Genomic DNA, 60948 nt, shown 5'->3' with positions numbered 1-60948 from the left:
TTTTTTGTGAAAACTTTAAAAACTTCTTGTCCATAAACGTTGGGCCTAGGGCTACCAAATTTGGTATGTAGTGACATCTTATAGTTCTCTACCTAATTTGTTCAAATTTTATCCCTGGGGTCAAATCCTGCCTACCCTGCCCCGGGGGTCACAAAATTGAACATACCCTTATATAATGCCTATTTTGTGAAAACTTAAAAAAAAAATCTTGTCCATAACCATTAGGCCTTGGGCTACACAATTTAGTATGTAGTGACATTGTATAGTCCTCTACTTAGTATGTTCAAATTATGCCCCAGGGGTCAAATTTGACCCTGCCCTGGGGGCCACAAAGTCGATTATATGCTAATATAGTGCCTATTTTGTGAAAACTTTAAGTATCTTCTTGTCCTTAACCATAAGGCATAGGGCTACCAAATTTTGTATGTAGTGACATCTAATAGTTTTCTATCAAGTTTGATCAAATTATGCCCCTTGGGTCAAATTTGACCCTGCCTGGGGGGTCACAAAACTGAACATACGCTTATATGGGGCCTATTTTGTGAAAACTTTAAAAATCTTTTTGTTCATAACCATTGGGCCTAGGGCTACCAAATTTTGTATGTAGTGGCATCTAATAAACCTCTACCAAATTTGTTCAAATAATGCCTCTGGGGTCAACTTTGACCCTGCCCCAGGGGTCACAAAATTGAATAAACGCTTATAAAATGCCTATTTTGTGAAATCTTTAAACATCTTCTTGTTGAAAACCATTCGGACTACGGCTACCAAATTTGGTATGCAGTAACATCTTATAGTCCTCTACCAAGTTTGTTCAAATTATGCCCTTTGGGTCAAATTTGACCCTGACCCGCGGGTCACAAAATTGAACATTATATTATACGCTTATATCTTGCTTATTTTGTGAAAACTGTTAACATATTCTTATCCTTAACTCTAGGACCTAGGGCTACCACATTTTGTATGTAGTGAGGTATAGTACTCCTCTACAAAGTTTGCTCAAATTATGCCCCTGGGGTTTTTGACCCAGCCCAGGGGGTCACAAAAGTGTACATGTGCTTAAATAGGGCCTATACTTAAGTATATGCACATGCCGAGAATATTTCTTTCAGTCTTTTTTTCAGCCGTGGAGCGATACAGGGCCATCGTGGCCCTCTTGTTTATAAGAATATGTCAAAATGGGCAAAAGTCAGGGACAATACTGTCTAAATGTCCTTTTAACAACTCTGGTGACATGCGGCTGTAGTATATTTTCTCTGTAAATTTACAGCGAAACACAAAATGTCATCATCATAAATGTATAGCTTACATGTATATAAATATGATACGAGGTCTTACCCGGTATTTATACAAATTAACCTGGATATTTTTGAAAAACACCATCTTCCTGTAGAGTGTAAAGAGAAGAGGCATTTGTTCACCAGTAACATTATGTTCAGTACCGGTAACGAACATGAAAAATTCAGTTCCCAATTCATCAAAAAGTTCAACTTTGCTTAAGTAATAATGCATCATTGTTGATTCTAAAGAAAAAGAGTAATCATTTATGCCTAAACTGTTCTGCTGTCCAGAAGCAAGGACGTCATACAAAATTTTAAGCTTTACAACATTTATAGTTTTGGTTACTTAACAATCTTATATGAATGTCCATTCTAAGTTTGCTGTCGTATTCTTCCCTCAAATCATACATGTTTCTTGCATAATTGAATGTTCATGTCCATGGATCACAATGTATATAGAAACAAACATTATTTTGAATTATCTTTCACAGTTATAATTTAATATAAGGATAATTTTGGGATACACTAAAGCAAATATTAACATTTGTCTCAAAATGAATCATCCTCTGAAGCCCCCGATGGGATTCAAACCCATACCTCTTTCCTCTGGAGAGGAAAGTATTCTATCTTAAAATACAAGGGCATGTAAGAGGAAAACTAGCAATTTCAAAGGGACGTTTTCCCAAATAAGACATGTATTGAAGTTTGTTATTAAATACTTTAAATTGATAAGTAAACATTTGAGCAAAATACCTCAATACAAAAAAATTAAAAAAAAAGAAAGGAAGTCTTCCTTAACTGGGCTCGATCCACTGACCCTTGGAGTAAAAGCTTAAACCAATGGGCCATCAGTGCTCCCATATAGTCAGTGTTTTATTTTATACTTTATATTAGCAATCCTTTAAATGTCACAAAATCTAACTATAACATAGGAACTCCCCAAATTATTTTTTTCATTATAGACTCTATGCTATATTGATAAATGCAAACATTGAATCTAAACAGCTGCAATAAAAAAAAAGAGAATAAAATTGAATAAAAATATAAAAGTAATGCTCGATTGGTCATTTTTGGGTAGGTTACTACTTACATGTACCCCGGGTACTCTTAAGTATACTTACATGTACCCCGGGTACGGTAAATATACTAAAACGTACCCGGGAAATGTAACGCTAAATCGGTCTTTGTTGGCTACTTTTTGAAATTTATTATATTCACATGTATGTCAATTTTCTGTAAGATGGCCTCTATATTATGGAAACTCATACTCAAAAAGCATGTTGATGCAGTTTTGTTAAAAGAGAAGTTTTTTAAAGATAATCGGTAGGGCGTTTTACGACATCGGATTTGGGGTGGGAATATAACTCCGGTACAGTCTTAAATCGACCGGGTCAGATTAAGTATATTTACCGTACCCGGGGTACATGTAAGTATACTTAAGAGTACCCGGGGTACATGTAAGAAGTACCCGAGCCGACAATGACCAATCAAGCAAAAGTAACCCTCAAATGGGCTCGAACCATTGACACCATGGAGTAAAAGTCTACCGTTTGGACCACTCAGCCATCCATGCTCATACAATGAGTGATGTGTTTCATACTGTATCAAGTTTATGTAAGCAATCCTCGTATCTCACAAAATATAACGAAAACAGTTGATTTAATTTTTAAATTTACTCGATGTCAATACTATAAGTACTCCTATCAGTTACACGTATGTTAGTAATGGCATCTTTAAATTTTAACAAGTTTTTAAGTACGTTGTGGGAATTCACAAATCTACATTAAATTATTACTTAAAGAATGTTATCTTGAAAAAGACGAGCTAAAACACACGTTTAAATTTTTCATCTTTACGAGGGGACCGCCATCTTGTTTTGAAGTAGTTCCAAATCCAATATGACGGCCGCCTACGTACATCAGAGAGACGGTGTGGTGTAGCCCACTGTCCGAAGCGTTCAGATTGGAAGGAAGGAGCACGAAGTTCATTAGAGATCTAATACCTTTAAAAAATGTATCAGAACAAATTCTTCTTACTGTCTCCGTAGACACTCGTATATTTTCGGCCTAGACCGTCAAGTGAGGAACTTATTCTCGCATGAATATGCACACAATAATAAAAACTATGCCGTACCCAATGCTTAGGAATTTTACTTCAATAATATTTTTTACGCGTTTTATGACACTGTCATGTTATATAGTGATGTTCTGTATTCACAATGCGGGTTATTGAGAACTTCTTTGCAGGGACCTATTTGTTTGTATAGGTCCCTCTTCTTGGATAGCGCACGAATGACCGCCAAGTGGTAAATCGGACTTTTCCAAATTCATTCATTCGTGGTTGTTTTGGCAGCCAGCCAAGTCAGCTCATCTAAAAAAAACGTGTTGAATTCTATGGCCTAGGGGCTTCGCCCCAGGCCAACAACAACACTAGGAACAAAACAACAGTGATTCCACTGGGGATTGAACCCAGGTCCTTCCGCGTGTTAAGCGGATGTGATAACCACTACACCATGGAATCGCTATATAGCATGACTTGTGTTTACAATATAATCGTTCGGTTTTAACGTATTATTTGAGCTACGAATTTACAAGTGTTCTCCTTACATAATTGACACATTTCTGATCGGTTAGTGTAATGATATCACAAACATTTGAACACATATCAAATTAATTATAGAACGAATCGTACCTGAGTGAGCTTCCAAAATAAACAGCCCATCGGATGGAGACGACCCAGAACTGTTCGGCATGTGTGGCATTTCCCAAGTTTATAAAATACCGTGTTTGCATATCTAACGATAAAACAGTTCGCCCAACGGCGGACTCGAACCGCCGACCCTCAGATTAAAAGTCTGATGCTCTACCGACTGCGCTTAGGCTGCTGCACACGAGTCTCTGTATCGCTACCAAGAATGCTAACAAAAATTGTGCTAACAAAATTGAGCAATTCTATTGCATAATTTCATGTAAATTTGCGTAAAATCTAATTGTATTTGTATGTTTAGGATATGTGAAAACTTGTTCACCTTTGTCTCTTTCCAAATTCCATAAACCAGCAACAAAATGCAAATAAAACAACCGTTTTATTACCAAGATAAGTGTTGTTATGCTAAACAAGAAATATCTTTAAACAAGAAATATCTTTTAAAAAAGATATACGGCGTTGATTGTGGTCGATGTTTATGAACGATCAAAAGTTATCTCTATGAGATAAAAAGTAGCGGATGCCTTTTTTCTGCGCAGTTGTTAGCTACATCATAAGCAAATCAATTACGGGGTGTTGCGCCAGATTTCGTGGCTTATTTTGCTTTATGTGATATTATTACTCAGATATCTATATTTACAGAATAGAAAAACACAAGAAACATGAAAATAAACGAGTGCATATAGGTCAGCCGGCAATACTCGAATCTTATTTAATTGCATAATTATAGTATAGCGAATTATTGTGGTCATGCTTAATAAACTGGTCTAAATGGATAAATATTTCTAATTAATTTTATCAAAATCGGTCCTTATCATGCAAATTTTGAAACCATATTAAAAATCGATGATTGACATACCACAATGATATCGCCGAATATCTTTATTTAGTATCTTTCTGATCAAAACAGACTTCAAGTGCACAAAGTTTACGAGACGGCGTTTATATAAAGATTTCTGCAACTGACCGCAAACTGACCTTGATACCTTGCGGATTGGAATGCAATGCATTACAGTCACTACGTTATTGTCAGTAAGACACAATGATCGCAACCCCTTTTGCGAACTCCGGAGATGAACTGTATATAAACTCTGACTTTCACAAAATGACCGCGTATTGACCCGAAACATCGCGGGTTGAAATGCAATGCAAGTAAGTACTAAATATGACAACATAGCCTTTAGTTAAACGCTTTTGCGCTGGTAATTCTCTGAAAATAAAAGGTGAACGCACAAACTGTATTTATGTCGAAAATTGATTGTAAAACTGTTCTATCTATTGGGCCTTTTCATTAGAGATAAAATTGTTTCATGCAGTAAAACAGTGTTACAAAGACGCGGATATGTTTCCAATGTTCTGGTGTTATACTCAAATCAGCCAATGGAATAAATGAAGTGTATTCATTTGTACCTAGCCGCGGGAAATTTTATTTGAGTATTATTGGACACTTACAAAGGTCAAGTCAGGGTGAAAAGCTGGCTTATTCAGCTTACGCCGAAAAAGATATACGGCGTTGATTGTGGTTGATGTTTATGAACGATCAAAAGTTATCTCTATGAGATAAAAAGTAGCGGATGCCTTTTTTCTGCGCAGTTGTTAGCTACATCATAAGCAAATCAATTACGGGGTGTTGCGCCAGATTTCGTGGCTTATTTTGCTTTATGTGATATTATTACTCAGATATCTATATTTACAGAATAGAAAAACACAAGAAACATGAAAATAAACGAGTGCATATAGGTCAGCCGGCAATACTCGAATCTTATTTAATTGCATAATTATAGTATAGCGAATTATTGTGGTCATGCTTAATAAACTGGTCTAAATGGATAAATATTTCTTATTAATTTTATCAAAATTGGTCCTTATCATGCAAATTTTGAAACCATATTAAAAATCGATGATTGACATACCACAATAATATCGCCGAATATCTTTATTTAGTATCTTTCTGATCAAAACAGACTTCAAGTGCACAAAGTTTACGAGACGGCGTTTATATAAAGATTTCTGCAACTGACCGCAAACTGACCTTGATACCTTGCGGATTGGAATGCAATGCATTACAGTCACTACGTTATTGTCAGTAAGACACAATGATCGCAACCCCTTTTGCGAACTCCGGTGATGAACTGTATATAAACTCTGACTTTCACAAAATGACCGCGTATTGACCCGAAATCTCGCGGGTTGAAATGCAATGCAAGTAAGTACTAAATATGACAACATAGCCTTTAGTTAAACGCTTTTGCGCTGGTAATTCTCTGAAAATAAAAGGTGAACGCACAAACTGTATTTATGTCGAAAATTGATTGTAAAACTGTTCTATCTATTGGGCCTTTTCATTAGAGATAAAATTGTTTCATGCAGTAAAACAGTGTTACAAAGACGCGGATATGTTTCCAATGTTCTGGTGTTATACTCAAATCAGCCAATGGAATAAATGAAGTGCATTCATTCGTAGCTAGCCGCGGGAAATTTTATTTGAGTATTATTGGACACTTACAAAGGTCAAGTCAGGGTGAAAAGCTGGCTTATTCAGCTTACGCCGAAAAACATAAATAATCATAGTTATCATATAGGATCTCGTTATTAACTGTTTCTTTTTTAATTCCAAAGAAGCAAGCACGGACCTACACAATCAAAGTATAGATCCCTGAAGCAACACATGCATATAAGTACATATTCACATTCTATAATGCAAAAAATACAGCCTTATATTAAATAACCATTTTTGGATTAAAGAATGCATTTTTCATTCCCGTTTTGAATGTTATATCTATAAAAATCATTGATAACAAGATTATTACAATCCACATGTTTATGTTGTATAATTACAGTTTTATTCAAATATATTATTGCTCTTGTATTTCTTTTATTAATTTTATATGTTGTTATTACAAATGATAAACAAGAGCACCGCCTTGCGGGTGCAGACCGCTCATCTATTTTCTTTTTAAAGGTGAAGGGACTCTCATTTTCAATCACAAAGGAGGAAGGAGTGGAGTGAAGAGGGGTGTATAGTGTGGGGTTGTGGACATTTATTACATTATCTTCCAAAAAAGCGAAAAAAAAAAAAAATCGAGGGGGGGGGGGGGGGTTGGGGGGGGCGATGGGGGGGGGGGTTGGGTGCGATGGTTGGACGGTATTTCAAACATAACAGTTTTAAAAAAAAAAAAAGGGAGGGGGGGGGTATAGTGTGAGGGTGTGGTGGTAATTTGTGAGATGATCTTAAAAAAAAAAAAAAAAAAAAAAAAATTGGGGGGGGGGGGGGGGTGGGGTGGGGGGGGGGTATAGTGTGAGGGTGTGGTGGTCATTTGTGAGATGATCTTTAAAAAAAAAAAAAAAAAAAAAAATTAGGGGGGGGGAGGGGGGAGGGGGGAGGGGGGGAGGGCACGGGGGATGGTTTGGGTGGAGTCTATTGTGGTATGTCAGGTAAGAGTAGTTTCATCAAAGTATCAATCAAATCTAATCATAAATAAAGAAGTTATGGCAATTTTAGCAAAATTTAATAATTTGACCTTGAGAGTCAAGGTCATTCAAAGGTCAAAGTAAAATTCAAGTTGCCAGGTACAGTAACCTCATGATAGCATGTAAGTATTTGAAGTTTGAAAGCAATAGCCTTGATACTTAAGAAGTAAAGTGGATCGAAACACAAAATTTAACCATATATTAAAAGTTACTAAGTCAAAAAAGGGCCATAATTCCGTAACAATGACAACCAGAGTTATGCAACTTGTCCTTTTACTGTACCCTTATGATAGTTTGTGAGTGTTCCAAGTATGAAAGCAATATCTATGATACTTTAGGGGTAAAGTGGACCAAAACATAAATCTTAACCAAATTTTCAATTTTCTAAGTATAAAGGGCCCATAATTCCGTCCAAATGCCAGTCAGAGTTACATAACTTTGCCTGCACGGTCCCCTTATGATAGTTCATAAATCTTGCAAGTATGAAAGCAATAGCTTTGATACTGTAGGAATAAAGTGGACCTAAACACAAAACTTAATCAAATTTTCAATTTTCTAAGTATAAAAAGGGCACATAATTCTGTCAAAATGCCAGTCAGAGTTACATTACTTTGCCTGCACAGTCCCCTTATGATAGTTAGTAAGTGTTGCAAGTATGAAAGCAATAGCTTTGATGCTTAAGGAATAAAATGGACCTAAACACAAAACTTAACCAAAATTGTCAATTTTCTAAGTATAAAAAGGGCACATAATTCTGTCAAAATGCATGCCAGAGTTATCTAACTTTGCCTGCCCAGTCCCCTCATGATAGTAAGTAAGTGTACCAAGTTTGAATGCAATAGCATTGATACTTACTGAGAAAAGTGGAACTAAACGCAAAAGTTAACCAAAATTTTCAATTTTTTAAGTATAAAAAGGGCACATAATTCTGTCAAAATGCACGCCAGAGTTATCTAACTTTGCCTGCCCAGTCCCCTCATGATAGTAAGTAAGTGTACCAAGTTTGAATGCAATAGCATTGATACTTTCTGAGAAAAGTGGACCTAAACGCAAAACTTAACCGGACGCCGACGCCAACGCCAACGCCGACGCCGACGCCAAGGTGATGACAAAAGCTCATAATTTTTTTTCAAAAAATAGATGAGCTAAAAATGTCTCCATCCAACTTTTGACTTCCACCAGGATTTGAACCTAGATCTTTCACTGAGAGTGAACGTGTTTACCATTACACTATGGAAGTTGTGTTGTTGAATAGGAAACTTGATTGTTAACAAAAAAAATAATTCTGCCTTGACAAGGGCTTAGAGCCTTCTTTAACAAAATGATGTAAGGCCTCTTTTTCCTCCAAATGCTGCATTTAAATTGAATGTGTTTTTTTTAATGTCTTTCACTACAAAATAAACTGTCACTAAACTGTCCCTTCCTTCAGTACATAAAAAAACTGTCACCATCAGTATTTCCCACAAAATACACTCTCAATTTTTGAATTATCACAAAAACTAACACTCAAAATCGGTATATCCCACAAAAAAATGTCAATAAATGCATTTCAAACAAACTTAATGTCCACTTTCAATGCTTAGACAGACGAAAAACAACTGTCCCGATTAGAAAACACAAAAAGAGACTCATTTGAAACATCTTCTGGAGAATGTCAGCTGAGTTTTTGGACCTCCAACAGTGGACACCATAGCGATTCGAACAGACTTGTCAAGATAGTGGTGCTTTTTGATTCTGGATAGTTGGTCCAGCAGTGGAAGTCTTGGGTGTTTGGCCCCTGAAGAAGGAAGACTCTCATTTGCTGTCTGTGGAGGCTGTCCATATGTATCGGAGACTCTATCAAAGCCTTTCCTCGCTTACTCTTCCTGGAATTGAAATGAAGGAAGTGTGCAAGTATAAAAAGAAATAACAAAACAATTGAAACCTTTAAAGGTTACTTTTATGACTAACTCATTGTTTCAGGTTTAATTCAAAAAGAATATTTCTTAACAATGTACTGATAAATTTAAACAATATGTTTGAACCATGACAATATGCATAATAGCACATGGAGATAGTTATTCTAGTAAAGTTTGACCAATATCATCTGTGAAATTTAGGCGTTACCCACATAATCTTTTACCGGGTATATGCAATCTTAAACAGAGGACAATATCTCCTTAAATAGTAACGCAATCATGAAACCTGGACAATATGCACTTAAGCACTGGCTGATAATCATAATAACAAAGTTTGACAACAATCACAAGTAAACAAATATTTCAGTGGAAAACATATTCTGTAGGTTCATTATTCATCAACTGAAGTATTCTTCTTTTTCAACAGCTAATTGCAAATTAATATTGAAAAGCGCCAAAACAACACAACTGGTCATTTAAATTCAGATTAAAATGGCTGAATTGACCTTTTTGATCAAGCGTGTGACATTGAGTGGCATCTTGATTGTTGATAATACAATATACCCAATAATGTGTTGAAAATATGTTGTATTTACTTAAATGTGTTGGTGCATGTGAGACAGTAACAAAAATAACTAAACACATATTAAGATAGCTGCCAATTCACAAGATCAACAATTGTATGCTTCTTATACTAGAAAAGCAATAAATATAACTAAACTTGACACTAACTTTGTGCACCACAAAGTATTCAAACATAATGGACTATTCCCTGTTCATACATGGACAAGCAGATGTAACGTTTTACATTATTTATAGTTTGATTACTTGTAATGTAAACAAGAGTGCCAAACTGTCACAAGATACGCCCGTTTGAAGGTTTTGGACAACTTGATAACTTTACCATGACCCATATTTGAACTTGACCTACATATCATCTAGACACAACTTCTGACCAAATTTGGTGAAGATCAGATGAAAACTACTTCAACTAGAGCTTTGTCACTGAATGTGACTTATACCCCCATACCACTTTGACGCAGGATAAAAAGTTGTTTAAAAGTTTCGGATGAATACAATTTGAATTAGAGTCCGGACAAAGTGGCGCCGTTGAAAATGCACTTATTGACCCTATGACCTAGTTCTTGACCCGACATGACCCATATTCGAACTTGACCTAGATATCAACTAGATGCAACTACTGACCAAGTTTGGTAAAGATCGGATGAATACAATTTGAATAAGAGTCCGGACAAAGTGGCGCTGTTGAAAATGGACTAATTGACCCTATGACCTAGTTTTTTACCTGGCATGACCCATATTCGAACTTGGCCTAGATATCAACTAGATGCAACTACTGACCAAGTTTGGTGAAGATAAGATTTATACAATTTGAATTAGAGTCCGGACAAAGTAAAATGCACTAATTGACCCTTTGACCTAGTTTTTGACCCAGCATGACCCATATTCGGACTTGACCTAGATATCAACTAGATGCAACTACTGACCAAGTTTGGTGAAGATCGGATGAATACAATTTGAATTAGAGTCCGGACAAAGTGGCGCCGTTGAAAATGCACTAATTGACCCTATGACCTAGTTTTTGACCCGGCATGACCCATATTCGAACTTGGCCTATATATCAACTAGATGCAACTGCTGACCAAGTTTGGTGAAGATCGGATGAATACAATTTGAAATAGAGTCCGGACAAAGTGGCCCCTTTGAAAATGCACTTATTGACCCTATGACCTAGTTTTTGACCCGGCATGACCCATATTCGAACTTGGCCTAGATATCAACTAGATGCAACTGCTGACCAAGTTTGGTGAAGATCGGATGAATACAATTTGAATTAGAGTCCGGACAAAGTGATGCCTTCCGCCCGCCGCCCGCCCGCCGCCCGCCCGCCCGCCAAGGGGTTTCACATAATACGTCCCGTATTTTATACGGGCGTATAAAAAATAACACTTTAAATTGATTCTCCATCGGATTATTTATAAAATTGTAACAATCATAGCGCTCGAGAATTGACAACTAGTATTACAATGTAAAACAAACAGATAGTCAAATACATGTACACAGAACATGTGCTTAGAAAGTTCAGTAATTATTTTAACCCAAATTTATTTCAAAAAGTATAATTTACAGTGAAATTTAGCTTAATATTTAAATAAACAATAATAGTACAGATATTTAACACACTGCTCTTTTTCAAGGTTACATGATAACTTAATTGCTAACTAGAAATGGCGCGGCAGAGGCCGACGCGTATCCCCACGCCGCATGTTTGACCCAAGGGCGCCCCAGGGTTGATCATGGGGCCATGCATAGTTGAGATTGACTGTATTGTCATAAGAGAAGTTCAGTATCAATTAGAAGTGAATGGGTGTAAAAATAAAGAAGTTATAGTAAAAGGCAATTTTGGGAGGGTGTGGCCTATGTGGGCGGGGTGCCCCAGGGTTGGTAATGGGGCCATGCATAGTTGAGATTGACCGTATTGTCATAAGAGAGGTTCAGTATCAATTTGAAGTGAATCAGTGTATTAATGAAGAAATTATAGTAAAAGGCAATTTTGGGCGGGTGTGGTCTATGTGGGCGTGGCGCCCCAGGGTTGGCAACGGGGCCATGCATAGTTGAGTTTGACCGTTTTGTCATAAGAGAGGTTCAGTATCAATTTGAAGTGAATCAGTGTAGAAATGAAGAAGTTAATGTAAAATAACCTAAAATTTTTTTATAGTAAATGGATTTTTTTGGTGGGTGTGGCCTATGTGGGCGGGCGCCCCAGGGTTGGGATTGGGGCCATGCATAGTTGAGATTGACCCTAATGTCATAACAAAAGTTCAGTATCAATTTGAAGTGAATCCGTGTAGAAATGAAAAAATTATAGTAAATGGAAATTTTTGGTGGGTGTGGCCTATGTGGGCGGGGCGCCCCAGGGTTGGGAATGGGGCCATGCATGGTTGAGATTGACCGTATTGTCATAGGTGAGGTCCAGTATCAATTTGAAGTGAATCGGTGTAGAAATAAAGAAGTAAATGTAAAATAACCTAAAAAAATGAGTGATAATTTCTGACGCGGCCCCACCCCAACCCCTATAACTTTTGACCCAGGGGTCAGATCAAAATTCCAAATAGTGCACCGTCGCACATATGCTCATAGCTACCATGTGTGTAAATTTCAAGGTTCTAGTGCTTTTAGTGTAGGAGGAGATAGTGGCCAGGACGGACGGACGGACAGACGGACGGACGGACGGCGGAGATCACCACAATATCCCCACCTTTTTTTCAAAAAGCGTGGGGATAATAAAACAAATTTTATGTTGGATTAACATAGCTACTGATGACCAGGGCTTTGTGTCCTCTGTGGGATGGGCTGTTTTTCACTATTCAGGGAAATTTGCAACACAATTTCAAGAAGTTCGCGACTCAAATTTTCACAATTTCAAATAATCTGCGACTCAGATTTTCACAATTTTATCAAGTTTGCAACTAATTTTTTTTCACAATTTTAACAGTTCCCAACTTTTTTCACAAAATGGGAGGGCCAAGGCCACTTCTAAAAACACAGGAAAAAAAGCTTGATGACTCAAGGTAAAACAATTCACAAGTTACCACGGCTAAACATATCATTCGCGAAAACAAGGGACATTTGTCCAACTGGTAACATCACAATATGGCATCAAATTCAAACTAATCACAAATAAGTTTATACATGTCCTTACCGGGAATTCAGATTTTAACGAACGTTGAAAACAACAACATTTGATAATCAATGTATTTTTAGCAATGCATTAAATATTTTTTCTTACCTTAATTTTTTTCCCAGTTGTGATTCATTTTGTCGACTAACAACTGATGTAACGAACAAAGAACTGTTTGCATATGAACTGGTGTAGTTACTGTACCTCTGGAAAAAGAAGTAAATTTTAACTGAACACATATTATGTCTGGCTACAACCTTTCAATTAGACATATTTCGGTAAAGTTGAGATTTTTTTTATAATGTTTTATCGCAAAGTTACATATTTGTGTAGCAGAACTTTCATATTCCCTGTCACTTTGTTTACATCATGCCGACCGAAGGGAAATTTTAAACTTGGGTGCGGGAACAAATGTAGGTTCCACCACCATGGGACACAATCGACATTCAAATACAACTTAAGAATATAAAAACAAGATTACTTGCACGTACCTTAACAAAAAACCTGCAACCAAGTGTTGTTGTTTTTTTGTTACACAACAACAAATGATTACAGTAATTAACCCAATAATTAGTAATGTTTTTAAATAAGCTAAATATCAGTTGCTCTGTACGTTGCCATCAAAAATGTACCTTTCTGCTTTGACTGTCTGTTAATTGAAGCTTAGGGACATATATTTCTTGAGAGACATCTTTTTCAACAACTTGTAACATGAAATGACTTCTCTTTCTGTGGCAGCCACAATAAACCCAGCATAACTTGGTGAATTCTTCAGCAGCCACATGAGGGATTGGCTATAATCGGCATCTAAGGTTTATTTTTAACTATTTCTAAATTATGTTTTTTGCTTTCTGAATTATTGAAGATGGTTTGTTTACTTCCTGTCTTGAATCTTAAGGTAATTACCAGAAAGATATGAGGTTACACTGTACATTATTTGTTTATATTGTAATTTTGTAGGCAAGATAGACTACCAACTTCTTTTTCAATTTATAACAAAACTTCAAGTCACCAAAACTTAAAAATAGTGAGCAATATTTTCTTATTGATATTGATAAGAAACTGTCAAACATATTTTATGAATACGTAAGAATCTTGTCAGACATTTGGTTAATATTTCAGACATGCATGTATGTTTTAAAGAGAATTTTTAAATGTTCGTACAACATTTTCTAAATATTTGTCAAACATTTTGATCTTTTATCTGATTAATATGAAAGTCTGCAGGGTTTCACAGATTTGTAACTGATGTGAACTACAAAACAGACATAATATAAACTTAACTGTGAATTACCTAAATTGGCGCTCGATTGGTTACTGTTGGCTCAGGTACCGTACTCTTAAGTACAATACTACAAAATACCCGTGGAACAGCAAAAAATACCCCGGACGGGTGCCTTTAAGTATACGTACCATACCCAGGGTAAACTGTTGTATACTTTAAGAGTCCCTGGGGTACTTTAATGTACTAATTTCCTGAGCCTACAACAACCAACTGAGTCAACCACGATTGGTGAATATTGGCCCATGCACTACATATTAAAAGGTAACTTAAGCATACTACAAAATACCCGGGGTAAGGAAAATATACTTCAAAGAACCCCAGAGTATAGCCAGGTGCTTTTTAGGTTATTTTCTATACCAAGGTTACATGGAAGTATACTTAAAGAGTATCCGGTGAACTTTTAAGAAGTACCTGTGCCAACAACAACCAATTGAACTAAACTGGCTATATTTAATTTTGAAACCTCAAAGCAAGTTTCTCTGTTCTCCAACATCTCCACTACTCTTGCCTGCACAAACGCTATGCCTTGGCTCTTATGATGACTGTTGACTGTGCTGGATATCAATTGACACCTAGACAAAGAATCTTTAGATCTTTATTTCAAGAAGTTACTAAGTGAACAGCATATGTGCAAAATATACAACTGGATTATAACAAAAGTGTTATAAAGTTTACAAAATAGTAAAACATCAAAGGATATTTCAGACTGCTATAAACCCATTTATGCCTAGCGTCCTGAAAAAAGGACATTGCAAACAGCTTAAACCCAGATGAGACGCCACATAATGCAGCGTCTCATCTGGGTCTATGCTGTTTGCTTAAAGGAATTTCTGTATGAATTGTTCTTAATATAGAAATATATATACTAGACATCCCTAATGTGGGAAATAAATTGATCCAATTTAGAAGGATGGGAGAGTCAACTGGGCATAAATGGGTTAAACATGTATTTAATTTCATCTTACCGGTAATCATGTGGTTACTTAGGACATACAAATGTTCCTTATCATGTTAAAGGCTCTATAAAGGTGAAGATCCGTAATTATTTACCGATTTTAAATTTTATTTTCATATTTTATTTATAAAGGTTATAAAAAAACAATATATATATGCTATTGGACATTACAATTAAAACGGCCAACGACGACAAGGTAAATGACAAGGTAAGTGACTTTTAGAGTGTATTTTATGTTGCTGTCCTCACCAGCCGCAGTGGGTGGAGAAAAAATACTTACAACAATTAAAGTTTCTGTGTGTAATATATCTGCAACTTAATTTCATATATATTGTCTGCACGGGGAATAACAGTGTTATTCCACGTGCAGACAATATATATGAAATTAATCTGCAGATATGTGTAAATACAGCTGCCAAATCAGAAAATGGCTGAGAACAAAGAAATGGCGTCTAGCTATCTGACTGCCGCTATCGTGTTTGAAAAGTATCGCAAAGGATTACCAATCACATGCTTGTGCGCATAAACGGTTTAGCATGAACAATAACAATAATGGTTTAACACTTCCAATACTACAAATACCATACCAATTTAATATAGAATAGACAATAGAATAAGGTCTGTACTTACGTTTTGTCGCTGTTTTGGGTCACTTGCGCTGAGAATCACCCAGGATTGTCTTGGCTTTCAAAGGCGATCGTTAAGATGACTTTGCACAGAAAAAACCAGGACTGAAACTGAAGACTATTTCCCGGCAGTCACTGCACTCTCGGTCAGGACTGGCTAGTCGAACTGGTCTCTACCACAAATGCGACTAAACTATATATAATAAAATATAGTGGCTTGGTATTTGTACGGTTTATTAGATAGAACTTTTAAAATATAAAATTGTATTTAATTATTCTATGACACAAGCATAGGTTATACAAAAAGTATAACTTTGCAGGGCGGTACTCAGGATTTGTTGACTGGGGGGGCCCAACCGGGGAGGGTTCCCCCCTCCCTATATATATACTTTTTTTAATTTGGCACTTTGCAAGGTGAATTTTAATGCTTATAAAAATGGTGTTTTGTGATATGAATTAATGGAATATAACAAGAAATCAGCACATTTTGTAAGTCTTAAGCTTTAAACATTGGTGTGAATTCACAACAATATTAAAAGCTTTAGATTTCCAAAACTAACAGGTTTAAACTGACGATTATCCACATCAACTCTCGTATTGCTTCCACCATTCTTTTTTCACAAATCAATAACGTCATAGGTTTTTTTCACTGATTTTTTGGGAAAGACCTTGCCTTTTTAAGGAAAAAATTGCGCGAAACGCCTAATTTTTGGGGGAAATAATGAAAGTCAATGAGCCATTAATAGGTTGACATTACTCAATTCTCGGTACTCAATTATCAATGCGGGAAACACGTGGTCAGATTTGATAAAAAAATGGCCGCCGATGCCTCGATTCGATGGAGAAATTGAGTCTTCAAACAGGTACATCTACCTTATTACTTACTTGTTTTTAATCGGATAACGCCTATCATAGGGCCAGCCGGAACCGTTTTCTGCTGGTTGGTCTGAGTGTGGAGATAACTCATGGAATATTTCGCGATTTCCTGACGGAAAACGTTTGAAGACTCAATTTCTCCATCGAATCGAGGCATCGGCGGTCATTTTTTATCAAATCTGACAACGTGATTCCCCGCATTGAATTATTTTAAATACTGAATTCTGCCAAATTCGTATCTGTTGCTCGGCAAATTTATGAATCTGTTTTTCTTTTCAACAGATATGTTAACTATCTCATCGTAGTCTTTTTCCGTGATTTCCTTGCAAAAATGATAAATACTCAGTTTTAATACCTTTGTCGGTGTTTTTGTTCCGGTTCAAATTCAGGGCCCTATCTCAATGTAAAAAGTATATATTGGGACCTAAAAATTCTCAAATAAAAGGTTTCCAAAAAAACAAGTTAACTTTTATAGGGGAAAAATACGTCTAGGGAAAAGGGCCTTCTCAAAGAAGGAAAAAAACCTGCGTCAGCAATTATCAGACTATATTCTACAACCTCCTGTAGCAGTTGCCTCCATTTGCTGCACTAATCAAAATACATGATACATCAACCATCGATAGATGAAGCATTCATGATCACAATGGGGGACTGATCGGGAATGTGTGTACAAGGCGATAAGAAAACATTGCCTATGGGCTTATCTCGATTGGCGAGCGCTAATCCCCTTGTTTATCAGGGACAATAAAACATAGCTGCTCTTTTGTTTTGAGGGAAAGTTTACTGAGAAAAAATTGCAGTGGGCCGATCATTTAAAAAAAATCATAGTTCGACAGCCAGCTGGGGGGGGGCCGGGCCCCTGGGCCCATGGCCTGGGTACGGGCCTGACTTTGTCACAATACATTCAGGTGGTGAAATGTTGACCTCAGAGGAAATCAGATGAAATTTCAAAAGTGTTTTAACTTTGATAGAGTTTGAGTTAATCATAATTATTTAATACATGATTATCTTACCAAAGGCATATGATATAAAACAAATACGTATTAAAGCCATTTGAAAGTATTCGTCGGACGAATTACAAATTTACAGTATAACCAGTATGCATTAATTATCATGTAAAATCATCAACATTGATTACAAAGCAAAAAGGCAAAAACCTAAAATAAGGTCAGCAAAGTCTCTTAGCAACCGTTTGCAGTGTAATTTGTAATTCTTCATTACGGGCTTCTAAACGTTTACAATAGGATTCTAATTTATTAAGGTCTTTAAGTTTTTCTTGGTTTTTAAGCTGGAGTATCTTAACCTCTTCTTCCTTTTTCTTTACTTTCAATTCACGTTCTCGTATATCACTCAACTTAGTTAAACAAGAACATTCTGCGCTGCTAACTTCAACACTCTGCACTAGCTTCTGCCTGGAGGTATCGTTACTACTTTTGCGCGACTCGACACTTGCAGCACTAACAGTAGTGATTATCTCTGACTCTTGTAACTGACCACTGTCCATTTCATCGTGTAAGATATCGAGAGCCACCGTGCTCTCTGTTGCCTTGGTTACCTTTGGAATTTGTAAGCGCAAATTAGAGTCTGATTTAGATTTTGACATAAGTTTAGGTTGGTTCTTTTTGTCAATATGCGATGCAACACAGTATGTTTTTAAAGACGTTTGCTCATCAAGGCTAACACCAGTTTGTTCGCATTCATTTAACGTTTTAGACGGTGTACTTGTGTCAGAAGTTTTACAAAATCTACAGCAAAACGACTCGTCGTGAGACGAAGCCAATTGTTCAATTTCATCTTTTTTAAGCTTTTGGCAATGATAATGGATCCAATGAGAACCTTTGGTACACAGCACACTATTTGTTTTGCATGCACGGTTACAACCTGGGCATTTATCAGAGTCTTCTCTACAGTTATTGATGGTTATCGCTGCACCAGCTGCAGACAGAGCATTTGTACTTTGTTTTGAAAGAAATTCGGTCAACTTTTCAACCAGCAGGTCATTAAACACTTTCAAATCTATATTGTTGCTTACGCACAGAAAGTCTACAATAGCATTTATATTTGGCATATCTTCTTCCAGAAATTCCATACAGTTTTTACCATTAAGGAGAAATCTACTTGTGGTTACATAAATGTTGAGCGTATACCTGACACCATCGGCTTTAATGACTCTATAGACCCTTTTGGTTCGATTGACTCCAGTATTGTCAAATGTGTCTGTGACTTTCACGTTACAATTTTGCTCAGACAGTTTATTAAAATACTGAGAGAGTGCAATATCAATTAATTCAAACAGCACTGCGTCGGTTGAGAAGACTATATTGCCTTCACTGAGTTCGTATGATACGACATGAGCTCTTTGAGCGGCCTCAAGTTTGTTCCTTAGCAATTTGTCGATGTTCAGGGCATAGTTTTCAAACTTCTGTGTTTCTGCTTTCGGCAGAGGTTTCCTATTTCGAACTTCCAAGGCCATGCTTACCATACGACCACCCCTCACGTACCAATAATATGAATTAATCAAAGGATAAACAGTGATATTTTCAAGCTGGCTCTCACGACCTGCTATCAAGTGCAACAATGTTGCAATTAGAAAAAGATACACAATCATTAAGATAGCTTAAGAAGGGACAACAACAGTTTGCCTACAATAACCCATAGGGACGACAGTAAAGCTACTTGAAAAATATAAAAGTGTCTAAATTTGAGGACACTAAACAGTGTTATTTCCACACCAGCACTCACGGCCTGTGACCACGTGCAATCGGTAAAAGTTACAAAATCATAAAAGCAGTTTAAAAAACAACAAATTGTCTACAATAAAACATTGGGGCAGCGATAAAGCATCTTAGAATGTCATAATAGGGTCTGATTTGAGAACCCTAGGCAGTTTTCTTTTTTACACTGGCACTCACAATGCTGCAATCAGTTAAAGTTACAAGACCATTAGGATAGCTTGAAAAAAGAAAACAACAACAATGAATTGCCTTCAATAAAACATAGGGATGATAATGAGGCTTCTAAAATGTCATAAAAGGACTAAATTTAGACCCCTAGAAAATTTTCTTTTCACACCGGCACTCGCTACCTGCACCACGTGCAACAAAGTTATTCACAATAAAAGTTTCAAAGACATAGAATAGCTTGGAAACTACGAACTATATACTAAAATGTCATAAGAGGGACTAGATTTAAGGACCATAGACAGTTTTCCTATTCACAACGGCACTCGCGAACTGCACAACGTGCAACAAAGTTATTCACAATAAAAGTTGCAAAGTCATTAAAAGCTTAAAAACTACGAATTATCTACAATAAAACATAAGCACGGCACTAAGACTACTAAAATTGTCATAACAGTGTCTATATTTAGGGTAAAAACAGTTTTAGAATGTCCAAAGTAAAAAAAATCCAAGATGGCGGCCAATATCGATTTCCTTTGTCCACGTACACACGCAGTTATTTATCTACACCGAGCACACAAAAATTGGGAATTTGGGCAAATAACAAAAGTCCTGTCTTTCTCTTATAGCTGTTCCTAGTATTGCCGCATCTCCTCCACCCGAATAATAAGTTAAAAATCAGTTAAAAATTTAAAAATCTAAGAGCATAAAAAGTACGTCCTTCCACCACAACACCGCCACCGCATCTTGAATTTCCTCTCGCGATGAGAGACTCCAGTGTTTGGAGCTAGCGTTAGAACATACAAAATATCTGATAGTAGCTGCATATCTCCCAACGACAGGTGGACTTGAAACTGAAACAGAATTTCTAGAATGTGTTGACATCTTAAGAGAAATAATTCTTCAATATCAAAACTCGCATGACATCATTATAGGAGCACAGGTGGAAGTAACGTACCCTGGATAGTATTTTTTTTTGGAGCCCAATATATTCAAATAAATATATAAAATCATGTTTAATGGGAAAAAAATGACAAAGAGCCATGAAAAAAAAAATCCCGACCCTCTGATATTGGTATCATAACTCCAATATCAGAGGGTGGGGATTTTTTTTTTTCATGGCTCTTTGTCAATTTTTTCTCATTAAACATGATTTTATACATTAATTTGAATATATTGGGCTCCTAAAAAATATATATATGAAAAATACTATCCTGGGTACGTTACTTCCACCTGTGTATAGGAGGTGACCTGAACGTTGATCTGTCGGTGAACGGCCCAGTTCTAAAACGAACAGTTTACATCAAACATATGATAGACGAACTGAATTTAAAATATGACTGCAGTGGAAAAACTTTCATAAACTCTCTTGGCAGAGAAGTAAGTGAACTAGATTACTTTCTTGTGAAACTCAGAAATGCAAACAGTAAGTCCATGGGAAAAATTGTGTTGAACCAACTCGACTCTAATGTATCTGATCACCACCCAGTTCAAATATCGGTTAAAGTTAATAAACTAATTCTTTTGAAAAACAAAGTTCAAAAATCTGTAAAAAAGTTTAAAGTTACATGGGACAAAATCAATCAGGAATCATTTGCAGAAGACATGAGAAAAGGTTTATTAATGCTTAAACCAAATGAACTTAAAGAAAATCAGAATATCGAAGTTTTTGCTCAGAACATTATGTCTGTTATGAAAGACACTATGAATCTGCATTCAACTGAAATAAAACATATGAACTCCAAACCTAAACTAAAAGTCTGGACGCAAGACATTGGAATCGCTCTTCGAGACAAGCGTGAAGCGTATAAGAAATGGGCTACCGAAGGCAAACCGCAAGATCCAAATAGTCAGTTACTCTCTAACGTCAAAACCACAAAGAGACTCTTTCGTAGTTCAATCCGCTGTGAGCAAGCCAGAAGAACAATGCAAGACCGTGACAAAATTTTGAACTCTAGAGCCCAAGATCCTAAGACATTTCATAAACTTATCAATAAAAATAGAAAGAACAAGAATTGTTTCATTGAATACTTAAATGTAGATGGTGAATCTTTCACAGGAGTCGACAAGGTAGCTGATGGTTTCAAGAAGCATTTCAAAGCGCTAGCGGGACATTCAGAAAACCCAAATTTTGACAATGAATATCACAAAACAGTAATCAAAGAGTGTAACCACATCAGTGATATGGTTTTTGAAACAGAAGTACAGCCAATTACTCCTGAGGAACTTCAAAGGGCAATACGGGGAATAAACCGCGGGAAAGCACCTGACTACCATGGGTTATCTATTGAATGTGTAATAAATGGTGGCCCTATTCTACAAAATGTGATTTTGAAACTTTTGAATTCTATCATGTTATCTGGAAATGTGCCTGAGTGTATGAAAATTGGTATTTTAACACCGATATACAAAAATAAGGGTTCCAGGAACGACGCTTGTAACTTCCGAGGAATTACTGTGCTACCTGTCCTAGAAAAGATTCTTGAAATGGTTCTGAAAATACGACTCGTTCCAACTCTTGAAAAAGACCAGAGTGCTTTCCAACGGGGGTTCACTGCCAAAACCTCACCACTTCACGCAGCGTTGATAGTTGAAGAGGTTTCCCGCGAGTATAAAGATAAAGGAGAGGACATTGACCTTGTTTTCCTTGACGCAAAAGCCGCTTTCGATGTTGTGGATCATCATCACCTACTACGCAGGTTATACCACTCTGGCGTTAATGATAGACATTGGGCAATTTTTAAAAGTATTCATATGCAGTCGACTAGTGTTGTGAAATGGGCAAATTCAAGATCAGACCCCTTTGAGGTTCTTCAGGGTGTGAGACAAGGAGGGATCACCAGTACTGACCTATACAAAATTTACATCAACCCTCTGCTGAAACGTTTAGAGATGGCGGAAGAAGGATGTGTTATAGGTGATGTTAGGTGCAACACTAGTGCATGTGCAGATGATGTTACATTGAATTCTGAAAAACCAGGAGAAACATCAGTTCTTATAAGCATGGCCGAAACATTTGCCAACTACGAAAGATATATTTTACAGCCTAAAAAGACGGAGGCTCTCAAAGTGGTTACAAGTTCTAGAAAAGAAATAGTTGAAGAAGATTTTGAAATATATGGAAATAAAATTACAAACGCTGATATTTGTACTCATCTAGGTTTGAAACGTTCTCACACTATCAGCTCTACAGCGGAACAAAATGTTGATAACAATATTCAAAAAGCACGAAGAACAGTATATAGCTTTATGTCGTCAGGTTTCTATGGTGCTGGTGGTTTGGACGTCCCATTAATTCTACATATTTTGAAAATGCATATCATTCCCATTCTGTTATATGGACTAGAAATTATTTTACCTAAAAAGACACAAATTCATAAGCTCGAAATTTTTCAAAAACGAATACTAAAGCAACTACTTGTGTTACCTAGTAGTACACCTGACATTGCAATCTACTCAATACGTGGTCTCCTTCCAGTAAAAATCCAAATACACAAGAGAGCTTTAATCATGTATAACAATGTGTGTCTACAAAGTGAAAGTGCAGTGTAACGTCGTATAGCTGTTAGACAGTTGACTATAAAGAGCAACAAGAGCGCTAGTTGGTTTGTAGACATCCGTAAGTTATTCTGGCTATATGAACTTGGCGATCCAGAAGATTTGCTCGAGTCTCCAACAGAGAAGGAACACTGGAAGAGAACAGTTAACAGGACAATAGATAATATATGGTTACAACAGACAATTGCTGACAATGAAAACTTTGCAAAATCTTAACATGAACATGGTTAAGCCAAGAAAACCACACCCTCTTCTACAACAACAGGCGGTCTCTACATACGATGCGAACCGGCAATTACTCAAACTCAAGTTTATGTGTGGCAAGTACATTTTGCAGAGTGACCGGGCATCCTTTAGTAAAAACAAGGTAGATGACACATGCAGAGTGTGCTACAAGTCTCCTGAGACACTTCAACACATGGTCCTTGAATGTTCGGGCTTGTCTGCGGTACGAGATCCTATCCTCCGTGACATAGAAAGTGAGATCGAAAAATCCTTCCCATGTCTGTGGCAATCGTACACACAAGATCAGAAAGTAACTGCTCTCATTGAATGTACTGTTCTTTACAAAAAGCACAAACTTTCCAAAGTAGAATGCCAGAGACTTCACAAAATTGATTTTCAATGTCGGCGTCTATTTTTTACATTGCATACGAAACGCTTTAAAATTTTTGAGTTGTCGAAAGGTGCTGCATCCGCGCGTCCGCTTAATACAATTTCAAAGAGTGTTTGTTCTGGGAATAGTGCTGGGAATTTACTGATAACTAAAGAGCCTGACGGGTGCTACAACTCGGTTGATCCACTAGGATCGTCAAGACTTTGAAGAAGAAGAAGAAGAAGATTCTCTTGGTAGATTCCAGCAATACGATTGGTTGACGGTACCAAGATTCGTAAAGAATCTTGGTAGATCCCCGCAATCTCATTGGTCCATACTACCAAGAATTTACAGCGACTAGTGGTGAGCCTGTAGCCGGGCTACGAACACGTATGTAATGCGCGGCATTACAATTCATCATATAATTTAGGTTTTTCTGTAATATTGTGTGTTCGAGAAATGTATTAATTATAATTATCGGTCATATTTATGCAAAAACGTTAAACTGTTGTGTCCTTCGCAAAAAATTTCAAGTCGATCGCGCACACTATCCAATTTAACAAAATTTTTATCATTTTTAACAAACGGCTACAACTCTCACGACCGGGAAAAGTAAAGATTTGTACGATTGATTTCCCCTCGAACATTTAAATGCCCCACGTTGATTGCAAGTATTGCAGCTGTTAATTTCACGCGTGTGTGTGTATGTCAGAGTTTATTTACAGGTCATCGCTGAGTCTTCACGACTACCTTATGTACTGACCTGCCTTTCATTTTTACGCTCGTCATACTAACATTATATTACTGATAAATCACAGTTGATAATCGTCCAGATCATCATTGTCATCAAAATCATAACGACCGCTATCATCCATTATCACTACCAACAAATACATCCTCCTCCTCCTCATCATCATTAGCATAATCCTCCTCCTCCTCCTCCTCCTCCTCCTCATCATCATCATCATCATCATCATCATCAACAACATCATCATCATCATCATCATCATCATCATCATCATCCTCCTCCTCATCATCATCATCATCAACAACAACATCATCATCATCATCATCAAAGCATCATTATATCTCCATATCATCATCATCAGCAGCAGCAGCAGAAGCAGCAGCATCATACAAATTATTATCATTATCATCGTCGTCGTCGTCTTCTTCGTCCTAATCATTACTATTTGTATCATAGTTTAAGAAATGACAATGATCATCTTCACCTTTGAATTTGAAATCATTCTTAAAATAAGCAGCATCAGCAGTATCAGCAGCAGCAGCACCGACCACCATCCATTATTTTCAGTACGATAACGAGCTAAAAGTTAACGGTACAAAACTCACAACGCATGACGCAAGACGACGGACGCCGGACATAGGGTGACCGCAATAGGTCATCTAAGCACTTATGGCTCATGTGCGCTAACAACAAATAATATTATGAATAGAGTAGTCTTAATGTCAAATCACAAATATCATAAGATATAAGGAAGAAAAAAACTTTTTGTATAATTATTTACCGGTATGTTGAACAAAACGCGCATTTTAATGAGCCCGGTTTATCATGGTAATTTTACTTTATTTCCGTTCTTTATGTCCCACGCGGAACCTCAAATAGTTCACGGTTCACCTTACCGCTTTTGAAGCCCGAATTCACCTGGTTAAAGACAAATTAAAGACTAGCAAACACACATAAATACCACGGGACAATGGGCCAGTATTTAAATGTAGAAACCCAATCCGAGCACGAATTACTCACTGTACACACGGCTACGGAGAAGTTATTTTATATGACCGAGCTACAGTTTTCAGTGAAGCGACGAAACAGTACAGTTTTTCGTATAATAACCAAACGTCAAGATTTACCACAGATTTGAGCGTAGCTAACTTTAAATGGGCATATTGCCGACGAAACCGCTTATTATAGATCACATATTAAAACCTTTATTTTATTCGCCAGTGTTTACATTATTACGCGAACACGTATCGAGTATCAAACTATGAGGATGTGATCGTTAAGAATGTATACGTAAAATGTAAAGGGACTATTCATATCATGATACCCTTGCCTGTGGTCACGTCTGGTGGTATAGGCCGCCGACCAGCTTCCGCTAGGCGTCTCTGTTCTGGGCGAGTCTCTCCAGCTGTTCTCTCGTCTTGACTATCTGTCAAAGGATTATTTGAAGATATATACAAGAGCCTCGGCCTGTGAAAATGGGGTTTAATGCATGTGCGTAAAATGTCGTCCCAGATTAGCCGATGCCGTTCGCACAGGCTAATCAGGGACGATACTTTCCGCTTTAATCGTATTTTTCGTTTAAAAGAAGTCTTTTTGACGGACTGCACGTGCTTATCTGAGACAACACTTTCGCACATGCATTAAACCCTCATTTCACAGATCGATGCTCAATTATATATATTCAGTGCTCCAGCTAGGATTTAAAAAGGGCAGGGGGGCTTTTTTGTCAAAAGGGCACTTTCGACGCGCAGTATTTTGTCAAAAGGGCTCTTTCGAGCGCGCGGGCTTTTCTGGAATGCTTCCTGTTGCATTTTAATTTATTTGTTTTTAATAATTGTTAGAATATATTATTCCCATTATTATTAAACCATTTAAATATAATGTCTATAATGAGAAATAAATGAATTACTTGTAATGTTATAAGAAATATATTAAATGTAAAAACAAGAGGCCCAAGGTATCCCCCGCAACATATGCTTTGTTTGAGGATGGGTGCAAATTACTCATATCAAGTTTAAATGAAATCCGCCAAAGCACTTCCAAGATATGGCTCCGGACACAAAAGTGCCGGACGGACAGCCGGACGGACGGACAACGCCAAAACAATATCCCTCCGCCTCTGGCGCGGGAATATATTCATACCATGTTTCAAAGAAATCCGCCAAAGCACTTCCAAGATATGGCTCCGGACACAAAAGTGCCTATAGTAAAAAGCATTTTTTCAAGATACAAAGGGCCATAAGTCTGTTTTTAACAGATGGTGTACAATGCCATTTGGCGTGCATCATCCTCTTATGCATATATATACTCATACCAAGTTTCAATGAAATCCGCCAAAGAACTTCCAAGATATGGCTCCGGACACTAAAAAGCATTTTTTCAAGATACAAAGGGCCATAAGTCTGTTTTTAACAGATGGTGTACAATGCCATTTGGCGTGCATCATCCTCTTATGCATATATATACTCATACCAAGTTTAAATGAAATCCACCAAAGAACTTCCAAGATATGGCTCCTGGCACAAAAGTGCCGGACGGACGGACAGCCGGACGGACGGATGGACAACGCCAAAACAATATCCCTCCGCCTCTGGCGAGGGATAAAAAAATAACAAAAAATTAAGGGCAGGGGGGCCCTAGGAAGGGCAGGGCGAAGGTTCGGGAGGGCAGGGCGGAGGTTAGGGAGAGCAGGGCGGGGCGCCCTAAAATTTACGCCTAGCTGGAGCACTGTATAATACTGTACAAATTGGATTCAAATGCATGCCCTTACTTGACTTATTGTACGTAGTGATTGTAATTTGTCATTCAAAATTAAATTCATCCTACTAGTACATGGCGGTAAAAGGTGGCAAAGCATTCAATTAACCCATTTATTCATAGTGGACTCTCCCATCCTTCTAAATTGGATCAATTAATTTCCAAAATAAGGGATGTCTAGTATATGGATTTCATTATATTTAGAATATTTCTTACAGAAATTCCTACGCGGCGTGCGGCGTCTCATCTGGGTCTACGCTGTTTGCCAAAGCCTTTTTCTAGACGCTCGGCATAAATGGGTTTAAAAAAAAAATTTGTTCGTTTCGACAAAAAAAAAATTACATTGTTTCAGCCACGAACTAATATATTGTTTTATCGATTATCTACCGAAACCGAAAAATATCCTCATTGAATTTACTTTCCTGCATAGTTATTTACTCTTAATCTAGTAGCAGAGATGGTACTTCGTTAAACGAAACCAGGAGACGGATTTGTTCTACCTTCGGCAGTTCGTTTTCTTTAACACTCGTTTTTGTATGGCGCCTGGTGTAAGAATAATCACATTTGTAGCGAAGCTGTCACTTGTAGTAGAATTACTGTTCGGACTGCATATATTGTACTCACTACATCGGTTAATCTTATGACACAATACGTTTATAGTGTTCTTGTTCTTCACTGTTCCTTTTAACCCTTTGCATGGTAGGAAATTTGTCGTCTGCTAAAATTTCGTCTGCTAAATTTCTAAAATAAGCATTTTCTTCGATTTTTTTCAAAGAATACTATCAAAAAAGCAAACAGTTTTGATCCTGATGAGACGCCACGTTCTGTGGCGTCTCATCTGGATCCAAACTGTTTGCAAAGGCCTTCAACATTCGGTTCCAGCACTGTAAGGGTTAATGATTGTACTTTATTTAAATAATTTCGCACAGGTTTCACAAAATAATCCAGCTTAAAAAAATATTTAAATCTTTTTAATTGTTCTGTACTTATCGGTTGCAGAAATTAAACTGTCCCTAAATACAGAACATTTCTAGAGAATGAATTGTCTGGTTTACTTCATAGTGGTGCAGAACCGTTTTTTGGCAATGTAAAAATGGTGGTGGTGGTGGTGGTGGTGGTGGTGGTGGTGGTGGTGGTGGTGGTGGTAGTGGTGGTGGTGGTGGTGGTGGTGGTGGTGGTGGTGGTAATGGTGGTGGTGGTCGTGGTGGTGGTGGTGGTCGTGGTGGTGGTGGTGGTGGTGGTGGTGGTGGTGATGGTGACCTTGACCTTTGACCTTTGACCTAGTGACCTGAAAATCAATAGGGGTCACCTGCCGGTCATGACCAATGTCCATGAAGTTTCATGATCCCAGGCCTAAGCGTTCTTGAGTCATCATCCGGAAGCCATTTTACACTTAGGTCACTGTGACCTTGACCTTTGACCTCGTAACCTGAAAATCAATAGGGGTCATCTGCCGGTCATGACCAGTGTCCTTATGAAGTTACATGATCCCAGGCGTAAGCGTTCTTGAGTTATCATCCGGAAACCATTTTCCTATTTCCAGTCACTGTGACCTTCACCTTTGACCTAGTGACCTCAAAATCAATAGAGGTCATCTGCCAGTCATGACCAATGTCCCTATGAAGTTTCATGATCCCAGGTGTAAGTGTTCTTGAGTTATCATCCGGAAACCATTTTCCTATTTCCAGTTAACCATTTTACTGCTGCAGGTCACTGTGACCTTGACCTTTGACCTAGTGACCTGAAAATCAATAGGGGTCATCTGCCAATCATGACCAATGTCCCTATTAAGTTTCATGATCCCAGGCATAAGAGTTCTAGAGTTATCATCCGGAAAACATTTTCCTATTTCCAGTCACTGTCACCTTGACCCGTGATCTTGACCTTTGACCTAGTGACCTCAAAATCAATAGGGGTCATCTGCCAGTCATGACCAATGTCCCTATGACGTTTCATGATCCAAGGCGTAAGCGTTCTTGAGTTATCATCCGGAAATCATTTTCCTACTTCCAGTCAACCATTTTACTGCTTCATGTCACTGTGACCTTGACCTTTGACCTAGTGACCTGAAAATCAATAAGGGTCATCTGCCGGTCATGACCAATGTCCCAATGAAATTTCATGATCCCAGACGTAAGCGTTCTTGAGTTATCATCCGGAAACCATTTTCCTATTTCCAATAACCGTGACCTTGACCTTTGACCTAGTGACCTCAAAATCAATAGGGGTCATCTGCAAGTCATGATCAATGTTCCTATGAAGTTTCATGATCCTAGGCCCCCAGCGTTCTTGAGTTATCATCCGGAAACCACCTGGTGGACCGACCGACCGACCGACAGACAGACAGACCGACAGACCGACCGACATGTGCAAAGCAATTTACCTCCTTTTCTTCGAAATGGGGCATAAATATTAAGAAGATTAAGGTTCCACGAATATCATAAATGTGATTGTGATACAGAACCGATGAGTAAGATCAGAATAAACCTGCAGCAGACAACAACCAGGGTATCGAGTACTACAGTGGTCCGGTATATAAGCATCCCATACAGGCTATTTGTGCGGAAATGGTTCGCAACTGCCTCAGTACCCCCGCATTATAGTCGATAAGTCTGCGTCGTCCTTAAAAAAAATTCGAAAAATGTATGAATTCAACTTCAATCATATTGAGTAACTAAACCTGATACGCGAGATGATAGGTACCTCGGGACTGTGTGGGTTGGTGCAATCAATTCGGACTAATTCATAACATAACACTATTCTCAACAAGTATGAAGTACAATAATCAAAAGCACGTTCAACCACGCAACCATTGTGCATTACACAAATATATGAACACCCATTCATATGATAAATCTATCAACATAAACTTAAATGTAATTAACGAGTACTTAATTATTTTTTTTAGTGAGAAATATAGCCTCTGAATATTAATTGCACAATGTCGTTAGTCATGGACCTTTAAACCCTTCTTAATGTTCTGTTATATGAAGACCAACCTCTGCGCAGAGATTTGTCGGAACCAGCAAAGCAGGATCAAATCCCTGCCTTCCTAACAAACCACGTGAGGATAGCCTAGCCACGTGGTACAACTATTTTACCGATGTACATGTACACTAAATAATACACTATTATCAAAATATTTCAGACAATGATACTACTTTTCATATTATACTACTTAAACCAAAAAACATCCTACCAAATCTGATAGGATTTTCATGTGATGGCAGAGATTGGATGTGAGAGAAAGGAACAACAACTCTGCGTGGTGATTAGTTTAGACCTATTTCTTTCAGCTCGATTGCATCGAAAGCCTCGGCCTTAAAGAAACGCTCTCGAATCCGTTTCTTGGGCCTATAACCAGTACTTGGTGTCTTTGGGGAAGATCTATAGAACGCTCCCCGAGTGTGGATCGAACCCTTGACCTCTCGCTAGGTGGACACCATATCCATTACGGCGTGGTGATTGTTAGAAGTCATGCTGATAAATTGCACACCGCATCTTATTAACAGGAGGGACAGATCTACAGGTGTGAAGTTTCAACAGTCTCAGGGTATAGATAGATTCCGGAAACCTGATCTAGCTAGTGTAATCTTAAAAAACTTAAGTGTGCGGTTTAACACGAGCACGAGATGTGTCATAACCTGATATCGCACTCTGGATCAGCGGACGACTTACTGCCTATCTTACGGAGGAGTCCGGAGATAGCCGATGTATCACGATTGCTGATAACGTTGACTGCCGCACGACAAAAGTGTTCACTGCAGCGGCCTTTCTATTTCAAAAATATGGAATCGAATAACATTTTGTTTTGTTTTTCATTCAAAATCGGGTACGGTAATCGGCCCCATTCCGAATGGAATAAAAAAAATCCCAAATGGGAGCTAAAATTTCCCAATGGAAGGATCTATAAGAAAAGAAAAAAAAACATTTTTTTAGATCTCAATAATCTGTTAAAAGTCCATCCATATAAATCAACCTTATTAAATATAATACCGAGAACACCTGTCTTCTTAATTTTGAAGATTTTTTTAGCAAAACAACAAAAACACTAATTTACCAATTTTAGTCAAAACGCCGAAAAATTTCCCAATCCAAGTGACACGCTCCGACACGGCCCCATTCACAAAAAGGTGAGAAAAAAACACTAAATAATTAAATCAAAGTTTTTTTTCGAATGTAAAAGTGGCTTGTTTAATTATGTGGGAATTTAACGTGAAGTGGTTAGGTAAATGCCTTAAATTCACAGATTTTAACCACGAAACTGTAGAGCTCCCGTATAATAACACAAATAGAATTTGAGGGGAAAAAAGAAGAAAAAAAGTTAATCACCAGCGTTACTCGAACCAGTGCCCTTTGAGTTAAAAGGCTTGCGTCGTAACAACTCGGCCCGTCAAACTGACTCCCTTCTATTTTTACTCGGCGTAAAATGACTTTACCAACTGCTTATAAAGCCCCGCGAACATTTCCCGCCTGTAGACACGACGGAAATAATCCGCAAATTTCACTGGCTGATTTGAGAGAAATTCCGTCATATCGCTGGGTCCATTTGGAGATATATTAATAGCACAAGACACACTGACACATTCTGGCCCAGTTCCAATTACGCATTAAATTCCCGCCTGCAAAATTCCAGGGTTAGTTCTCGGTAAGTAAATTGTCGAGTGAGGACAAAATGGACTTTCGATGAACTCCTAAGGATTATAGCACAGTACTGCTTGCAATATGTACAATGATTATAGCACAGTACTGCTTGCAATATATACAATAAAATCAATTCTAGGAAAAGAAATAATAAATGGAAATCGGTAAATGCAACCGCATTGTGAGAGAAAACTACCGAAATATTATAGAATAATCATTGAAATCGTTTGATTACCTTATTACATGCGCGACGTTCATGTCCAATAGCACGCGTGCGTGAAGAATATTTTCTTAATTTAATAAAAAGAAACGGGAACAAAGTATATGAATAAAGAATTCAATTTATATGTGACAAAATTTTGAAAAGTGTCATTTCGACTGTCTTGCAACATGTCCCTTTAAATAATATGGTAGTTAAATACATGTGCGTAAAGTGTCGTCCTAGATTAGCCTGTGTAGTCCGCACGGGCTAACCGGAGACGAGACTTTCTAGTTTTAAGAACGTCTCTTCGTAGCAAACATCAAGCTTAGGCGGCGAATGTCGTCCCTGATTAGCCTGTGCGGTCTGCACAAGCAAATCTGGAACGAAACTTTAGGCACATGCATTAAACCCCCTGTTCATATAGCATGGCCCAAATATTACATTACTGATATAAGTTTGAAAACGCCTGTTCAGTTAACACATGTATGCCTAGCGTCTAGAAAAAAGGCCTTGGCAAACAGCGTTGACCCAGATGAGACGCCGCATGATGCGGCGTCTCATCAGGTTCTGCGCTGTTTGCTTAAAGGAATTTCTGTAAAAATATTCTAAATATGGAAATAAATATACTACACATACCAAATTTTGGAAATAAATTGATCCAATTTAGAAGGATGGGAGAGTCCACTAGGCATTAATGGGTTAAAATTAGCATTGCCCGATGGGGCAAGCCTACGGACGATATTTCAATTTTGTAGTCAAACATTGCGTACGTACCAATACAACATCGCGCACATTGACATTTCAATACAATACATAATTACACACCTTTTCACTGCGGCTGTTTTTTTTAGATAACCAGTTTCTGTAAATCTGATCCAGGTCAACTTTAAATTCTGCAAACTTAAGCCCGCAAGCTCATTTTCCTCAAAGAAATTATCTCCATTATTGTCTACGTTCTATGTAAATAAATATGAACATCTTAATTAATTACACAATCGTATAGTTCACACAGTATTTATCACAAGTGAAAAACTATTATATTTTATTTATTTCTGCTAGATAAAAAAACATACAGTTTTACTTATTTCGGCTTCATTACAACATATGATTGTATATACGCACTTGCCACTTACCGTTATACCCTGGTACATTCATTTCAACAGCCATATATTAACAAATCCCTTATCCAATAGCATAGCTCCGAATTTACATCCATGCCTTTTTAAACAACACCTGCACTGATCGTTCTCCGCATCTGGTCTTTAGCGACTAGGTCGATTACACAACATGATTACAATGGAATCGCATGCTAACGGGACCCAGATTCCAAAGTTCTCCCCTAGCTGACTTGGTCAATTGTGATACATCGACTATCTCCGGAATCCTCCGTAAGATGGATCCTCAAGCGAGTCTTGCAATCGTGATACATCGGCTATCTCGGATTCCTCCGTATTTATGAAATAAATCGTCTGCTGATCCAGAGTGGCGAGTCTTGGTCAATCGTGATACATCGACTATCTCCGAAATCCTCCGTACGAGAGGTCGTCTCGCAATCGGGACTCCTCGGACAATTCCGCCATATCGGCGATCGTCTCTCGGGTGTATTTGGTGGAAGGATATGTCTAACGCCTCTAGGCGGAAGATATTACACCGAAAATATAGTTCGGGTTACACACCATTAAATTTGCACTGAATCAACCGATAATATAGATATATAAGGACCAATATCTTTAAGGAGTAATATAATAGAATATTTATTAATGTTATTGTTTAAAATTAGATATTTTGCATGCAAAATATTCAAATTTTAATAAAATGCTAAAAAAGCCTATTAGTTGTTTATTGAAGGGAAAACATCAACATTATTCAAACTTAAACGCATCAGTTTTTCTTAAATTATATTCATTGCAACATTGCTGATGTTCGGCTGCAGGCGACAAACTTTGAGATTTAATCAATATGTCTATGTTCTATACCATCAACAATCGTACAACACTGTACAGTGGTACAGAGAAAACTTTTCGATGTAATATAAGAAATAGTAAACTCCACGTTGGTCCCAATGGCATTATAGTGACCAGCCAGGCAGTCACAAACTGTATATTTCATGAAATGGAATGAGTGGGGCTTGATTGAATTTGAAAAACGATTCTTTCTGTACATTTGATGATGGCAACCATACAGTACTTCTGGCAGATATTGTTTATACTTTATCCTAGGCATTTTAATTCCAGATGTTGTTATAATCCCGGCCAGGCAATTAGCTTTTCAAAGCCTTAAACAATCCAGTGCCATTAAAATTAGGGACAGTGTAACAATGTTCAGTTTTGTAATATTAATATATTATAAGGCATAACTTTGCCCTTGGAAATGAACTCAATTCAGAATGGCCTCTCAAAATAAGACATACTGTATTGAAAATGTTAAAACTGAGCTGTGGTGTTGTTAAAATTTATATTATTTATCTTTTAAGAAACTTTAAGATACATATCACAGGCATGCCCATGGTTTTGGGTCGGTACTCTTTAGATGGGAAACAAAAACACTAAATATGGTCGACAGTGCAGGCAACAATTGTAAAAAGATATTTTCAATCCATGACTGCCATTACTGACATGAAGTTATTTAACTGTAATATGTCTGGAAACAGTGTCAGTCACACTTTCCTAAATATTGATTTATTCATGCATATGTATATATATGCCATACAAGTACAGTCAATTTACAACATTTAACAATTGGAAAACAATTATCACAGGATTTGGATCACAATGCATTGATATATCACATTTTGAATATCACAGTCAAAGTTAATCATTTAAATTCAGTTATAAGTAAATAGTCAGTGTATTTGGCAGAGATCTGAAATAACAAGTAGTTACAAGATGTTTAAATCAAGACATTATATATATACCACAGGATGTCCCATGAAAGGTTTGCAATTTATTTCCAATGGGGCCCTATAGATGGGTGGAAAATGTACAAAAATGGTGGCATTAATATGCATAAAAATATCATTAATTTAAACTTGAGACTATAGTCTTGAGATCAAATAGTAATTAGCATATATTATTAGAGAGCATTAGTTACACAATGTATACTACTATTTTGTGACAATTTGTCATTACATTTAAATGTACATACAAATACTTTATTGATGACTTATTTGAACAACAGTAATATATATATATATATTATAACAAACCAATATATATATATATTATATATATAATATAACAAACCAATCACATAAAACAATAATTTAAACAATAAGACTACTAGTAACAAATAAAATCAGCATCTTTTTCAATTTCAATCATATTGTCTGTGAGAGAAGTTTTCACTCTGTTTTCAAATTCATATTTATTCTTTTATAAGAATTTTTACATCAGCAGGTAAACAGTTCCAGTCTTTGATCGTTTATAATTAAAAGTAGTGCTGGTAAAACCATTCACTTGAGGACATTGAGGTAAATAAAAGTTATCTTTACTATGTCTACTGTTATCACTATGTATATCAGACACTAAACTAAAATTATTATACAAAAAAGGTCATGTAAGAAGGACATTTTTTGTTAACAATTTTATAAACATGAATGAGTGTTATTTGCTTAACTCTGTTTTGAACATTTAAGCAACCAATATTACTAAAATCTTTAACTTTCAAAGATGTTCTAGAGTCATATCCATGAATAAATTTAACAACTTTATTCTGTACAACTTGTAATCTATTTTTTAACTGTTTACTAATACCATTGTACTATGAAGAGCTAGCATAGTCAAAATGGCATTGAAGCAATGAGTTACATAACAATTTTCTTAATTCCATATTTGAACAGTGGTTTTGTCTATAAAAGAACAGGGGTGTAGCTGCTTTTAGGCACAGCAGGCCCGGGCCTACATTTTTTTTTTGAAACATGAAAAAATTAAAATTGCTTCAACTTCAAAAATGCATTAAAATGTTGACCCTGAATCTGCATTTCATATTGACATGATCCTCAGGCAATGGATTCTGGTCTTGTTCAAAGGACATATCTTCCAATTATCAACTCTACTTCTTTCTATATAGACATGCAGACAGTATTATTGGAAAGAATTCCCATGGTTTGACTTGTGAATAAGCGAGTGTTACAATTTTAAATGTTTCTCTGTTCCATATTGTTTTAAAATTTAGTTCTCTGGTATAAAGATAATACAGTAAAATTTAGTTCTCTGACATTGAGATAAAAAAGTAAAATATCAAAGAAATACAGGCCAAAGTCTTATATTTTCTTACCTTATTATTTGTCTAGATATGCTTTAAATCTCACCACAGGCGTTTTTGGATTTAAAAAATTTCTGGGGGAGGACCCCCGCACACACACCCCGTTTTTATGTAACATATTCGGGCCTACAGCGCAAAAAATGCTAGCTACGCCCCTGAAGAATCTTATTCTTGAGTACACCTTTTTTAATTATATTATTAACAATAGATGTAGCAGAAAGATCAGTGTCGAATATTGAACCAAGGTGTTCAACAGATGATTGAGAAACAATAGTGTGATCATTACATTTTACATTAAAATTATGAAGTTTAGATTTCCTTTTGGAACCAAACACTATACATTCAGTTTTTCCAAGGTGTAAAGACAGTTTGTTATCCACTAACCATTTAATACAATTTGCAAGTTCTTTACAAAAAACACTACTGATGATACTAGGATCTTTGTGAAAATAAAGGATGACACTTTCATCGGCATATAGAATAAGTTTACATAAATACAATAATCAAAAATCACTAATATCCTATATCAGTGTTAAGGCATTATGAAATGGAAATGGTGTGACAAGTAACAAGAACCCTACACATTTACATCACAAAACATATGATATCTACAATTACTGGATATAATATATATGTTGAAAGTTAATATAAAGAAGGCAATACAAAAGAATGTACAAAAGTAGTAATAAAGATAAAACAACCAGTTTACAATGTTAAGATTTATGCAGTTGTTGGCAATAAGAGAACAATTACCATTCTTAATTTTGAATTTTGCAAGTGTAAATACATGTATGTAAATCAGAACACAAGAATTTGTTTCCCGGTCACTTTGAACTATATAAGTGCCCAATGTTTACCCTCAGTGAATTTGTTAAACCAACTTATATGTGCTGTCTGTCCGAAAACTTAAACATTTCCTATAACTTTTGCAATATTGAAGATAGCAACTTGATATTTGGCATACATGTGTATCTCATGGAGCTGCACATTTTGAGTACTGAAAGGTCAAGGTCATCCTTAAAGGTCAAATATACGGCTTCAAAGCGGCGCACTAGGGGGCATTATGTTTCTGACAAACACATCTCTTGTTTTTACATGAAAAACCACAGACATTGTTGGAATTTGCCACATATTAGGCATTGTGCATACATTTTTAAACTCAATTTTCCACACAATGAAGCAACTTTTTAACAAGGGACAAAATTGTCACAAAACCAGGTTTTCATTGTGAAAAAAAATCTGATAAAGGGAGACAACTCAAACTGAACTTTTGAAATGAACAAAGAAAATTAACCCCCTTTGTAAGTTTGTTTTAAAATAAATCTATTTTTAGTCATGGCGACCTTGACATTGGAGCTATGCACATGAATTTTTTTTTTTGACCTTTGACCATGAAGGATGACCTTGACCTTTCACCACTAAAAATGTGCAGCTTCATAAGATACACATGCATGGCAAATATCAAGTTGCTATCTTCAATATTGCAAAAGTTATGAGCAACGTTAAAGTTTTCGGACGGACACACGGACGGACGGACGGACGGTCAAAATTTGTGTGCGTATGGAAAGGCGTTGTCCATATACACATGCATACCAAATATGAAGGTTATATCTCAAGGGACATAGAAGTTAAGAGCATTTTTCGAAACCTAAACGCAGATTTTGAAACCTAAACGCAGACCCCTACTTCAAGGTCAAGGTCACAGGGGTCAAAATTGTTGTGCGTATGGAAAGGCCTTGTCCATATACACATGCATACCAAATATGAAGGTTATATCTCAAGGGCCATTTTTGGCCATTTTTGACCTTTGAACTCAAAGTGTGACCTTGACCTTGGAGATATCGACGTAATTATTTCGCGCGACACACCGTCCAATGATGGTGAACAAATGTGCCAAATGATTTTAAAATCTGACAATGAACGACATAGTTATGGCTCGGACAAGCTCATTTATGGCCATTTTTGACCTTTGAACTCAAAGTGTGACCTTGACCTTGGAGATATCGACGTAATTATTTCGCGCGACACACCGTCCAATGATGGTGAACAAATGTGCCAAATGATTTTAAAATCTGACAATGAACAACATAGTTATGGCTCGGACAAGCTCATTTATGGCCATTTTTGACCTTTGAACTCAAAGTGTGACCTTGACCTTGGAGATATCGAAGTAATTATTTCGCGCGACACACCGTCCAATGATGGTGAACAAATGTGCCAAATGATTTTAAAATCTGACAATGAACGACATAGTTATGGCCCGGACAAGCTTGTTCCGCCCGCCCGCCCGCCAGCCAGCCCGCCCGCATTCGCCAATCTAATAACCAGTTTTTTCCTTCGGAAAACCTTGTTAAAAAGGCACCAAAAAATGTTCCTCCATCCCCTTTGCACGCTAAACAAAGAATCAGTTTTTAGCTCCACTGGCCAAATTTGTTCAAATTATGCCCCTGGGTCATATTTGACCCTGCCCCGTGGGTCACAAAATTGAAAATTGCATATTTAAGGCCTATTTTGTGAAAACTTTCAAAATCTTCTCGTCCATAACCATTGGGCCTAGGGCTATACAATTTATTATGTAGAGACATCTAATAGTCCTCTACCAAATTTGTTCAAATTATGCCCCTGGGGTCAAATTTGACACTGCCCGGGGTCACAAAATTGAGTATATGCGTATATAGGGTCTATTTTGTGAAAACTTTACAAATCTCATCCATAACCATTGGGCCTAGGGCTACCAAATTTGGTATGTAGTGGCATCTTATAGTCCTATACCAAGTTTGTTCAAATTATGCCCCTGGGGTAAAGTTTGACCCTACCCCGAGGGTCACAACATTGAACATATGCTTATATAAGGCCTATTTTGTAAAAACTTAAAAAAAATTCTTGCCCATATCCATTGGGCCTAGGGCTACCAAATTTGGTATGTAGTGGCATATAAAGTCCTCTACCAAGTTTGTTATGCCCCTGGGGTCAAGTTTGACCCTGTCCCGGGGGTCACAAAAGTGAATATATGCTTATAAAGTGCTTATTTTGTGAAAACTTTAAAAATCTTTTGTCCATAACCATTGGGCCTAGGGCTACCAAATTCGGTATGTAGTGACATCTTATGGTCATCTACCAAGTTTGTTCAAATTATGCCCCTGGGGTCAAGTTTGATCCTGCCCTGAGGGTCACAAAATTGAACATATGCTTATATAAGGCCTAATTTGTGAAAACTTTAAAAACTTCTTGTCCATAACTGTATGGCATAAGGCTACCAAATTTAGTATGAAGTAACATGTAATAGTTCTCTTCTTAGTTTGTTCAAATAATGCCCCTGGGTCAAATTTGAAACTGCCCCGGGGGTCACAAAATTGAATATATGCTTATAAAGTGCTTATTTTGTGAAAACTTAAAATATATTCTTGTCCATAGCCATTGGACCTAGGGCTACCAAATTTGGTATGTAGTGACATCTTATAGTCCTCTACCAAGTTTGTTCAAATTATGCCCCTTGAGTCAAGTTTGACCCTGCGCTGAGGGTCACAACATTGAACATATGCTTATATAAGGCTTATTTTGTGAAAACTTTAAAAACTTCTTGTCTATAACTGTATGGCATAGGGCTACCAAATTTGGTATGTAAAGACATGTAATAGTTCTCTTCTTAGTTTGTTCAAATAATGCCCCTTGGGTCAAATTTGAAACTGCCCCGGGGGTCACAAAATTGAATATATGCTTATAAAGGGCTATTTTTTGTGAAAACTTTAAAACCTTCTTGTCCATAACCATTGGGCCTAGGGCTACCAAATTTGGTATGTAGTGACATCTTATAGTTCTCTACCAAATTTGTTCAAATTTTATCCCTGGGGTCAAATTTGACCCTGCCCCGGGGGTCACAAAATTGAACATATGCTTATATAAGGCCTATTTTGTGAAAACTTAAAAGAAAATTCTTGTCCATAACCATTAGGCCTAGGGCTACACAATTTGGTATGTAGTGACATTGTATAGTCCTATACTTAGTATGTTCAAATTATGCCCCAGGGGTCAAATTTGACCCTGCCCTGGGGGCCACAAAATCGATTATATGCTAATATAAGGCCTATTTTGTGAAAACTTTAAATATCTTCTTGTCCTTAACCATAAGGCATAGGGCTACCAAATTTGGTATGTTGTAACGTCTAATAGTTTTCTACCAAGTTTGTTCAAATTATGCCCCTTGGGTCAAATTTGACCCTGCCCGGGGGGTCACAAAACTGAACATACGCTTATATGGGGCCTATTTTGTGATAACTTTAAAAATAATTTTGTTCATAACCATTGGGCCAAGGGCTCCCAAATTTGGTACGTAGTGGCATCTAATAAACCTCTACAAATTTGTTCAAATAATGCCTCTGGGGTCAAATTTGACCCTGCCCCGGGGGTCACAAAATTGAATAAACGCTTATAAAGCGCCTATTTTGTGAAATCTTTAAAAAAATTCTTGTCGAAAACCATTCGGACTACAGCTACCAAATTTGGTTTGCATTAACATCTTATAGTCCTCTACCAAGTTTGTTCAAATTATGCCCTTTGGGTCAAATTTGACCCTGACCGGCGGTCACAAAATTGAACATTATATACGCTTATATCTTGCTTATTTTGTGAAAACTGTTAACATATTCTTATCCTTAACTCTAGGACCTAGGGCTACCACATTTTGTATGTAGTGAGGTATAGTAGTCCTCTACATAGTTTTCTCAAATTATGCCCCTGGGGTTAAATTTGACCCAGCCCAGGGAGTCACAAAAGTGTACATGTGCTAAAATAGGGCCTATATTTAAGTATTTGCACATGCCAAGAGTATTTGTTTCAGCCTTTTTTCTGCAGTGGAGCGATACAGGGCCATCGTGGCCCTCTTGTTTATAAGAATATGTCAAAATGGGCAAAAGTCAGGGACAATACTGTCTAAATGCCCTTTTAACAACTCTGGTGACATGCTGCTGTAGTATATTTTCTCTGTAAATTTACAGCGAAACACAAAATGTGATCATCATAAATGTAAAGCTTACGTGTATATAAATATGATACGAGGTCTTACCCGGTATTTATACAAATTAACCTGGATATTTATGAAAAACACCATCTCCCTGTAAAGTGTAAAGAGAGAAGGCATTTGTTCACCAGTAACATTATGTTCAGTACTGGTAAATTGCAAGCAACGAACATGAAAAATTCAGTTCCCAATTCATCGAGTTTTTAAAAAGTTCAACTTTGCTTAAGTAATAATGCATAAATGTTGATTCTAAAGAAAAAGAGTAATCATTTATGCCTAAACTGTTCTGCTGTCCAGAAGCAAGGACGTCATATACAAGCTTTACAACATTTATAGTTTTAATTACTTAACAATCTTAAATGAATGTCCATTCTAATTTTTCTGTCGTATTCATCCCTCAAATCATACATGTTTCTTGCATAATTGAATGTTTATGTCCATGGATCACAATGTATATAGAAATAAACATTATTTTGAATTATCTTTCACAGTTATATATTTAATATTAGGTTATTTTTGGGATACACTAAAGCAAATATTAACATTTGTCTCAAAATGAATCATCCTCTGAAGCCCCCGATGGGATTCAAACCCACACCTCTTTCCTCTGGAGAGGAAAGTATTCTATCTTAAAATACAAGGGCATGTAAGAGGAAAACTAGCAAGTTTGTTATTAAATACTTTAAATTGATAAGTAAACATTTGAGCAAAATACCTCAATAAAAAATAGAAATTTAAAAAGAAAGAAAGGAAGTCTTCCTTAACAGGGCTCGATCCACTGACCCTTGGAGTAAAAGCTTAAACCAATGGGCCATCGGTGCTCCCATTATAGTCAGTGGTTTATTTCAGGGTTGGCATATTGACCGGTCAATTGAGTATTGACCGGGCCGGTGGTCAATACCCGGTTAAAACCGGTCAATAGTATACTGGTCGATTGAAAATTGTAGCATTTAAACATTACAAAGGAGTCATTTTATATTAAATCAATAATTATTCTGTAATTGATAAACTTTTTTCTGAGTTATTTATTGTAAAAAAAAATCTTTAAAGCTGTAAAAAGTTACTTCTTTATTATTTATGGAAACAGCCTCAATTACATAAGGACTAAGGCAATATCTTTATCTCAGTGTATCACATCTGTTACTAAAGTATTATTACTATTGTAGGTACCATAGCATTTCACTTATCTATTGGTATATCTATTTGATAAGCAGATGGACAAACAGAACTCTTGTGTATTCTAGGGTTATAAATCTGGCCTCTTAGTTGGTAATAAAATGCATGCAGTGTTATGTCTCTGATATTGACAATTAAGCAAATCTGCCCTTAGGCTATTTCATATCACTCACACATAAGAAGATTACATTGTACTTGCTATTTATTTAATAGTTACTTCTAACTTGTTTCCTTTCTGTATTATGAGGGTTTTTTCCCTTTCATATGAAAAAGTTCAATTGGTATTCAAATGAATAAACAATCAAAGTTCTTGATTTTGCCAACAAATAATGTTTTCCAAGTGGGGGTCTACTTTTCTTTTCAATTATTTTTTTCTTTTAATAATTATTTCTTATTATGTTTTTTATTCTTATATCAATAAAAATTTAAGTTTTTTTCACTATTTTGTTTAAAAAGTATTTAAAGAAATCAATGCAAGATTACACTACAAGTAAGGATTGTGTCAAAAAGGTGCCATTTAAGGCCCTATTATCAGTTGCGGGTGCCCCAACCAGTATAGGTGAGAAGACTGTTAGAAGACTGTGGGGACAGTGGGGTATGAGGAACAACGCATACACAGTAATTGACAGGTTATTCAACTTATTGTTGAATCAAGAACAGAATTATCTGAGCATCATAATTCATTAGAATTGAAAAAAGGTTCAATCAACCAGAAAAATCCAATTGACCAACTTTGACTTATTTGCAAAATTTTGAGAGGTTGGCCTACAAATTGCATGAACGGGTATAAAATAGTGGGTATTAATAGCTTAAGACATTATTGGCAACATGTCTGTGTAATCACAGGAGTTTGAAATTCTATCAATATAGCTAATCTTATGGCTAATTAACAAAAATGTTTAGCCATTAGATTAGCTATATTGATAGAATTTCAAACTCCTGTGGTTTAATTTATATTATCAATATTGTTTAATTAGGCATGGAATATAAATTAAAATTGGGGGTAAAGTTCAATCGACCAGTATTGACAGGGTTCGACATTAACTTTTTTTACAGCCAGACCATCGGACCAGCTCCTCTTAAAATGTACTAGCCCGAATCTGATGTCTACTAGACCATAAATGACATAGCAAATAAACGGAATTGTGTCATGTAACTGTTTAATCAGGTTTTATCAGAAAATAATTAGTGAACACAAGAAAGTTATTTTGATGCACAGAGTAAAAAATTAAATAAAACTACTAAGTATTTAACAACATAAATTGTTTGTTGTAATTTCACTGTTTATCACCAGTTAAACAAATGATGTCTGTACAGCAGGTGACATTTATTAAACGTTATCAAATTCTGGCCTCCTTGACCGCTGTGCTCCATGCTACCACAGCTCCAATGCCCTTTTCCATCATAATCTGTGTCAGTTTTTACCGTTGGATTCTTCTTTATTAACTTATTTGTCGGACGAAAATCCAATCTTCAACAAAGTCATTCTTTAAATTACATTCTCTCGTCTGCTACGCCAAAATGTTTACATTGACGATACAGATTTTCCATAGAAGTCGTAAAAACATGATGTAAAGTTCTACAACACTGCAGAAAATCATTAACTCTTTCAGTGCTGGAACCGAATTTTGAAGGTCTTTGCAAACAGTTTGGATCCAGATGAGACGCCACAAAACGTGGCGTCTCATCTGGATTCAAACTGTTTGCTATTCTGATAGTATTCTTTGAATTTTTTTTGAAGAAAATGCTAATTTTAGAAATTCAGCAGACAACTTTTTAGCAGTCTACAAATTTCCCAGCATGCAAAGCGTTAATATTCACGACAACTTTACCAATGGAAACAAGCTATTTCTGCGGGAAGCTCTCCTTCGCGTCTAAAAATAGCGATGAATCATGTGAATGCTCCGCGTTTATTTATATACGCTAGTTTTGTTCTGATGTAAATAATGGATACAATAGTTATTTTACACATTAAGAGGAAAAGGTTTTCGGTTAGTTATAGTTATATGAATCAGTATAGATTTTGTATGTACGACCAGTCGGACAAACTAGCCCACAGTTTTACTAGCCCGACCACGGATCTTACTAGACAATGTCTGTCGGACGTGCCTTAGTGTCGAATCCTAAATTGACCAATAATGACCACTTCGGGAGTATTGACCGGGGCGGTTTTAACCAGTAAAAAAACCCGGTTAAAACCGGGGGCGGTCAATTGGTGCCAACCCTTGTTTATTTTATACTTTATATAAGCAATCCTTGTAATGTCACAAAATCTAACTACAACATAAGATTTCCCCAAATTTTCTTTTCATTATAGACTCTATGCTATATTGATAAATGCAAACATTGGATCTAAAAGATGCAATTAAAAAAAGGAATAAAATTGAATACAAATATGAAAGTAACCCTCAAATGGGCTCGAACCATGGACCCCATGGAGTAAAAGTCTACCGTTTGGACCACTCGGCCATCCATGCTCATACAATGAGTGATGTGTTTCATACTTTATCAAGTTTATGTAAGCAATCCTCGTATCTCACAAAATATAATGAAAACAGTCGATTTAATTTTTAAATTTACTCGATGTCAATACTATAAGTACTCCTATCAGTATGTCAGTAATGACATCTTTAAATTTTAACAAGTTTTTAAGTACGTTGTGGGAATTCACAGATCTACATTAAATTATTACTTAAAGAATGTTATCTTGAAAAATACGAGCTCAAACACACTTTCAAATTTTTCCTCTTTACAAGGGGGCCGCCATCTTGTTTTTTAAAGTAGTTCCAAATCCAATATGACGGCCGCCTACGTACATCAGAGAGACGGTGTGGTGTAGCCCACTGTCCGATGCGTTCAGATTGGTCGTCTCGCTGATCCAGTGTGTGACCTGGTTTGCAAACATACTCTGACCTATCAAAGATCTATTAATAAGCATTTTGTTTATTTATAGATCTTTGGACATAGGACCCACATGTTGTACAGTGGATTTTCTTGACGAGTTTGCAAACGGTCTCATTATCTTCCAATCAGTTAATAGTATCTTAAATAGATAATCATATTACAGTGATATGCCACGTTTTTCGATTGGTTGCATAAAACAAAACATACAGATACACACATTTTAAAATTTTACAATTTTTTTTTTTTTTGTAGTGTATACTAAACGTATGTGTTCATATACAGGTAAAATACATGTTAAACAACGCTGTGGAAGAGTACTACGTGTATTTTAGAGTTGTTCAATGTAAGAAAATATATTACATCGAAAATACAAATACTTGTCAAATACATTTTTCATAGTGACTGAAAAAGTACACTTTATTTTAAATCATATAATAATACGCTCGCTTGTAAATAAACTTTATGCACCAACCTGTATATAATGTGGGCATTACTTTACTTGCGCATAAACTCAGCATGCGTATTATTTAACTATGATTATTGCATTTCCAAATACTGATATGATTATACATATTAGGTTAACTTATAGTGCAATTAAACGTGTATTGTTTGGACCTAAACCTACCATTTGTGCGTATACAATGTAAGCACATCCCTTGCATGCAAAGTGAATAATGCACTTCTTCTTGAGTTATACTAAAATATTGTCATTCTGATTGATGTCTTATGTTCATATCAACTGTTAACATTTGATTGTTTTGATTAGCTCTCATAATCACTCCTTATCTTATAAATTTTAAGCATAATTAGTACATATGACGTACTTAAGGACGTGTTTCGTCAGAACCTGAAAGCGGCTGCGTCCTGACAAATCACAATATTACTTATGTGTTTGCATAACCGACATTTTGTTTCCGCTGTATCCAACATTTTGTGTTTCCGCTGTGCATTTCCAGCATTTTATGTTTTCCTTGTTTATAACCGACTTTTTGTGTTTATGTTGTCAATAACCGACATTTTGTGTTTCCGTTGTCTATAACCGACATTTTGTGTTTCCGTTGTCTATAACCGACATTTTGTGTTTCTGTTGTCTGTAACCGACATTTTGTGTTGCTGTTGTCTATAACCGACATTTTGTGTTTCCGTAGTCTATAACTGACATTTTGTGTTTCCGTTGTCTATAACCGACATTTTGTGTTGCCGTAGTCTATAACCGACATTTTGTGTTTCCATTGTCTATAACCGTGTCTATAACCGACATTTTGTGTTGGCGTTGTCTGTTACCGACATTTTGTGTTGGCGTTGTCTGTTACCGACATTTTGTGTTTCCGTTGTCTATAACCGACATTTTGTGTTTCCGTTGTCTGTTACCGACAATTTGTGTTGTCATAGTCTATAACCGACAATTTGTGTTTCCGTTGTCTTAACCGTCATTTTGTGTTTCCGTTGTCTATATCCGACATTTTGTGTTTCCGTTGTCTGTTACCGACATTTTGTTTTATCAAAGTCTATAACCGACATTTTGTGTTTCCGTTGTCTATAACCGACATTTTGTGTTTCCGTTGTCTATATCCGACATTTTGTGTTTCCGTTGTCTATAATCGACATTTTGTGTTGTCGTTGTCTATAACCGACATTTTGTGTTTCCGGTGTCTATATCCGACATTTTGTGTTTCCGTTGTCTATAATCGACATTTTGTGTTGTCGTTGTCTATAACCGACATTTTGTGTTTCCGTTGTCTGTAACCGACATTTTGTGTTTCCGTTGTCTGTTACCGACATTTTGTTTCCGTAGTATATAACCGACATTTATAATTGTGTGTTTCCGTTGTCTATAACCTTCATTTTGTGTTCCGTTGTCTGTTATCGACATTTTGTGTTGCCGGTGTCTATAACCGACAGTATGTGCTGCCGTTTTCTTTAACCGACATTTTGCATTTCCGTTGTCAATAGACGACATTTTATGTTTCCGTTGTCACGAGCCGACATGTTGTGCTTCCGTTTTCGATAATTGAAGTTATGTGTTGCCATTGTCAATAGCCGACATTTTATGTTTCCGTTGTCATAAGCCGACATTTTGTGTTTCCGTTGTCTGTTACCGACATTTTGTGTTGTCATAGTCTATAACCGACAGTTTGTATTTCCGTTGTCTATAACCGACATTTTGTGTTTCCGTTGTCTATATCCGACATTTTGTGTTTCCGTTGTCTATAATCGACATTTTGTGTTTCCGTTGTCTGTTACCGACATTTTGTGTAGTCATTGTCTATAACCGACATGTTGTGTTTCCGTTGTCTTAACCGACATTTTGTGTTTCCGTTGTCTATATCCGACATTTTGTGTTTCCGTTGTCTGTTACCGACATTTTGTGTTGTCATAGTCTATAACCGACATTTAGTGTTTCCGTTGTCTATAACCGACATTTTGGGTTTCCGTTGTCTATATCCGACATTTCGTGTTTCCGTTGTCTATAATCGACATTTTGTGTTGCCGTTGTCTATAACCGACATTTTGTGTTTCCGTTGTCTATAACTGACATTTTGTGTTTCCGTTGTCTGTTACCGACATTTTGTTTCCGTAGTCTATAACCGACATTTATAATTTTGTGTTTCCGTTGTCTATAACCTTCATTTTGTGTTCCGTTGTCTATTACCGACATTTTGTGTTGCCGGTGTCTATATCCGACATTTTGCATTTCCGTTGTCAATAGACGACATTTTATGTTTCCGTTGTCACGAGCCGACATGTTGTGCTTCCGTTTTCGATAATTGAAGTTATGTGTTTCCATTGTCAATAGCCGACATTTTATGTTTCCGTTGTTAATACAGTGCTCCAGCTAGGCCTAAATCAAAGGGCGCCGCGCCCTGCCCTCCCGAACCTCCGCCCTGCCCCCCCCCCCCGAACCTCCGCCCTGCCCCCCCCCCCTCAAAAAAAAAAAAAATTTTTTTTTTTTTTTTTTTTTTTTTTTTACATATGATAATTCCTAAATCTCTTATTACATTGTAATTAGTTTAATCCTCATTGTAGACATTATATTTGAATGGTTTAATAATAATGGAAATAATACAATTATTTATAACATATAAATGAACATGCAATAGAAAGCATTCCAGAAACACCCGCGCGCTCGAACGTGCCCTTTTCACAAAATACTGCGCGTCGAAAGTGCCCTTTTCACAAAATACTGCGCGTCAAAAGTGCCCTTTTCACAAAAAAGCCCCCCTGCCCTTCTCAAATCCTAGCTGGAGCACTGTTAATAGCCGACATTTTGAGCTCCCGTTGTTTATAACCGATATTTTGTGTTTCCGTTGTCTCCAAGTGGCATTTTTGCTAACATTGTATATAGCCTTTACATTGATTGTTTTCAATATCTGTATTTCTGAAGATCAGAAAACGTTCGATTCATTCCATCAGCAAACGTCATGTTGCTCTCATCACCATATAAGCGGATGAATGTTTACCCGGTGATGACAGACTTACATGCACCAAACCGAGTAGACACTCCCCTGTCATATGTGACGTTTTATATGTAAGACACAGTTTTGGTTTTCTTCCGTCCACAAGTCGCGGTCAGCGTAACACGAATCTCCCGATTGACACATGCCGTTTTGTTTCAAAAAAAATTCAGTCTCTTTGTTGGACAAACTACTCGTAAGAAATACTGTTGCGTCTCATCGTAAGGAGAACGTATAAATTACCATGTTTGACATAGATGCGAAATGGTGATTCCCCATTTGCCAGAGTCAGCAATTAGACATGTTCACGTTTGACATAATTAATTGAATTAGGTTTTAAACCTATTTAGTTCAGCTCGATTGCATAGAAGCTTAAGGCTTATTTGAAACGCTCTTGAGTCAGTTTCCTGGGCCTAGAACCTGTACTTGGTGTCTATGGTGAAGAGCTTAAAAAACAATCCCACAGTACGGATAGAAGCCGTGACCTGCCCAAAGTCGTGGGCAAAATATAACTATAAAGCGGAAACGACTTAGCATTTCGTGGTAATGATATAGCCAACTCGTGGGAACGATTTAACCATTTAATGATTCGTGGGAACAACTAAGTCAGTCGAGCCTACATGTCATATCTAAGCTATGTAATATTTTGGCAATAAATGGCTTGCTCGGTTGGTTAAATAGCTTATGGAAACAAGATAAATGATTCGTGGAAACAACTTTGTAAATAGAAGATCGTAAAGACATGTCAAATCTAAGCCATCTTACTTGTGTGCTATCGCAGATAAGTGTGTGCGTTTTTTAAATACAGCAGTAAACCTATTTTACTTTACGCAAATAGTATTTCATTTGCTTAGAGAATATATTCAAAATTTATTCATCTTCATTAAAGTAAACCCCTCGGGTGCCATAACCAAGAAATATGAGCTATTTCTTTTGGAAGTAGTTCAAGTGTGGAAAGATGGAGCGTAGCCTATTATTGGGTATTGAAAAACTTCGCTTTAGTCTTTTCCGTTTAAAGCCATCCGATTTAAACACGCATTTTACAATCAATTAAAAACCTTTACAAATCACTAAAATATGTATTCAGGTGGAAAACACCGCCAATTATAGTCCGATATTAAATTTCGTGAATTTTTTTAGGACTTCAACAAAAGTGCTAAATTTAACATTACCGGAGAGGTTATATTGACAAATATAATATTGCTACCCGAGGAAAGGTATAAAAAGTCTTAATTATATATATATATATATATATATATATATATATATATATATATATATATATATATATATATATATATATATATATATATATATATATAAGCCGCGCTCTGTGAAAAGGGGGTTTAATGCATGTGCGTAAAGTGTCGTCCCTGATTAGCCTGTGTAGTCTGCGATTTCCGCCTGAACTGGATTTTAATCAAGAACAGTTTTCCTTTAAACAAAAAAATACAATTAAAGCGTAACGTGTTGTCCCTGATTAGCCAGTGCGGACACCAAAGGCTAATCTGGGACGACACTTTGAGCACATGCATAAAAAAAACTTTTCACAGAGCGCGGTCCATTAATAATTGTATAGCAGTAAAAACTGCCAAGACATTAAAAATTGTATCGTTATAACGTTAAGTTAGGCTTTATTCCCAAATATAAAGCTGTCGATGTTGTTATTGCGATTTTTGAAAGATGAATTATTTGTTTGTGAAATATCATTACAAATTGTAACATTTAATTGAACATAGCACATTCTTTCTAAGAATTATACCTGACCCTGTCATATACGTGACAACATAAAAGTTGGGTCAAGGGGGAAATAGGAAACACAACTTAGTGTCAAAATATTACTTCCATTATAAAGAGGTTATGACGTAACTTGACGTAATCTCCTATAACAACGAACGATTCGTAAAACATTCGCATTATACGGCTTGCACATCTTACCTATCGATTTATAGGCAAACAAACACCAGGCACATTGTTTACATTAGAGTTTATCGCCCTTCTAAGGCTACCATTAACTACGCGTGATTCGGTGACGATAATTACGTAATTATTACGTCATAATAGCCACCGGCATTGGCGATTGTCTGCAAATATTACAAATACAAGTAATTTTTCAGATTTCTGGCAACGTGATTTCACATGCTTTCCGTTACATGCCGATCGATAACCCGACACATTTTAGCTTGAAGTTATTGACATTGGTATCCCGAAATTGTACAAATATTTTCAAGCATAAATAATTCAAACGCCATAAAGCGCTCGTAATCAAAGTTTTCAGCGGTGTATACAACATTCTAGTATACATAAACGCATTCGATTCGATTTATGGATCGATATTAAAGAAAGAAGAAAACCCATTAAGTTAAGACTACTGGTATAATTGGCTGGGAACACAGATGAAACGAGACATTAATAGTATTATATTCACGTTAAGACCAAGGTTAATTTTGAACTAAACGTTTAGAGTCTAACAATTATTTTATACCGGATGTTAAAATGCTGTTCTCATAAACGACACAACGTTTATAGTTTTACGATCAACTTAAATAGTAACGCGAAAGGTACATGCAATTAAAAATATATGTATTCAAAATGCAATATCCAAGCAGCATTACAGCAAAGCCATATTAATAACAGTTCGTAAAGGCATAATGATTTTTTTTCATCATATTTATAAGTTGAAAGGATGAAACGTAATCATTTACGATTTCACCTAAAATTTCAATTTGGAAATTAATAAAAAAAATAATAATAGGGATACATTTACAATGAGCAGCATTTTGACTGTATAATAAGTTGTATGCATCCAAATATGAGGCTTGGAGTATTAAATTGCATTTTTAGCGATTCCAAAAATATGCAGTGTGTAAAGCAAGAAAATGTGGCATTCGAACACGAGTTTTGCTAGCTCTTAACGTATAGTGTGTTCATACTAAACTTTTTCCTCATCACATGCAAAGTGAAAATGGTTGTTGCAACCAGCATAAAACCATAACTGACTGCGAGTAACTCGCAGTCTGTTCAGGTTTTATGCTGCTTGCTGCTCATCAGTATCTAAGGGTTGAAATGAGGCATTTGAAACTTGAATAAAGTAAGAAAAGTCTTTAATTTAATTTGACTTTCTAATTGACTGTACATGCGAGAAAATACGTATCTAAAGGGCAAAGGGTTAATTATACCCACGTTTTTCGGAGAAAAAGTGGGGATATTGTATTGATGTACGTCTGTCCGTCCGTCCGTCCGTCCTGGCCACCTGCTCCTCCTACACTATTATCACTAGAACCTTGAAACTTACATACATGGTAGCTATGAGACGGTGACAGTGACGGAATTTTGATCTGACCCCTGGGTCAAAATTAATGGGGGTTGGGGCGGGGCCGGGTCAGAGATTTTCACTTATTTTTATCCCCCCCCCCGGTATGGTGCATTGGTCATAACTTTTGCAATATTGATGATAGCAACTTGATATTTGGCATGCATGTGTATCTCATGGAGCTGCACATTTTGAGTGGTTTGTGGTTAAGGTCAAGGTCACCCTTCAAGGTCATAAGTAAACAAGAGGGCCAAGATGGCCCTAGTTCGCTCACCTGAGAGGAGTCGGTTCATTCAATCTTTACCAAATGTCAAACTTGACCTAGATATTGTCCAGACAAACATCCTGGTCAAGTTTCATCATTAGTTCATCTGCGAGTCATGATCAATGTACCTATGAAGTTTCATGATCCTAGGCGTAAGAATTCTTGAGTTATCATCCGGAAACCATTTTTCTAAGTTGAGTCACCGTGACCTTGACAGCCATTGTCTGAATACGTTTTTTGGCACTGTGACCTCGACCTTTGACTAGACATCCATAATTTTTGAAATAAATTTATCCAATTTAGAAGGATGGGAGAGTCTATTAGGCATAAATGGGTTAAGATAACAATGCCCTTGTGGCACAGAAAATGCAGAAAAGCGTGTGATTTGCGATAAGATACTACAACAGATCACAGGGTCTGCACTAACAAACGTCATGTTTTCTGGTCGATTCTTGTTTAGTTCGTTTAATTGTATATTGCTTTGCAAATGAGTTTGAAGTTGTTTCCAGCGTCGTGCATGAATGGGTATTCGTATAATTTCATCGGGGGGGGCAGGGTTGGGGGCTTTTTTTTGCAGCAGATAAACTGCCTCCAGAAGAGCAGACGTAATCTGTTGCAGACGTCATGGTTAGCCACCTATGCGCTGCAGCTCCGAACCAGTCCGTCATGGCATTCCCGTTCCAGAGGCCCGATCTTTTGAATACGCGCGGCGCCTAATAATGATATTGAGTGTAAAACCAGACAGTGTATGCTTTACCCATTTATGCCTAGTGGACTCTCCCATCCTTCTAAATTGGATCAATTTATTTCCAAAATTATGGATGTCTAGTATATTTATTTCTATATTTAGAATATTTCTTACAGAAATTATTTAAAGCAAACAGCGCAGACCCCGATGAGACGCCGCACTATGCGGCGTCTCATATAGGTTTACGCTGTTTGCAAAGGACTTTTTTCTAGACGCTAGGCATAAATGGGTTAAGCACAAATCTTAACAAATGTAACCATATCGCACATGTAAAAGGTCGAAATGCCCATTCGCCTTTAAAGTGGTACTGTATGGACGTATGTGGTGGTGAAAGGTCATGAAGATTTTTTCTACGGTCTCTCTATCTCTCTCTCTCTCCTACATATGATCAAAATCGATCTATCTTTAGTTTAATGAATTGATTTATTCTGGTGTTTGGTTTTATTAAATTGCAAAGCGTGATTGTGTACTTACCCCAAAGTACTTGCAAACGGATGTGTTGTTTCGTCATTTTTGGGAAGGGACCGACGCCCTTCAGATTGGAAACAAACGCGTCGTTTGGACTAAACTTGGGATGTTGGTGTTTTACCAAATACTTTAACATTTAGAATTTCTTTAGATATCATTTTACTTAGGTTCAATTTAAACAGCTTATATCAGCGAAATATTGCAAATATTTTTTAAAATCTGTTTTTTGGACACATTTACTTGAGAATTGTAAGCTGTGCTTTGGGAAAATAAATCCTGTTTTTATGATTGGAAATAGGGGCCCAAATTTTACCAAAACACGGCTTCTGATCCTTCATATGAGAGAACCTGAAAAAATTACCTGAACACCTTTCCAAAAAAGTAACTGCACAAGATGAAATAAAGGGAGGCGTTCGTGGTGCTGTTCATATGTACCTGCACAAGATGAAATAAAGGGAAGCATTCGTGGTGCTGTTCATTCAAAGAGACCCCGTTATTCAATACCATTTTCAGTGATTGGGCATACGTTTTAGTTCCAACGCGAGGAATTTTAATAAAACAAATTTGTAGTTAAACTAGGTTCAAAGTGTCGTACAAAAATATTGCATAATTCAAACTGGGTGCAAGCAAAACAATACAAACCCAGTCATGTACTGTGAGCCACGCACGTACAACAACGCAGAACATAACCCAGTCATGTAATGTGAGCCACGCACGTACACCAACGCAGAACATAACCCAGTCATGTACTGTGAGCCACGCACGTACACCAACGCAGAACATAACCCAGTCATGTACTGGGAGCCACGCATGTACCCCAACGCAACCCAGTCATGTACTGTGAGCCACGCACGTACACCAACGCAGAACATAAACCAGTAATGTACTGTGAGCCACGCACGTACACCAACGCAGAACATAACCCAGTCATGTTCTGTGAGCCACGCAAGTACACCAACGCAGAACATCACATTAACCCATTCATGCCTAGTGGACTCTCCCATACTTTTAAATTGGATCAATTTATTTCCAAAATAAGGGATGTGTAGTATATTTATTTCTAAGTTTAGAATATTTCTTACAGAAATTCCTTAAAGCAAACAGCGAAGACCCAAATGAGACGCCGCATGCTGCGGCGTCTCATCTGGGTCTACGCTGTTTGCAAAGGCCTTTTTTTTCAAGACGCTAGTCATAAATGGGTTAAGCATAGATGTTCATTATGTTAAACATTATTGATAATAGTTAATTCTGCAGTGATAGGTCTTTGCTTTAAGCAGTGGACATTGAACACAACTGCAGACTGCGCCGAAAACGCCAACGTACGGACATTGTTAAAGGAACATCGTCACAAGTGGTCGAGATGATAAGAGAGGTCACTCTGAATCAGTTAACGATTTATTCCATAAATCAACCCATCTTGCGGAGGATTCCGGAGATAGCCAATGTACCACAATTGTAGAGATGTTTCACCTTTTAAACACTCACAAATGGTGGAGATTACAGGCGACATATGCATGCCCCGATATTTGGCATGTATTGAGCCGCCATGATGAATGGCTGTTAAATGGGCTTGAAAAGGGGTTATTATTCGTCGAGGTGTCGCTACAGATGCGTTACTATGGCAACACTACTCGCCCGACGTATTTTACACAAAGGGGTATGCCCGTAATAACTTATAATGGGCGATTGTCGACATTGCATTGGTGACACGTGACTTATTTTGTGTTCAGATATTCGCGATATTAGCCAGTTTGACAGATTTTAAACGTTGACATTATTGTGTTTAACCCATTTATGCATAGTGGACTCTCCTATCCTTCTAAATTGGATTAATTTATTTCCAAAACAAGGGGTGTCTTGTATATTTTTTTCTATATTTAGAGTATTTCTTACAGTAATTCCTTTAAGCAAACAGCGCAGACCCTGATGAGACACCGCATCATGCGGCGTCTCATCTGGGTCTACGCTATTTGTCAAGGCTTTTTTCTGTGCGATAGGCATAAATGGGTTAAACGTTGACATTATTTTATCAACAACCTTAAGCGCGTTAAAGCATTTGTTAAAGGCATTTTTTATCATGTACGTGTTCATTTGTTGCTTAATAAAACTGTTGTCGAACATTAAAGGGATCTTTTCACGGTTTGGTAAATTGACAAAAATTGAAAAAAGTTGTTTCAGATTCGCAAATTTTCGTTTTAGTTATGATATTTGTGATGAAACAGTATTACTGAACATTTACCATAGTCCAATATAGCCATTATATGTATCTGTTGACGATTTGAAAACCTAAAAATTATAAAGCGTTGCAACGCGAAACGATTGAATAATTTGGAGAGTTCTGTTGTTGTCGTTTAAGTTTACGAACCTACGAAGATTGCTTATATAAGGTATAAAATACTTCATATGTATACCCGGCGGAATAGCCGAGAGGGCTAATGCCTTTTTACTTCAGACTAACTCCAGGACTCCGGGGGACACTGGTTCGAGCCCTGGTACCGGCTACTTTTTTCCCTTTTTTAATTCTATTCTTGATGTTTTACTGGAGCTTTTAAGATCCAATGTTAACATTTATCAATATAAAGCATTTAATGACAAACTTCAAAATATGCCAAAATCTGTGAAAAGGCCCCTTTAATGCATTTGCCTTTCTATCATTTCTGTACAGAATGGTCACCGGTTTATGTTTGGTCAACACCAAATGGTTATGTTTCTGTTCGTACAAAATAACACGCACAACGTATGTTAAAATAGTACATGTAGCTGGGTTTTCCACCGAAACAGTGCTTTTTAAAATTCAATTCACTTGTAATAAGAGATTTAGAAATTAATATTATAGATAGGTCTTTGGTTAAATGTATGTTTACACTTGCTTATACATTTAAGTACAAACAGCGGCGATATGAAATATGTCAGCACCTTTTCAACGGAAGTCTATACGATTTCGACATGACGGCCAAACACGTGCCATTCACACCGTAAACCAGAACAAGTGTATTCCTGGCAACCCGAAATGGTGGTCAAAAAGGTCACGTGGTCCATGGTGTGTCCAAAGTTCAGTTGTTTAAACTGACCAAACGTCCCATTTGTAGAGCGGGAAACAAATTTTGACCCAGGGACTTGTGCAAACAGGTCATTGATTGACTATACACACGCATTAATTATCGTGGCTATACGAATATAGCGAGTTTTCCCTCGCAAACACGTAATGCAGTTTTACTTACTTATATCCCCTCAACGTATTGCATTGGGATGCACAAGTATCACGTGCTACTAAGGTATTTTTAAATGAATACTGACATCAAGATACACATGCATTTGATACAATAAGTATTCACTTCTATGCTGTGAAATGAATCTTTTAATTCTCAGAACACGCCACACTCAGCAAAGTGGAAATAATTTATGGAAATCATTCAACATGTACTGACTTCGTTTATTTTGTAACTTAAATATACATTTTGTATTCTAATATGCCGCGTTCTGTGCATAGTGTCATCCCAGACTGCACGGGCTAATCAGGTACGAAATTTTTCGCTGAAAGTAACATAAATACTCGAAATCAACGAATATTTCGCAAGATATTTCGTAAAATAAAGTTTACACATAAGAAAATCAGTGTTCTTTGTATCAACAGCCGAAAATTTCAACGCTATATGTGGTATGGTAACATAAATTTAACGAGATACAAAATGCTCGTTTTTATTCTTCGTGGCACAATATATTCCATTTTCATTTCACGCAAGGATATCTATTCATAAAACACACGAACACTAACATGGTACATGGACATGTGTTGGAATAATTATATTGAATTACAAAAAAATAGCTAAGGAACATTGATTGTGTATGTGTTTTTTTTTTTAATATTGTACATTATATTCGTTGATTTTGAGTACTGTATTTATGGGCTTTTAACTGGATGTTCGTCTTAAGGGACTTACTTTAAACGAAAACTAAAAAAAAGACACGTTCGTACCTGACAAGCTTGTTCACACTGCACAGGCTAATCTAGAACGACACTTACGCACATGACATATGTTCAGATTTCCTAGAATACGGCTTTAATAATCGTGTAAGAGTCGAGGGAACAACCGCAACATGTATTTGAAATTTGGTCGGATTTTTTATCGAGCGTTTTTACAATTTCAGCATTTATTGCATGCCATCCTTTTTTTATCACCACACATTCCTTACATATTTCAGGCTACACAAAACTTAATATACGAACTTAATCTCTGGGTCTACAGTATAAGATTAACAATTAATCATGCGACCGATGTTAAGCTAAATACTAATATTTTTCGGCACATACCAGAAAACATTTTAACTGTGAACATGGGTAGACGGGATTACGCGATAGAAGCGGGGGAAATAATGAGCCGCGTTTTTGGAAAATAGGGCTTAATGCATGAGCGTGAGTGTCATCTCAGATTATCCTATGTAGTCCAAGAAGGCTAATGAGGACAACACTTTCCGCTTTTATGGAAAGTTTTCGTTTCGAGGAAGTCTCTTCTAAACGAAAATCCAGTCTTGGCGGAAAGTGTCATCCCTGTATAGCCTGTCACGTGCACATGATAATCTGGGACGGGATTTTGCGCGACTTCATTAAGCCCAGTTTTCACAGAACGTAGACTTATGTTATCATAATGTGTTGGTCAACAAAGAACGGTTAGATAGTCTGCGTAGGAATTCAACCACGAGGACATTACTCGACAAAATAACATTATTTATAAATAACTTTATTGATAGTGATAACTGTACAAGATGTGAAGATATTCGAATCAGTTTAATTAAATGACATGTGCCATGTATATAATTCCTATGTAATTCACAGGTACGCATATTAGACATTTTCGAAATTGTTTAAAAATGCGATAACAATCTGCAAATAAGACAACAATAGCGCCGTTTGCCCCGGGAAGGAAATGACCAACGCATAACAGATTGCAATCGTATCGTAAAGGTTACACTTCACATTAGGGCCTCATCGCTCCATTGGTGCAAAAAGGTATCATGTGTCGTCTATTTTCAATGTCTCATGGTATTTTTTTGCACCAAGGGGGCGTCATAACGGTCACATTTAACCCATTTTGATTTATGCCTAGCGTCTAGAAACAAGAGCACCGCCTTGCGGGTGCAGACCGCTCATCTATTTTCTTTTTAAAGGTGAAGGGACTCTCATTTTCAATCACAAAGGAGGGAGGAGTGGAGTGAAGAGGGGTGTATAGTGTGGGGTTGTGGACATTTATTACATTATCTTCCAAAAAAGCGAAAAAAAAAAAAAAAAAAAAAAAAAATCGGGGGGGGGGGGGGGGGGGGGGGGTGTATAGTGTGAGGGTGTGGTGATAATTTGTGAGATGATCTTAAAAAAAAAAAAAAAAAAAAAAAAATCAAAAAAAAAATTTGGGGGGGGGGGTGGGGGGGGTGGGGTGGGGGTATAGTGTGAGGGTGTGGTGGTCATTTGTGAGATGATCTTATAAAAAAAAAAAAAAAAAAAAAAATTAGGGGGGGGGGAGGGGGGGAGGGGGGGGGGGGAGGGCACGGGGGATGGTTTGGGTGAAGTCTATTGTGGTATGTCAGGTAAGAGTAGTTTCATCAAAGTATCAATCAAATCTAATCATAAATAAAGAAGTTATGGCAATTTTAGCAAAATTTAATAATTTGACCTTGAGAGTCAAGGTCATTCAAAGGTCAAAGTAAAATTCAAGTTGCCAGGTACAGTAACCTCATGATAGCATGTAAGTATTTGAAGTTTGAAAGCAATAGCCTTGATACTTCGAGTGGATCGAAACACAAAATTTAACCATATATTAAAAGTTACTAAGTCAAAAAAGGGCCATAATTCCGTAACAATGACAACCAGAGTTATGCAACTTGTCCTTTTACTGTACCCTTATGATAGTTTGTGAGTGTTCCAAGTATGAAAGCAATATCTATGATACTTTAGGGGTAAAGTGACCAAAACATAAATCTTAACCAAATTTTCAATTTTCTAAGTATAAAGGGCCCATAATTCCGTCCAAATGCCAGTCAGAGTTACATAACTTTGCCTGCACCGTCCCCTTATGATAGTTCATAAATCTTGCAAGTATGAAAGCAATAGCTTTGATACTGTAGGAATAAAGTGGACCTAAACACAAAACTTAATCAAATTTTCAATTTTCTAAGTATAAAAAGGGCACATAATTCTGTCAAAATGCCAGTCAGAGTTACATTACTTTGCCTGCACAGTCCCCTTATGATAGTTAGTAAGTGTTGCAAGTATGAAAGCAATAGCTTTGATGCTTAAGGAATAAAATGGACCTAAACACAAAACTTAACCAAAATTGTCAATTTTCTAAGTATAAAAAGGGCACATAATTCTGTCAAAATGCATGCCAGAGTTATCTAACTTTGCCTGCCCAGTCCCCTCATGATAGTAAGTAAGTGTACCAAGTTTGAATGCAATAGCATTGATACTTACTGAGAAAAGTGGAACTAAACGCAAAACTTAACCAAAATTTGCAATTTTTTAAGTATAAAAAGGGCACATAATTCTGTCAAAATGCACGCCAGAGTTATCTAACTTTGCCTGCCTAGTCCCCTCATGATAGTAAGTAAGTGTACCAAGTTTGAATGCAATAGCATTGATATTTTCTGAGAAAAGTGGACCTAAACGCAAAACTTAACCGGACGCCGACGCCAACGCCAACGCCAACGCCAACGCCGACGCCGACGCCAAGGTGATGACAATAGCTCATAATTTTTTTTCAAAAAATAGATGAGCTAAAAAGGACTTGGCAAACAACATAGACCCAGATGAGACGCCGCATGATGCGGCGCCTCATCAGGGTTTGCGCTGTTTGCTTAAAGAAATATCTGTAAGAAATATTCTAAATATAGAAATAAATTTACTAGACATCCCTAATTTTGGAAATACATTGATCCAATTTAGAAGGACGGGAGAGTCCACTAGGCTTAAATGGGTTAACTTGTAATTTTATATAAAATTCTACCCGCTTAAATAGTCATGAGTTTATAAAAAGTCGTTGGCTGTTCTTGTCCACACAAACTGACCAAAGCCGTGTACTGGTTATATCAGAATTATATAATAATGCTTTCAATTAAGTTAAAGGGATAGTTAAACACCGGGTAT

General features: G+C 36.9%; 1 long non-coding RNA gene and 1 other non-coding gene across 2 annotated transcripts; both read right to left on the bottom strand.

The window, feature by feature from the left end:
• Positions 1-3727: 3727 nt before the first annotated feature.
• On the bottom strand, positions 3728-3800 carry Trnav-aac (transfer RNA valine (anticodon AAC)). Its single transcript has one exon. It is a non-coding gene; the product is annotated as a tRNA-Val (tRNA).
• A 3569-nt stretch (positions 3801-7369) lies between these two features.
• On the bottom strand, positions 7370-13841 carry LOC127858612 (uncharacterized). Its single transcript, XR_008038986.1, has 3 exons — positions 13691-13841; positions 13167-13262; positions 7370-9322 (listed from the first exon to the last, which is right to left on the bottom strand). It is a non-coding gene; the product is annotated as an uncharacterized LOC127858612 (long non-coding RNA).
• Positions 13842-60948: the final 47107 nt, after the last annotated feature.

This window comes from Dreissena polymorpha, chromosome 14 (assembly GCF_020536995.1).
Source record: "Dreissena polymorpha isolate Duluth1 chromosome 14, UMN_Dpol_1.0, whole genome shotgun sequence".
Lineage (NCBI taxonomy): Eukaryota > Metazoa > Mollusca > Bivalvia > Myida > Dreissenidae > Dreissena > Dreissena polymorpha.
The sequence above is the reverse complement of the archived record's forward strand: the minus strand, read 5'-3'. Positions and strand labels throughout refer to the sequence as shown.